Source organism: Psittacula echo (genome assembly GCF_963264785.1).
Source record: "Psittacula echo genome assembly, chromosome: 5".
Lineage (NCBI taxonomy): Eukaryota > Metazoa > Chordata > Aves > Psittaciformes > Psittacidae > Psittacula > Psittacula echo.
Window position 1 is genome coordinate 87,510,850 of NC_137739.1, and position 58,643 is coordinate 87,569,492.

The 58,643-nt window shown below is 43.8% G+C and overlaps 3 protein-coding genes across 3 annotated transcripts; 1 reads left to right on the forward strand and 2 right to left on the reverse strand.

Moving 5' to 3' along the window:
* Positions 1-2,470: 2,470 nt before the first annotated feature.
* LOC308221560 (acyl-CoA (8-3)-desaturase-like) lies at positions 2,471-12,947 on the forward strand (the record flags this gene model as incomplete). The annotated part of the gene is made up of 12 exons (XM_080618688.1): positions 2,471-2,689; positions 4,360-4,470; positions 4,892-5,089; positions 6,158-6,259; positions 6,446-6,574; positions 9,445-9,502; positions 9,926-10,002; positions 10,456-10,553; positions 10,910-11,006; positions 12,131-12,210; positions 12,410-12,535; positions 12,896-12,947. The coding sequence occupies 12 exons, from the start codon at positions 2,471-2,473 to the stop codon at positions 12,945-12,947; spliced, it is 1,347 nt and encodes a 448-aa protein (XP_080474814.1).
* Positions 12,948-22,960: 10,013 nt separating this feature from the next.
* On the reverse strand, positions 22,961-29,856 carry LOC308221558 (acyl-CoA (8-3)-desaturase-like; the record flags this gene model as incomplete). The annotated part of the gene is made up of 12 exons (XM_080618686.1): positions 22,961-23,012; positions 23,847-23,972; positions 24,172-24,251; positions 25,246-25,342; positions 25,705-25,802; positions 26,256-26,332; positions 26,744-26,801; positions 27,153-27,281; positions 27,468-27,569; positions 28,638-28,835; positions 29,258-29,368; positions 29,638-29,856. 12 exons carry the CDS (start codon positions 29,854-29,856, stop codon positions 22,961-22,963), a joined length of 1,347 nt encoding a protein of 448 aa, XP_080474812.1.
* A 14,091-nt stretch (positions 29,857-43,947) lies between these two features.
* LOC308221556 (acyl-CoA (8-3)-desaturase-like) lies at positions 43,948-53,706 on the reverse strand (the record flags this gene model as incomplete). Its single annotated transcript, XM_080618683.1, has 12 exons — positions 43,948-44,172; positions 44,946-45,071; positions 45,502-45,581; positions 46,156-46,252; positions 46,577-46,674; positions 47,474-47,550; positions 47,674-47,734; positions 49,144-49,272; positions 49,433-49,534; positions 50,324-50,521; positions 50,814-50,924; positions 53,512-53,706. The coding sequence occupies 12 exons, from the start codon at positions 53,704-53,706 to the stop codon at positions 44,121-44,123; spliced, it is 1,326 nt and encodes a 441-aa protein (XP_080474809.1). The 3' UTR covers positions 43,948-44,120.
* Positions 53,707-58,643: the final 4,937 nt, after the last annotated feature.

Here is a 58,643-nt window from a genome sequence, read left to right on the forward strand (position 1 = left end):
GTAGAAATTATTCCTCCCATTTTTTTCGCACTGCCTTCCAATGAATACTGATAGTAACATTTCTCTTTCTCAATGGTTCAACCATTGCCACATGTCAGAAACTTTTAAAGAGCTGGTTTAGGCTTGACTGATTTATTTGCAAGATGCTACATGATCTAAAGAATTGGAATTGCATCATTTACAGTTCTGTGTCAACCAAAAAGACTGCCCATTCTACGCAGGGCTATATGAAACTGCAGTGTGAGATTTCATCTCTCTTCATCCAACTGTTTTTGGGCTACTGTTACTTCACTGGGAAATAAGGAAGACAAAGCCCAGGTCTTCACACTTGCCATCGTGTTTGCAGTCTGAGATTTGTAGTGTGCTAAGAAAAAGAACCGTAAGCTGCAAAGCTTCATCATCACTTTATAGCACGCATCTCCAGTAAACTCCACTCCAGAGTCCTTTAAGGACAAACTCTTCAAAATAAAGTTCTGTATAAATTAAATGCTCCCTTTTTCCTGATGCAGAGGCCTATCAGATCATCTCTGTTTTGATCAGCTCTTGCCTAGGCTTCCTGCATGCCATCTGCTTGTGAAACAGGGAATGCAGTTGTAATTTCACCTCACCCTGTGGAGGAGCCTTGGTCAAGGACAGAGTTTGGCTTTCTTATCTTTCTGTCCTTCCTGAAGCTTGCAGCTTCAGCTGAGTTTTCTCTGTCCTTCTCAGAACTGGGAGCTCATCACAACAAGTGTTGTTATTTGAATTACAGTATGTGAAGAGTCTGTGAAACTCACTGTCACAAGATAGTTGAGACCTAGAACTTCTTAGGCTTCATGCAGGGACTAGTCTTTGCTGTAGACAATATTTGTGCTTATAAATATGCCAAATTTATAAACATAAAGAAGAAGTTTGGAGTAAGGTGGAAAAGTCATGGTTTGGTATTTAACTCAGTATCTGACATGGTTTATTGGTGGACTTGGCAGTCCTGGGGCAAAGGTTGGACTTGATGATCTTAAAGGTCTTTTCCAACATGGTTGATTCTATGATTCTATTGCATAAGAACAAGAGAATCAAGTTTATATCAATAAAGTTTATATCAAGATGAATATTTCATATATGTGGGCTTAGTTTTTTCTGGGTCACCTGCAAAATTGATGTGACTTTATAGGAACATAGCATTCCCTTCTCTTTGCCGTTTATTGCAGCTGAGAACTCTCATCGTTTTACTGCATAGCAGATCCTCTCTGAACATCAGAGATATATAGACTGTGGCTCTACAGGGCTAAGATATAAGTTAGGTTAATTATGTACACAGTGCCATTAGATGTAATTTAATTGACAGTGAAACTTGGTGTTAATAGTTGTTGTTGTTGTTATTGTTGTTATTAACCCCAAAATCTTTTGATGTTTGTTGTTGACTTAAGAAGGAATTCTTTGAAAAATGAGATGCCTGAATGACTGGAATATACGCAGGAAACTGAAAGGAATTGTATGCAAAGAATTGTCAATATGCAAGCTAAATTAACTGGAGGTAAGGAATGTTCCCTTAATGTGCTGTTTGTGTACGCTGATCTGGTGTTATAACAGTAGATAACAATGCTTTTAGTTAAAAATGTGACATAGATTTAGCATTTCAAAGACCAAGGACAACCTGAAGGTTTTGGGTAGTGATGAGACAATTAAGAGAGACCTCATGGAGAGGCTGGAGCATTCTGCTGCTTTCCCTATGCTAGTGCACAAGTTGGCTCTATGCCTTAAAGGCAGAAATTACAGTCGAATGAGAGATGTTTGTTAGCAAATACATTTAATAGCAGCTTTCGGCTCTTCACACAGGCTCCTTTACAGCTTTACATTTTGGTGCTGGATGACATGAAGCTCCACTCTACATCATATGCAGGATCTCCTAATGTTAATGACTGATTAAAGAATTACAGGATGCTGACAGTGCTTCAGTTTTCTACGACAGTCACTGGATATTTGCAGCAGCAGAGCTGCCCACAGCCTTCCTGAGCTTTCTCTTCTGTCTAATCCCCAGTGTTGACGCAGCAGTATGGATGTAAGTTAACAGCTTACCTTATCCAGTTCCTAATGCTCTATGAAGGTGCTCACTTAATAGTCCTTTCGGGATTTTTGGCATCTCTAACAGATAATCCGCTTAAGTTTTTCTATATATGCATATTTGTATTCAGTTGAAGTAGTCTAGAGCTCTCATGAGTAATTAGACCTTCTCAAGGCAGCTCAGAAAGGACAAGAAGGAATAGGGCTTTTATTCAAGGGTGTGTCAAAGTGTCTGGTGTGAACATGGAAAGGGAGGAAACTGTGGAAGGGTGTGTTTGGGTAAGGGGAGCCAACCAGCCTAGAATCACAGGGAGTGGCTTAGAGAGGGACTTTATAGCGGGCAGGCTGAGATGGTTCACTCTCTGCCTGGACACTGTGCTAAAACTTAGACTAGTGCGCCTCAGCACCAACTGCACATCTACCAGTACAGATGGCTCCACACACTGGCTCCACCAGAAAGGAGACACGACCCGTTTCAGCCTTTCTGCAGCTTTTCACTTGGGAAGAGATCAGGATCCACAATGGCCGTGGGCAAGGACAGGAGCAATGGCTGGTGATTGACAGGAAAGTGTATGATGTCAGCACGTTTTCCAAGCGACATCCTGGCGGCAGCCGAGTTATAAGCCACTATGCTGGGCAAGATGCCACGGTAAGGTCTAGGAGGGCAGAGGAGGAAGTTTGTGCCATTGTCAGGTTAGGAGGACATGGTGTTTCCATGGCATCTGCCAGTGGAGAGTGATCGTGGTAGTTGGCATTGTTCTTGGGGCATGGATTTGCCTAAAGCCAGGATCCAGGATTTTTTTCTAAGGTCTCTTGAATATTCCAGAGCTCATAATTATGTATATACGGTGAGAACTATACACACCTATAGAATTGTGTATATATGGTGAGAATTGTGTGTATATGGTGAGAATTATCTTCCTCTGTGGATTACTTTGTATATGCAGATGATATGCATTGCAGAACATTATGCTGATATCAAATGCTGAAGGATAGGTGTGTTGCAGATGATATTCCTTAAAGTTGGTCTCTCATAAGATAGGAATCAGGGCCTAAGAGCAGGGGGGAGAAAGGACAGGTTGCAGGACTGAAAGGCTTACGTTTCTGTGATACAAATTTGTGGTACTGATATTGTGGATAGGAAATGCTGCTTGAAAGGGTTCTGGCTCCTGTTTCTAAGGTGCAGTATTGAACCTTACAGCTTGACTTAGTTCTAGAATTCCTGGCAAGAGGGAGCTACATAAAAAATACACAAAACCCTGTAGGATAAGGGGCACAGAATCATAATGGAAATGTTTCCCCATTCCTCTGGGTCTGAACTCATTTGTCACTTCGACAAAGGGCTGCTAGGTATCTATAAAAAGCCCATCTGCCCAAAATGTCACCTTGCTCTGATTCCCTCTAGACTAACATACTCAAAGACAGATTGTCTCTAAACAAGAGACCCCAGAAGAATATCAGACTGCAGAAATCCTCTGTCTTCAAGGGACTTAATCCTGACCAGACATGTGCAGAATTTCTTTGTGTCATGATCACCCACATTGATTTTTAGAGCCAAAATCAGCCAGTACCTGGCTGCTTAGACAATGAGGATTCTGTTATATCTACTCTTTCTGGAGTATGCTCAGTTTTTTTAACTTTCTTTGGGAAAAATTCCCTGAGAACATGAAGTAAAGAAGAGGTTTGGTTTATCTAGAATCTCATCCTTTATTCCATAGTTTGTGTGTGATTTTGAAAGTGGTATTTCAAATGGTTCTTGGACAGACCCATTTTTGTGTCACTGGTGTTACCCTGTTCCCCAAACCATCAATCAGTCTGAAAACTCACAAGGAATTGTAAGAGATATACCCAGTTAGTCCTGCTGTGTGGGGAGCTTCAGTGTATATCTCACATGGTCCTAATGTAATGAGGATTTTAAAAGCATCATCTTAAGTATAGCAAAGACTCATTCATTGACGTGTTTTCCTGCTCCTGGGCCCCATCCATAGGGCAGGGCTGCTGGGTAGAGGCTTCTAGGGAAGGACTGTGCTGAAACAAGCAGATGAAAGAGTATGATTTCCTCTGCAAAGGGTTTTTCATCAAACACTTTCATGTTTATTACCAGCCTCTCCCAAGTACTCTTATGAAATCTGGTTTCTTGAAACTTCTCCAGCTTCCTTGGGCTGAGCTCCAGTTGATGGCAAAGAACTACAGGAGCAACCAAACGGACAAAAATGGACAAAGGAAACTGGATTATATATTATATACCAAAGACCCGGCATAAGGACTCAGCATATGGTGCTTCTCCTTTCTAAACCCTTTCTTTTGTGTCTTTCTTAGGACGCCTTTATAGCATTCCATAATGATAAGTCCCTGGTGAAAAGATACTTGAAATCACTGCTGATTGGGGAGCTGGCACCAGATCAACCCAGCTTTGAGTCTAATAAAAATGTGAGTGTCTCTAATAAAGAAGTGAGTGTCCTAAAATCCAGCAGTGGGAATGGCTTAGGGTTTGGTATTGGAGGAGAAGGAAAACAAAAGAGCTAGCAGTGTGCCTGACACTGTGCCATAGGCATGGAAGCATGCACTGTCCCACAACCACTGAATACACACCTGGGTGTGAGGAACGAGCCCCAGAGCCTCAGATTCTGCTCGGTTCTTCCCACTGCAATGTGTCAGTGTCAAAGCTTGTCAGTAACTTGTTTTCCAGTGCCAAAGCAAAACCAAGATCTGTTGATCTGATGCTCATTTTTATACAGAGAACCCTCTGAGAGAATATCTCCTGTGACTTCCATGTCTGCTTTGGGATTCTTGGGTCTGCCATGTTTCATTTTCAATGTAGTCAGTGCATTAATATGCACTTTTCCCACAGGAAGCACTTTTAGAGGATTTTCATGAGCTGCGCTGCTCTGTTGAGAAGATGGGACTTCTGAGGCCAAATTACACCTATTTCTTCCTGATTTTCCTTCACTTCCTGGTACTGGATGTTGCATCCTGGCTCGTGGTCTGGCACTTTGGAATATCCTTTGTGCCTTTCGTGGCTGGCATGGCGTTCTTCACCACTGCTCAGGTAAACTGCTGACAGTCATTCAACACTGCAGACCTGTCTGGCTCTCCTGGGTAGAAGATAATGAGATGCTGATATCCCAGTCATTGCTTTACATCCTCGTCTTAGATCCTGTTGTCTGGCTGAAGATAAGCATGTTCTACAGCACAGTTTTGGTTGCCTCCAGCAAATCCCATTTTGCTGAGAAGCTGCTCGCCAGGGTTGGTGGGGTGCTGTGAAGCTGGCATTTCATAAGATGGGATGAGCTGATCTCATCACTTACTCAAGCAAAAGAGGGAATATTTCATGCTCAGCTTCACTGTTTAATGTCTGATAGCGCTGGTGCTTGTTGGGTCCTTTGGGAGCCAGTTACACTCATTAGTCCTGAATAATAGAAGGATATGATACATGTGAGGGTTGGTGGAGGGAAGGAGGGAATAGGGGCTTTGTGACCCTTAGATGGGAAACATTGGAGGGCGAAGGGAGGAAGAAAGCAAGATTTTCTTAGTGGCACTGAAACCTTAGGTTTGCTCAGACACCTATGGACAAAGTGTGAAGTAACCCATCTTTTTTAAACTGTCTGTTCTAGTTGCCCAATATCTGCTAAGGCAGATACTCCTCAGAGAGCATTCTGGTATTTCCATAGGAAAAATTGGGTGTAATCAAGTTGTGGATTTGGAAATGCTTACATTATCTAGCTAGTTACTTGGAAATCATCAATTTGCAATGGAAGCAAAAGACTTCCATGGCATAACAAAGTAATTGCATTACAAATTAATTGTAATGCTATTTTGTTACTTTCCCCTCAACTGCTACAATAAAATCAGTATCTGGAATCTGAAATGTTGCACCAGGTGATCCTTGTGGTCTCTTCCCACCTGGCATTCTATGAGTCCATGGCGTTCTATGATGTTGAGCACCTTTAGGACAGTAGCCTGGAAGGAAGTTCTCAGCATCTAAGACAGCAGGTGGGGTTTCTTCCCCAAACCAGGAGGAAGATGCACTCATACTCCGAAGTTACAGAGACTCCCAAGGCAAATGAACGCAATGCCACTGTGAATCTTCTTCCCCAGTGACTGTTTTGTCTTCCAGATCCAGATGGCCTTCTTCCAGCATGATCTGGGGCACTGCTCTGTCTTCAGGAAGCCTAAATGGAATCGACTTCTGCAAATGGTGGTGATGAATTTTCTGAAGGTAGTTGCCTCATGGTGGGAATATTCTCTGGGGTTAATGTGGATTAAGCAATGAAAGGGAGTGTCCTTACATTCACATAATATTGCTTGCGAGGGAAGTGTAGTGCAGCTGTGAATAAGAGGTGGATAAATAGTAGTTGTTGATACTGTTCAAGTTTGAATCCCTGGTCTTCATGTCTTTGTGCAGGGGTTACCAGCCAGCTGGTGGAATCACCTACACAACCAGCACCATGCCAAACCCAACTGCTTCCGCAAAGACCCTGACCTCAATATGCACCCTCTCCTCTTCAGCCTGGGAAAGACACTCTCTGTGGAGGTGAGCATGGGCATGTTTGGAGAAGCAAAGTTTTTAATGACAGGAAGCTAGAGGGTGGGGTATAATAACAATCAGGTTGTGCCTTTCTGCATGAACTCGTAATTCCCAAGGTGTTCCAAGTCTGAGAGTCTCATTTACTGACTGGTTATTGTGATTCTTAGCCACTGTTCTGGTTTAAGCCTAGTTGGTAACTCAGAACCACACAGCCGTTCGCTTACTCTCCCCTTCCTCTCCCCTTCGGGCAGGATAGCGAGGAGAATAGAAAGAATGTAAACCCCAAGGGTTGAGAAAAGAGCAGTCCAATAACAAAAGTGTAATATAAAACTTCTACTACTAACAATAATGATAAGGGAAATAACTAGGGGAGAGAACATAAAACTGAAAAGGGAAAGGAAAAAACAATAAGCACAAGTGATGCCCGATACAATTGCTCACCACCTGCCGATGGATACCCAGCCCTACCTGAGCAGTGATCTGCCCTTCTGGGTGACTCCCCCCAGTTTCTATGCTGGGGATGATGTGCTGTGGTATGGAATACCCTTTTGGCTAGTTTGGGTCAAGTGTCCTGTCTCTGCTTCCTCCTGCCTTCCCTTGGCTCTCCTCACTGGCAAAGCATGAGACTGAAAAGTCCTTGATCAGGGTAAGGATTACTGAGCAACAACTGAAACATTGGTGTGTTACCAGCATTGTTCTCAGACTGAAACTGAAACACAGCACTGCACCATCAACTAGGACAGAGAAATATAACTGTTATAGCTGAACCCAGAACAGACACCAGCTCCTGAGAAGCAACGTCCTAAAATCAGTGCTTAAGTTCTTCATGTTGCTAGAAGAGCAAGGTAAGCACCTTGCAGGCAGCACAAGGAATGAGTCAGTACACTCACATTAGTGTTAGATGTTGTTAGGGATGCCATAGATAGTGAGTCAGATGTTTCCTCTGGGTCCTTTGGCTGTGGGAACTGTTTGGCACCTAAATCCTTCAGGACCAGTAGAGGTGCTATGCACAAAACACAAGCATAGGAAATGATTTCTTAATCACAAATTTTATGGCTTTCACAAAAATAAAAACCATAAACAGGCCCTCCCTGCATTCTTATGATTTCTGATTCCATCAGGATAGGCAGTCTCTTTTGCCTCTTCATTCCCTGGCAATTCTGTTTACTCTTGGGGTGATGAAATGGCCTGTTTGCTAGATAACCAGCCTCTTAAACTGACATCTCATTCTTCTTTAGCTGGTAATAAGCAAAGAAATCATATTATGCTATTTTTCCTTATGCCTCTCCAAGGTGTTTGGAAAATTCCAGTTCTGCTGTCTCAGAAAGACTCCTGTAAAGAAAGTTTGCACAAAATATTTATCCATAGAAAACTGTTAGCTGCAAGTGAGAAGGATTTTGTCCATGGTCTTCTGAAAGCTCTCTCATGGCTATATATGAGCATGAGAGTCTCGAGTGGCTACACTAGACTAAGTTTGATGGAAGTGAAAATATAGGAAATCAGTTCTCATGTCTTCCTGCTTTTTAAAAGAAAACAGGCACATTGTGGATCGACAAAGTAGATCTGAATGCTTTCATTTCATAGAATCATAGAATAGTTAAGGTTGGAAAGGATCTTAAGATCATTCAGTTCCAACCCCCCTGCCATGGGCCTCACACTAAACCACATCACCCAAGGCTCTGCCCAACCTGGCCTTGAACACTGCCAGGGATGAGCATTCACAACTCCCCTGGGCAACCCATTCCAGTGCCTCACCACCCTCACAGTAAAGAATTTCTTATATCTAACCTGAACTTCCCCTGTTTAAGTTTGAACCCGTTACCCCTTGTCCTATCACTACAGTCCCTAATGAAGAGTCCATCCCCAGCATCCTTATAGGCCCCCTTCAGATACTGGAAGGCTGCTCTGAGGTCTCCACGCAGCCTTCTCTTCTCCAGGCTGAACAGCCCAACTTTAGTCCAGTTCATTTGTTTTGTTTCAGTTTGACCCAGTGAAAACATCTTCAAGGTGTTCATGCTTTTATTTTCTCACTAATAGGGAAGCTCTGGAAATAGTTTGCTTTGCTTTCTTGTTATTTTGTCATTTGAAGAATCATAAGCACAAGATGTGCAGATGATGTTAAGAATCCTTTTGTACAAATAGTGAAAAGATAAACTGGGAAGAAAGAAAATCATTGTGCTTTTTGTAAATATTTCATCTCTTTGCTGCTTCATGTACTTGAAGGTAAAGTATTCAAGAAACTAAAAAGGCTGATGTCTTTATAGAGTGCTTGCTGCTTTGACATTGCAAAAATTATTGTGCATTCATTATAGGAGAGCATCCAAGTGCTTTTGTCATTTCTGACCACTATCTCCTCTATTACTCCAAAATTTGGAATGTCTGCATCCTATCTCATCTGATACAGCAATTCAGATGTAGCTTTCACAGCAAACACATCCTGCATTCATCACCCTCCAAGATTCCTATCTTACTCCTCATGTTAATAACCAGCTCCTCCCCAAGCGCTGACAGTCTCAGCTCTCTGCAGTAAATACATGGCTAGATGGGACTTTCATTACTTGGGAGCATTGTGAGTATGACTTGTAAGCATTTTTTTGTGATTTTTGAGCATTTTTGTATCCTGAGTTTTGGAGCCCTCCTAAAAAATGGCTCTGTTCTGACATAGACGTAACGTTGGTATCTAGATAGAGAGGCTGAAATGAAATCTGCTTCTCTCTCTTACTTTGGAACTTCAGCACCTGCTTTTCAAGAGGAGGGGTTGAAATAGAAAGATTAAGAGGTAGTTCTTGATGTGTTCATTAGACAGGAATAAGAAATGCCTCATGAAGGGTCTCAGGTTTCCAACTGGCCCATTCCAATGTCTTTTCATCTTTCAGCTTGGAAAAAAGAAGAAGAAGTTCATGCCTTACAATTATCAGCATATGTATTTCATATGTGAGTATCCCCATTTCCTTGCAGTGCTGTAGGAACTTTACCTAAATATCATGACTGCATCTCCTGCCTGAAATAAAGGTTTTAAAGATATTCCTGTTGAAGTCACAGCTCCCTGAAGTTTCCTTCACACCAAAGAAGGTTCACACGAGGAGTTATTGCCCCTTATGTCTCTCTTAAGATCATGTGGTGTTAGGCACCATATAGGAGTGAATCAAGTGTATGGATGAAAGGGCTGGGAAAGAAATGAAGTGGTGGCATGAAAAGAGAAAGAGAATATGCTGACACGTGAAAGTTGGTGTAAATGGAAGACAGCACTTTTATTGCCACTGGAAAGAGAATCTTTCTTCTTACAGAAGAATATTCTGGAAGATTTATGATGCAGTGAACTGATAACTCTCTCTCTGATTTCCTTCTTTCCTTCAGTATTGGCCCCACTTGCACTCGTACCCTTCTTCCAGCTGTCTATATTCTACTTTGCAATCAAGAGGAAAAAGTGGTTGGTAAGCACTACTTACACTGTCTAAAGGACATTCAAAAACTGCCTCCACTCTGTGGCTATATTAACCTTCATCTCAAGTGATTGGGGGGGTTAAGACAGAAAAGGCTGATCCTAGGCTTGCTGCAGCAGGAATGCAGTCAATGGGACTGGGGAGAATTTTGTAGAAGCTTTTTAGTCTTTTCATAGCTGAATAAATGTTAACAGAAGACTCAGACCTAGTCTCAAAACAGGGCTGTGTGTGGGTCTTTAACAAGTGAAGGTAAAGTGAGTGCTGTGGGGGTGTTTCAGGGATACAGTCAACTTGAGACAGAATGATGGCATGGAGCCTCCTCTTGATAAATAAGAGATCAGTAACTAAGAACATTTTTAATGCTGGAGTTCAAGTAAAGGGGAGAGGAGGGAATAGAGGGGGTTCATCAACAAAGCCTTATTTTCATCTTGTTTTGTTGTACAGGACCTCTTCTTGATTGTGGCTTTCAACATCCGAGTCTGTCTCATGTACATTCCTTTAATGGGATTTAACAACTTCATGATCTACTACTGGCTGTCCAGGTAACACACAGCGTATGCAGAGTCCCTGTGACTAATATTTGGAAACAACATTGAGTTTCAGTGAAAATAAATGAAAACTAGTCATATTCATTACAATATTCTCAGAAATAACTAGTCAGCCAAGAAGAAACAGTGAAATTCAGGGTAGGGCTGGTGGCTGCTCAGGGACATCTGCAGCTACAAATTGAGTGGTTCTCAAAAGGAATTCCAAAATGTAGGAGGCAAAAGGGTGACAGAGAAAATCCTAAATTATGTAGAAGTGCTCTTGCACTAAAGATGAGATTCAGGAAGATGTTTTAATGTTAAATTTGGATGGGATTAGAGCTTGATAAGTGTATCTGTGTTTATCTGTGCAGGTACCTGGAGAGTACCTGGTTTATTTGGGTGTCACAGATGAATCACATTCCAATGCACATTGATTACGATACAAACAAGGACTGGGTGTCTACTCAGGTGAGAATCTCTTCTGTCTGGAAAGGGTCTGTAATTTGGAATTGCAGGGCAACATTCTTATTCTCATAGCCGTAATGCTGTGTTAATGAGGTTTGTCCTTGCCGTTTAACAAATAGGCATTTCTGTAGTAGTCAAACCAGTTGAAGTTTAGTTGTAAATAGGACATTTAGAGTAAAAAAATCCTCATTTTTCACTGAAATATTTTCAAGTATTTTTCACAATGCTTTTCCCATCCTATTATGAAAAAGAATTGATGATATAACAGTTGATCTCCTTTTTAGACCAACTAAAAAGAAGTAAAATGGGACTCAATACCTTTAAGTTTCACCCTACACTTTACAGGTTTACTGCAGATGAGGTAAATCTGACAATATTTAGGTCTTGTAAAAATTAATATGTAGATGCAACTTTACTCACGTCTGCTGCCTCCAGCGGTATAATCCCACATAGTGGTTCTAGGCATTTTTTCTTACATTAAGGGGAAAAAAACAGAGGAACTTGGTATTCTTCTGACCGAATTTGGATGTCTGTATCTGAACAACTGCTACATTCTTTGAATTGAAAGAGCCATTTCTAGAGCATGATTGACCATACTCTAAAATACACATCTAAAGTAGGTCAGATGAATGGCAACTGGTTTTCTCCACTGACTGTAAGGTGATGAGCTCAGGTGCAGATTTCAGACTAAAGGTGTCTGAATTTGGTGAGATAAAACCTCTGTACACAAACCTTTGCCCTCATCCTTTTGTGTCTGACACCACTTGTAGTAGTTGGAGGAGGCCAGAAAATGGTTTTTGTTTCTCAACTGGGCATCTTTTCTTTCCATTCTTTCCATCCAAGTGAAAGATGTGAGAACCTCTTAAAAGAATCACAGTTGGGGTTGTGTGCATGACAGTCAAGTTGTTCTTTCTGAACAAAGAGCTATTTAAATTGACCTATATCCCAACAACCCATTTAAATCTAGACTTTGATTAATTTGTCAGTGTAATCATGGCTATAACCCCTGACTCTAACTTGCTCTTTATGTTAGATAGGGGTGGGTAATAATTACTGGGGTTTGGTTATCAGACTTGCAGAAAAATTAGATCTAAATCATGTATTTCTTTGGTCTCTTTTCCTCCCAGCTCCATGCAACGTGCAACGTGAACCAATCTTTGTTCAATGACTGGTTCACTGGGCACCTCAACTTTCAAATTGAGCACCAGTGAGTATGATTATGGGGAGAAGAGTGGCAGTGATGTGGGCACTTATAAGACAGAAAGGCCATGTAGTCTCACATTAAACCATCTCAGGAGACCCTTTGCTCTCTTTCTGGGAGAGGGCAGGGAATTACTTTGGACAGAGGGAACAGAGAGTGATGCAAGCCAAGTCTTACACTAACTACCTCTCCTTCAATTCTGCAGCCTTTTCCCCACAATGCCTCGACACAACTACTGCAAAGTAGCTCCTCTGGTGAAAGCCCTTTGTGATAAGCATGGCATTGAGTATAAAAGCAAGACTTTACTGACAGCGTTTTCGGATATTTTGCAGTAAGTATCACTTAGCAAGATAGTTTTGCGTTGTAATTGCTTGCAAGGAAGAGACACAGGCAACTACTTCAAATCTATTTCCATGGCGAGACCAAACCTGGAGTTTATTTCAGTTTTTTTAAAGGCACTTTAATTTTTAATTAATTTTTAATTAATTAATTTTTAAAAATTTACAAAGCTTTAAAAATTTGTTTTCTCTTATTTAATCCTCTCAACATTTTCCCTGCACACAGACTGCTATGAGATATCCATGCAGGCTTTAATCCATTTTTTCCATTTACTTAATTTTCTTTCTAAATTGCATCCCATGAGTTGAATATTGTCTCCTCATAAGTGATTTTTTGCTTTCTTTTCCTGCAGTTCACTGAAGGATTCTGGAGAGCACTGGCTTGAAGCTTATTTGCATGGATAGAAACTGGCAACTCTCAATTGGAACCTCTTCACCAGGGAACTGCTGCAGAGTCAGCACAGACCAGCAGTGTGTGTGTGTCTTCTGGCATAGAAACTTGGGAGCTGGGCAAAGCTAACTGCAGTAAGAATGAGTGATAAAGTGGTTTCAAGAGACATTTTTTCTTGTCCTCAACTATGGACCTCTATTTTTCCTGTTCTAAAACTCAGAACATAGGGCCATGATGAACTGGGCCTTTAAACTGGGGAGAAGTGGCTCTGGAATCAGCTCACTCAGTTGACTTCATTGGAGGTGTCAGCTCATTGCTTATGGAAATGTTTGAACAACATAAAAGAGTTTGAAAAAGTGAACAACGAGACCCACCTACAATCTGTTGAGCAACTTAAAAGTATTATGAACTACAGACAACAACAGCCTTCTTTTATCAAGCCCAATGCGCAAAGCAGGAGAAATTTGGACATTTCATTTTTGCCTTTGTTTTTTAAGAACACCTCCATTTATTCTTTCTTTTTATGTTGGTTTATGTGTAGGTGCAGGTACTCATAACACTGTTCTGGCTATTTCCTAATAATAGATGTCCTTGAAGAGGATCCTGATTTAAAAAGTAGTTATTAAAAAACTGCTTTTAATGCAATTTGGAAATCCCTTCTAAACAGTACCTGGAACAATTCTGTGTTTCCACATCCAAGGGTGGTTACAATGGTGTTATCCACAATTATGAGCAACAGCGCTAACAATTTATGAGTATTTGTGTGATGGTACTATCTTAAGTACTAATGCATGGATTCCACTGCACGCTGTGTTTGGAAATACCTGAAGACATTCCTAAATAGAAGTCTTGGTGAAGATTAAGGATTAAGGATTCCTACTTTTTTTACTGGTGAGACTTGAAAGCTGTGCTATTAGATCCTGAGTCCTACTGAAATCCTCTAAATACAAGACTGACACAAAATGGTTCTTTCTGGTGTCAGTCTCACAAACCAGACTGATTATTTGTTACATTTACTTGTCATTCGACTCCTGTGAATGTAGTAATTGCAACCTCATTTGAATGAAAATGTTTCTGTCCTTTTAACTGGTTCAACAGGCTCTGTGTGAATATTCATTTCTTTATTTCATAAATCTTATTACAATTTCATCAGCGACTGTACTGACAGGACAAGGGGTAATGGGTTCAGACTTAAACAGGTGAAGTTTAGGTTGGATATAAGGAAGAAATTCTTTACTGTGAGGGTGGTGAGGCACTGGAATGGGTTGCTTAGGGAGGTTGTGAATGCTCCATTCTTGGCGGTGTTCAAGGCCAGGTTGGATGAGGCCTTGGGTGACATGGTTTAGTGTGGGGTGTCCCTGCCCATGGCAGGGGGGTTGGAACTGGATGATCTTAAGGTCCTTTCCAACCCTAACTATTCTATGATTCTATGATTTACCTTTATCAAATTCTAACATGGTTCATAAACTTCAGGGTGTCAGGGTAGGTCCTGGTGGGAAGTTGGTAAGCCACTTTTGCACTTGCACTGATACCAAGGCCTCAATAGTCTGATCTTAAAGAGTAATAATAGGAAACTACAGACCAGGAGGTGGTTGGTGGCAGCCAACATGGCTTCACTAAGTGCAAATCCTGCCTGACCAATTTGGTGGCCTTCAGTGATGGGGCTATGGAACTGACGGAGAGGGACAAAGCAGCTGATGTCATCTACTTGGACTTGCGCAAAGTGTGACAGGCCTCTTCATCAGGAAAAAGGGACCATTTAGTTTATCTAGAATAACTTTATTTATGAAGGTTTTCTGTCTCCTTTTTGAGGAATTGCTATCAAAGGATATGCCCCAGGCACACACTGCAGTCTGAGAAGCACCATGACGGGTCTCTGGTACAAGGAAGAAGCAGTTTAAAATCAGGATGGTGCCTCTCCTGTCCCTACTTCTCCACTCATTACTGCACAGAGAATTAAGTAACAGCGTGCCTTGAATACATGAGAGGGTGAACAGTTGTGTGCAATATGAAGTGGTAACTTTCATAATGCTGTTGCAAGAGCTAGTTGGAAGCATCTACTATGGTGTATGATGTCCTCTGTTACACAGTGCTGGCAGAGTCAACTACAAGTTAGGCTCTGCAGGTACAAGTTAGAGTCTGAATGAAGCCAACGAGCTAATTCCCTGCTTCTCAATGATGTGTTTGGTGCTGAATGTGCCAACTTTGCCTTGCAGCATCTCCAAGAGCCAGGAATGGGCTCTTTAACAGTGTGCTGTGGTTGCCTACACACAGGGGGTAAAATGGGAAAGAGGCCAGTGTGGTGATTCTATGTTAACATGCTACGCCATGCAAGGCAGGCACTCCTTTAGGACTGGCAGTGCTATTGTATTGAAAATGTGTACAGGGGAATTCCTAAATGCACTTCTATGAGAACAGTGTAATGTGTGTGTTTAATGTATGTAACTACAACCAGAACTAAAGATAAAGTGATATGGTCTCTAAGAGCTGCAAGTGTAGGAAGCTTTTATATCCTCAACCCTTTAGTGACAACTTGGGAAATTATTTAAATAGCAATAAAATGTAAATGAATTTGTTTGGCTCTTGCAAACTAAAACCTACTTTCACCACTGGGATTTTGCATGGCAAGGAAACCAACAAGTAGTGCTAAAGGTGAATAAATAGTCACTGCTTGTGTTTCAAAAGATTCCTGTATGCTTGAATACTCTGGTTTTCATATGGAGAAATATTCTGCCCTCAAAACTCCATCTGGGAGGGAGAAATAATCAGAGATGATCTTTCCTCATGACAGAACCAAAAAGGTTACTAACTTACAGCAGTACGTGAGCCTTTCTGAAGTCTTAATCAGCAGAACATTTACAGCTGATAACCAGCCTCATGAACTTCTGCTGCTTTCAGTTAGACACAGAGGAATGTATGTCTGTATATTCCTCATCTCCTCTATGGATTGGAGATTTCTGTTGTGGCAGCTTTGTGTCAGAATACAAATTATGTCACTTTGCTTCAATATTCTTTTTTGACGAGTTGTGAAGGATTTCCTCGTTTAGAACCTTCGTCCCTTAAGGGTATTTAGATCTCGCCAGAGAGATGGCATGCCTGTAATGGCTGAGAATACCTGAGCAAAAATGAGAATCAAGTGAAATAATCCGGATACAGGGGAGATTTAGGTTGGATATTAGGCAGAAATTCTTCCCTGTACGGGGTGGTGAGGCCCTGGCACAAAGAAGCTGTGGCTGCCCCATCCCTGGCAGTGTTCAAGGCCAGGTTGGACAGGGCTTGCTCTAGTGGACCTGGTCTAGTGGAAGGTGTCTGTGCTCATGGCAGGGGGTTGGAACCGGATGAGCTTTAATGTCCCTTCCAACCCAGACCATCCTGTGATTCTACGATTTGATTGGCTACTAAACTGATTCTAGTAACATATGCTCTGAAGAAGCTTTTTGAGTTTTTGGTTTGGTTTGGTTTTATTACATATAATACCCAAGAAATCTAACATGAATATCCAGAATCGCCAGTTCAAACTCCAGCGTGAATTAATCTTAGATGTGTTTTATAAGCCTAGTTTGCTATGGAAACCATCCCTGTATGCTGCCTTCTTTCGCATATAGGATCGTGCTTGCTGGTCTCTATCAAACTTGTCAGGAGAACAGCAGCGCCAACAGTTACTGTCTGAAAAGATGTGTGGGAAGTGTCAACTGAGCACAAGAGACGTGTAAATCCTCGTGTAAGGAAAAGCAGCATCAGGAACTTTGTTTTTTATATGAGGTGGTGTCACAGGGTTGCTCAGATTGATTTTCTAAGTGCTCATTTGTGGCAGCAGCTTCACTCTGCTTTGGTTTAAGTATCCAGGGTAAAGCATGTTATGTATTTCAGAGTTACCTATTTATCTCTGCACACTTCTTGTGCCAAAAAGATGGTGTGCTGATGCGTGCAGTTTTGTACCTGCACAGTATGGGGAACACTGAGTAAGAGCAAGCTAATTATGCAAAGCCTATATACACTGCAAGGATTGCTGCATACACAATCTACATGACCTTAATTTTCACTCTGACTCAGAATTCCATTTTAGCACCCAGAACTGTGCGTGGCTGTTGTATACCATTTGGTATGTAGCTGGGGACTGCTTACATGGGCATTTCTACCTCTTTACAAACTGTTGTACCAGTGTTGCGCCAACAGATTAAGGCTGCAATTATCAGTGTCTATGGGCTATCTAAAACAACAGCTAGGCATGAGGTAGCAGAAGAGAGCCTGTGTTAGGTCAGAGCAGTAGTCCAGCCAGCCCAGTGTCCAAAAGTGGATGCCTGAAGGAGGATATAAAACCAGATTCAATAGGGATTAACTACAACATCTAATTTATTATCATATATGGGCTGAATATGCAGTGACTTATCCAATGTGGGAAAGAAAATAATGGCAGCTCTGGCTACTGCGACTATTGCTGGCAGTGATTTAAAGGGTAGTTCTTCTCGGGAATTATTCATTCCACTTCCACAGACATAGTAGGACCATTGAAATCCCACCCTCATACTAAATGTCCCAAGTACTAATCTAACCCTCTTCTATTCCTCTTGAATTATTAAATAGCCTGAGAGAATGGCTTGTTGCACGCGCTCTTTCTAAAAAAAGTCAATATGAGTTTTACTCTAAAAATCACAAAGAGAAGCTTTATTGATATTCTTCTCATTTCTTTTTTTCCTGTATTTATTTTATTATATTGTTATCACTACTTTCTGTTTCTGCTGTTATTGATTGATACCTGTACATCTCCTTGGTCTTTCATACATCCTCCATTTGTTTTCTCTGTAATTCAATGTTAATTTCTCCTCATTTACAGTTTACCTTTCCCACTCCTACCATCTTCATTTGGTTGGCTCTCTCAAAACCAATAACATTATTGGAGAGCTACTGTGCCTCCACTGAGGTGCTCATGACACTTTCCACTAGTAGAAGTTGTCCTTGACCATAGGCATGGAGAGGCCAGGTCCTTCTGGGAGCCAAACAACTACATACCAGGTACAGAGCTGCTAAGAGTGAGTTCTGGTGTCTCTCCACCCTCACAGGTCAGAACTTATTCCTAATTTCTAATCTAATATCAAATCTGCTTCTTGAGGAGGAGAAAAGTTTGCAAGGCCCAAAGAGGTCCATATGGTATGACAGAATTAGGTAAATTTCATTCCTTTTCTGGATATAGAAACAGCACAAATGTACTTCATCGCCTGATAACCAGTGTAGATGCTCACAGGTCCTTGGACTCACCAGGAAGTAAGCATTTAGCTATAAATAGATATATAGGATGTGGTGCAAGGCCAGACTACAAGGTCACATAGGAAAAGGCGGTCGACTTCGCACCTCAAGACTGCCTCTGATAAGAAAGAAAGAAAGGTCATTGTCGTAGGCGATTCCCTTCTGAGAGGAACAGAGGGCCCGATATGCAGAGTTGACCCTCATCATAGGGAAGTGTATAGTCTGCCTGGAGCCCGGATCAGGGATATCACCAGGGCGCTCCCCAGCCTGGTGCACCCGACAGACTACTACCCGCTGCTGGTCTTCCAGACAGGTGGGGGGGAAGCTGCTTCCCGCAGTCTGAGGGGGATGAAGAAAGACTACAGGGCCTTGGGGCGGATGGTGAAAGAGTCTGGGGCTCAAGTGATCTTCTCCTCAGTTCTTCCATCTTCCGGTGATGATGTGGGACTGAATGGGAAAATTCAGTCCATAAACAATTGGCTACAAGACTGGTGCTTTAGGCAGGGCTTTGGGTTCTTTGATAACAGCTGGTTTTATAAGGCTCCAGTCCGGATGATGGCACGTGGGAAAGGTTTATCTCACAGAGGCAAAAGGATGCTGGGGCATGAATTAACAGGGCTCATTTGGAGAGCTTTAAACTAGATTCGAAGGGGGATGGGGTTGTAACTGGGCTTGCCCCAGTGGGGCAGCACTCTAGAATTGATGAAGACTGGGAGGCCTCCTATAATCCTAGGGTGAAATTGGTGAGCTCAGCTCCCTCCTTGAAATGCCTGTACACCAATGCGTGCAGCATGGGAAATAAGCAGGAGGAGTTGGAGACCTGTGTTAAGTCAGGAGATTATGATCTGGTGGCAATTACAGATATGTGGTGGGACAGCTCGCATGACTGGAATATACTCATGGAGGGCTATGTCCTTTTCAGGAAAGACAGGCCAGCCAGGCGGGGCGGTGGGGTTGCTCTTTATGTGCGAGAGCAGCTGCAATGTACTGAGTTCTGTCCAGGGACAGGGGATGAGCGAGTTGAGAGTCTGTGGGTGAGAACTGAGGGGCAGGCTGGCAGGGGCGATACTGTTGTGGGTGTCTGTTACAGGCCACCAGATCAGGGTGAGGAAGTTGACAAGGCCTTCTATAGGCAGCTGAGAGCGGCCTCACAGTCACAGGCCATGGTCATCGTGGGGGATTTTAACTTCCCTGATGTTTGCTGGAAGGACTACTCAGCAACCCAGCCACAGTCCAGGAGGTTCCTCCAGTGTATGGATGATAACTTCCTCATGCAAATGGTGGATGAGCCAGCCAGGAGAGGAGCGCTGCTGGATCTCATCCTCACTAACAAGGAGGGTCTGGTCGAAGCAGTAAGGGTTGAGGGCTGCCTTGGTTGCAGCGACCACGAGATGGTGGAATTCAGGATCTTGTGTGGTAGGACCAGTATAATAGCAAGTAGAATTGCAACCCTGGACTTTAGCAGGGCAAACTTTTGCCTTTTCAAGCAATTGCTAGGGGAAATCCCATGGGCAAGGCTGCTTGAAGGTAAAGGGGCCCAAGATAGTTGGTTGGCATTCAAGAATTGCTTATTCCGAGCTCAAGAGCAGAGCATCCCGACACGTAGGAAGTCAAGGAAGAGGGCCAGGAGACCTGTGTGGGTAAATAAGGAACTGCTGGGCATGCTCAAGTGGAAGAGGAGAGTTTACAGGTCATGGAAGGAGGGGCTGGCCACTTGGGAGGAATATAAGGCTCCTGCTAGAGGATGTAGGAAGGCAGCTAGGATGGCTAAGGCCTCCTTAGAATTAAATCTGGCAAGAGGGGTCAAGGACAGCAGAAAGAGCTTTTTCAAATACATAGCTGATAAAACTAACACCAGAGGCAAGGTTGGCCCACTGGTGAATGGGATGGGTGCCCTGGTGACAGAAGATACAGAGATGGCAGAGTTATTGAATGCCTTCTTTGTCTCTGTCTACTCTGCCAGAGGCAGTCCTGAAGAGCCCTGTACTCCTGAGACCTCAGATGAAGTCAGGTCACTGGAGCAGTTTGCCTTAGTCGATGAGGAATGGGTTAGAGACCAGCTGAGCAATCTGGACATCCATAAATCCATGGGTCCAGATGGGATGCACCCGCGAGTGCTGAGGGAACTGGCGGAAGTCATTGCTGGACCACTCTCCATCATCTTTACCAAGTCTTGGGAAACGGGAGAGGTGCCTGAGGACTGGAGAAAAGCAAATGTCACTCCAGTCTTCAAAAAGGGCAAGAAGGAGGACCCAGGTAACTATAGACCGGTCAGCCTCACCTCCATCCCTGGGAAATCTTAAGGCATGTCAAGGATAAGAGGGTTATGAGGGGCAGTCAACATGGCTTTACCAAGGGGAAGTCATGCTTGACCAACCTCATAGCCTTTTATGAGGAAATAACATTGTGGATGGATGATGGCAGAGCGGTGGATGTGGTCTACCTTGACTTCAGCAAAGCATTTGACATAGTCTCCCACAGCATCCTCATAGCTAAATTGAGGAAGTGTGGTCTGGATGATCAGGTAGTGAGATGGACTGCGAACTGGCTGAAGGACAGAAGCCAGAGAGCTGTAGTCTATGGGGCGGAGTCTAGTTGGAGGCCTGTATCTAGGGGAGTGCCTCAAGGGTCAGTACTGGGACCAGTATTATTTAATATATTCATCAATGATTTAGATGAGGGAATTGAGTGTACTATCAGCAAGTTTGCTGATGACACTAAGCTGGGAGGAGTGGCTGACACGCCAGAAGGCTGTGCTGCCATCCAGCGGGACCTGGACAGGCTGGAGAGTTGGGCAGGGAGTAACTTGATGAAATATAACAAGGGAAAGTGTAGAGTCCTGCATCTGGGCAGGAACAACCCCAGGTTCCAATACAGGTTGGGGAACGACCTGTTAGAGAGTAGTATAGGGGAGAGGGACCTGGGGGTCCTAGTGGACGGCAGGATGACCATGAGCCAACACTGTGCCCTTGTGGCCAAGAAGGCCAATGGCATCCTAGGGTGTATTAGAAGGGGGGTGGTCAGTAGGTCGAGAGAGGTCCTCCTTCCCCTCTACTCGGCCCTGGTGAGACCGCATCTGGAATATTGTGTCCAGTTCTGGGCCCCTCAGTTCAAGAAGGACAGGGACCTGCTGGAGAGAGTCCAGCGCAGGGCAACTAAGATGATGAAGGGAGTGGAGCATCTCCCTTATGAGGAAAGGCTGAGGGAGCTGGGTCTCTATAGTTTGGAGAAGAGGAGACTGAGGGGTGACCATATTAGTGTATATAAATATATAAAGGGGGAGTGTCATGAGGATGGAGCCAGGCTCTTCTCAGTGGCAAACAATTATAGGACAAGGGGTAATGGGTACAAACTGGAACACAAGAGGTTCCACTTAAACTTGAGAAGAAACTTCTTCTCAGTGAGGGTGACGGAACACTGGAACAGGCTGCCCAGGGAGGTTGTGGAGTCTCCTTCTTTGGAGACATTCAAAACCCTCCTGGACACATTCCTGTGTAACCTTATCTAGGTATTCTTGCTCCGGCAGGGGGATTGGACTAGATGATCTTTTGAGGTCCCTTCCATTCTCTAGCATACTGTGATACTGTGATATATAAAAATTAATAAAAGCAAGAGTATTTTAAATGCCCTTGCAACCTGGACCTACTTTCAGTGCCTAGGCTTCTCAGTCTTATTCAAAGCTGGTCTACATCAAAAAGCTAATGAGACAGCAGAGTCACCACACAATTAAACTATATACATGTATTTATGCATATATATAAATAATATGTGCTATACAGACTCTTTGGACTGTATTCAAACCATTATTACACGTGTAAACCGGTATTACATGTGTAAAACTTAGCATCTAGTTATCTGCCTCTCTATGACCAATATTAATTATAACACCTAAGCAGTAAAGCAAGCAGAGTACATGTGATCAGTAGCTACAGGGACATCCACCAAGTCATATTGTTCTTTGCACACTTATTTTATCTATTATAAAATATCCCTTAAAGAACCTCCCCCTGTCCTAATGTGCCCTGACTTTCCTGGCTTCCTGCACTTTTCTTTGTACTATCCAACTTTCACCCATCCACAAAGCCAAAACTACTAAGGACAACTTATTGCGCCTTTCAATACTGAAAGAGGGCTTGTAAGAAAGCTAGAGAGAGACATTTTACCAGGGCTTGTAGTAACAGGACAAGGGGGAATGGCTTTAACCTGCCAGAGGGGAGACTGAGATGAGCTCTTAGGCAGAAGCTCTTCCCTGGGAGGGTGCTGAGGCGCTGGCACAGGGTGCCCAGAGAAGCTGTGGCTGCCCCATCCCTGGCAGTGCTCAAGGCCAGGTTGGACACAGGGGCTTGGAGCAAGCTGCTCTAGTGGAAGGTGTCCCTGCCCATGGCAGGGGGTTGGACAAGATGATCTTCAAAGGTCCCTTCCAAGCCACACCATTCTACGATTCTCTGAAGAATTTCCTATCAAACATTTCCATAAGCAATGTGCGAACACCTCAATGAAGTCAACTGACCAAGCTGATTCAAGAGCCACTTCTCCCCCATTTAAAGGCCCAGTTCATCATAACTCTAAGTTCTCAGACTGAGAACAGGAAAAATAGAGGTTCATGGTTGAGGACAAGAAAAAATGTCTAGTGAAGCTACTTTCCCACCCATTGTTACTGCAATTTGCTTTGCCCAGCTCCCAAGTTTCTATGCCAGAAGACACACATACACACACACTGCTGGTCTGTGCTGACTCTGCAGCTGTTGCCTGGTGAAGAGGTTCCAGTTGAGAGTTGCCACTTCTATCCATGCAGATAAGCTTCAAGCCAGTGCTCTCCAGAATCCTTCAGTGAACTGCAGAAAAAGAAAGTAATAAATCACTTACGAGGAGACAATATTCAACTTCAGAGAATCACAGAACCATAGAATAGTTAGGGTTGGAAAGGACCTTAAGATCATCAAGTTTGAACCCACCTGCCATGGGCAGGGACACCTCACACTAAACCATGGCACCCAAGGCTCTGCCCAACCTGGCCTTGAACACTGCCAGGGATGGAGCATTCACAACTTCCCTGGGCAACCCATTCCAGTGCCTCACCACCCTCACAGTAAAGAATTTCTTCCTTATATCTAACCTGAACTTCCCCTGCTTCAGTTTGAACCCATCATCCCTTGTCCTATCACTACAGTCCCTGATGAAAAGTCCCTCCAGCATCCTGATAGCCCCCTTCAGATACTGGAAGGCTGCTCTGAGGTCTCCACGCAGCCTTCTCTTCTCCAGGCTGAACAGCCCCAACTTTCTCAGCCTATCTTCATACGGGAGGTGCTCCAGCCCCCCATCATCCTTGTGGCTTCCTCTGTACTTGTTCCAACAGTTCCATGTCCTTTTGATGCTGAGGACAGCCGAACTCTACAGAATACTCCAAGTGAGGTCATAGGAAGCAACTAAGAATTAAAAATAAGTAAATGGAAAAAACGGATTAAAAACTGGATAGCAAAGTCTGTCTAAAGGGAACAAGTAGAGAGGATTTAATAAGAGAAAACAAATTTGAAAAATTCAGTGCCTTTAGAAAAAAAATAATAAAATCCAGGTTTGATCTCGCCATGGAAATAGATTTGAAGTAGTTGCCTGTGTCTCTTCCTTGCAAGCAATTACAACGCAAAACTATCTTGCTAAGTGATACTTACTGCAAAATATCCGAAAACGCTGTCAGTAAAGTCTTGCTTTTATACTCAATGCCATGCTTATCACAAAGGGCTTTCACCAGAGGAGCTACTTTGCAGTAGTTGTGTCGAGGCATTGTGGGGAAAAGGCTGCAGAATTGAAGGAGAGGGAGTTAGTGTAAGACTTGGCTTGCATCACTCTCTGTTCCCTCTGTCCAAAGTAATTCCCTGCCCTCTCCCAGAAAGAGAGCAAAGGGTCTCCTGAGATGGTTTAATGTGAGACTACATGGCCTTTCTGTCTTATAAGTGCCCACATCACTGCCACTCTTCTCCCCATAATCATACTCACTGGTGCTCAATTTGAAAGTTGAGGTGCCCAGTGAACCAGTCATTGAACAAAGATTGGTTCACGTTGCACGTTGCATGGAGCTGGGAGGAAAAGAGACCAAAGAAATACATGATTTAGATCTAATTTTTCTGCAAGTCTGATAACCAAACCCCAGTAATTATTACCCACCCCTATCTAACATAAAGAGCAAGTTAGAGTCAGGGGTTATAGCCATGATTACACTGACAAATTAATCAAAGTCTAGATTTAAATGGGTTGTTAGGATATAGGTCAATTTAAATAGCTCTTTGTTCAGAAAGAACAACTTGACTGTCATGCACACAACCCCAACTGTGATTCTTTTAAGAGGTTCTCACATCTTTCACTTGGATGGAAAGAATGGAAAGAAAAGATGCCCAGTTGAGAAACAAAAACCATTTTCTGGCCTCCTCCAGCTACTACAAGTGGTGTCAGACACAAAAGGATGAGGGCAAAGGTTTGTGTACAGAGGTTTTATCTCACCAAATTCAGACACCTTTAGTCTGAAATCTGCACCTGAGCTCATCACCTTACAGTCAGTGGAGAAAACCAGTTGCCATTATCTGCTTTCAGAGTAAGGTCAATTATGCTCTAGAAATGGCTCTTTCTCTCCAATGAATGGGATTATACTGCTGGAGGCAGCAAAGATGTTAGTAAAGTTATATTAACATACTCACTTTATCAGACCTAAGTTTTAACAGCACTACAGCTGTAATGTGTAGGGTAAAAATTAAAGGAATACAGTCCCATTTTGCCTCTCTTTAGTTGGCCTAAAAAGGAGATTGTCGGTTGGATCACCTTTTTTCCTAATAGGATGGGAAAAGCATTGTGAAAAATACATGAAAACACTTCAGTGAAAAAGTAGGGTTTTTTTACTCTAGATGTCCTTTGTTACAACTAAAATTTTAAGTGTTTTTACTGCTACAAAAATGCTTATTTAACAAACAGCAAGGACAAACCTCATTAACACAGCATTACAGCTATGAGAATAACAACATTGCCTTTGTCCTGCAATTCAGAACTGCAGACCCTTTCTAGAAAAAAAAAGATTCTCACCTGAGTAGATACCCAGTCTTTGTTCGTATCATAATCAATGGGCATTGGAATGTGATTCATCTGTGACACCCAAATAAACCAGGTACTCTCCAGGCACCTGCACAGATAAACACAGAAACACTTACCATAGCTCTAATCCCATCCAAATTTAACATTAAAACGCCTTCCTGAAGCTCATCATTAGTGACAGAGCACTTTTACGCAATTCAGGATTTTCTATATCACCCGTTTGCCTCCTACATTCTGGAGTTTCTTTTGAGAACTGCTCAATTTGTAGCTGCAGATGTCCCTGAGCAGCCACCAGCCCTACCCTGAATTTCACTGTTTCTTCTGGGCTTTCTATTAGAAAATAAATATAAGTAAATTGTAATGAGTCCAATTATTTTGCATTTATTTCCACTGAAACTCAATGTTGTTTCCAAACGTTGTCATGGGGACTCTGCATACGCTGTGTGTTACCTGGACAGCCAGTAGTAGATCATGAAGTTGTTAAATCCCATTAAAGGAATGTACATGAGACAGACTCGGATGTTGAAAGCCACAATCAAGAAGAGGTCCTGTACAACAAAACAAGATGAAAATAAGGCTTTGTTGATGAACCCCCTCTATTCCCTCCTCTCCCCTTTACTTGAACTCCAGCATTAAAAATGTTCTTAGTTACTGATCTCTTATTTATCAAGAGGAGGCTCCATGCCATCATTCTGTCTCAAGTTGACTGTATCCCTGAAACACCCCCACAGCACTCACTTTACCTTCACTTGTTAAAGACCCACACACAGCCCTGTTTTGGGACTAGGTCTGAGTCTTCTGTTAACATTTATTCAGCTATGAAAAGACTAAAAAGCTTCTACAAAATTCTCCCCAGTCCCATTGACTGCATTCCTGCTGCAGCAAGCCTAGGATCAGCCTTTTCTGTCTTAACCCCCCCAATCACTTGAGATGAAGGTTAATATATCCTCAAAGTGGAGGCAGTTTTTGAATGTCCTTTAGACAGTGTAAGTAGTGCTTACCAACCACTTTTTCCTCTTGATTGCAAAGTAGAATATAGACAGCTGGAAGATGGGTACGAGTGCAAGTGGGGCCAATACTGAAGGAAAGAAGGAAATCAGAGAGAGAGTTATCAGTTCACTGCATCATAAATCTTCCAGAATATTCTTCTGTAAGAAGAAAGATTCTCTTTCCAGTGGCAATAAAAGTGCTGTCTTCCATTTACACCAACTTTCACATGTCAGCATATTCTCTACCTCTTTTCATGTCCCCACTTCATTTCTTTCCTAGCCCTTTCATCTTTACACTTGATTCACCCCTATATGGTGCCTAATGCTACATAATCATAAGAGAGACATAAGGGGCAATAACTCCTCGTGTGAACCTTCTTTGGTGTGAAGGAAACTCAGGGAGCTGTGACTTCAATGGCAGTATCTTTAAAACCTTTATTTTGGGATGGAGATGGATATTTAGGTGAAGTTCTGCAAAGAAGTAAGGATGAAATACTCACATATGAAATACATATGCTGATAATTGTAAGGCATGAACTTCTTCTTCTTTTTTCCAAGCTGAAAGATGAAAAGACATTGGAATGGGCCAGTTGGAAACCTGAGACCCTTCATGAGGCATTTCTTATTCCTGTCTAATGAACACATCAAGAACTACCTCTTAATCTTTCTATTTCAACCCCTCCTCTTAAAAGGCAGGTACTGACGTTCCAAAGCAAGAGAGAGAAGCAGATTTCATTTCAGCCTCTCTATCTAGATACCAACGTTACGTCTATGTCAGAACAGAGCCATTTTTTAGGAGAGCTCCAAAACTCATGGCAGGATATAAAAATGCCCCCAAATCAATAAAATTCCTCACCCTCTAGCTTCCTGTCATTAAAATTTTGCTTCTCCAAACATGCCCATGCTCACCTCCACAGAGAGTGTCTTTCCCAGGCTGAAGAGGAGAGGGTGCATATTGAGGTCAGGGTCTTTGCGGAAGCAGTTGGGTTTGGCATGGTGCTGGTTGTGTAGGTGATTCCACCAGCTGGCTGGTAACCCCTGCACAAAGACATGAAGACCAGGGATTCAAACTTGAACAGTATCAACAACTACTATTTATCCACCTCTTATTCACAGCTGCACTACACTTCCCTTGCAAGCAATATTATGTGAATGTAAGGACACTCCCTTTCATTGCTTAATCCACATTAACTCCAGAGAATATTCCCACCATGAGGCAACTACCTTCAGAACATTCATCACCACCATTTGCAGAAGTCGATTCCATTTAGGCTTCCTGAAGACAGAGCAGTGCCCCAGATCATGCTGGAAGAAGGCCATCTGGATCTGGAAGACAAAACAGTCACTGGGGAAGAAGATTCACAGTGGCATTGCGTTCATTTGCCTTGGGAGTCTCTGTAACTTCGGAGTATGAGTGCATCTTCCTCCTGGTTTGGGGAAGAAACCCCACCTGCTGTCTTAGATGCTGAGAACTTCCTTCCAGGCTACTGTCCTAAAGGTGCTCAACATCATAGAACGCCATGGACTCATAGAATGCCAGGTGGGAAGAGACCACAAAGATCACCTGGTGCAACTTTTCAGATTCCAGATACTGATTTTATTGTAGCAGTTGAGGGGAAAGTAACAAAATAGCATTACAATTAATTCGTAATGCAATTACTTTGTTATGCCATGGAAGTCTTTTGCTTCCATTGCAAATTGATGATTTCCAAGTAACTAGCTAGATAATGTAAGCATTTCCAAATCCACAACTTGATTACACCCAATTTTTCCTATGGAAATACCAGAATGCTCTCTGAGGAGTATCTGCCTTAGCAGATATTGGGCAACTAGAACAGACAGTTTAAAAAAGATGGGTTACTTCACACTTTGTCCATAGGTGTCTGAGCAAACCTAAGGTTTCAGTGCCACTAAGAAAATCTTGCTTTCTTCCTCCCTTCGCCCTCCAATGTTTCCCATCTAAGGGTCACAAAGCCCCTATTCCCTCCTTCCCTCCACCAACCCTCACATGTATCATATCCTTCTATTATTCAGGACTAATGAGTGTAACTGGCTCCCAAAGGACCCAACAAGCACCAGCGCTATCAGACATTAAACAGTGAAGCTGAGCATGAAATATTCCCTCTTTTGCTTGAGTAAGTGATGAGATCAGCTCATCCCATCTTATGAAATGCCAGCTTCACAGCACCCCACCAACCCTGGCGAGCAGCTTCTCAGCAAAATGGGATTTGCTGGAGGCAACCAAAACTGTGCTGTAGAACATGCTTATCTTCAGCCAGACAACAGGATCTAAGACGAGGATGTAAAGCAATGACTGGGATATCAGCATCTCATTATCTTCTACCCAGGAGAGCCAGACAGGTCTGCAGTGTTGAATGACTGTCAGCAGTTTACCTGAGCAGTGGTGAAGAACGCCATGCCAGCCACAAAAGGCACAAAGGATATTCCAAAGTGCCAGACCACGAGCCAGGATGCAACATCCAGTACCAGGAAGTGAAGGAAAATCAGGAAGAAATAGGTGTAATTTGGCCTCAGAAGTCCCATCTTCTCAACAGAGCAGCGCAGCTCATGAAAATCCTCTAAAAGTGCTTCCTGTGGGAAAAGTGCATATTAATGCACTGACTACATTGAAAATGAAACACGGCAGACCCAAGAATCCCAAAGCAGACATGGAAGTCACAGGAGATATTCTCTCAGAGGGTTCTCTGTATAAAAATGAGCATCAGATCAACAGATCTTGGTTTTGCTTTGGCACTGGAAAACAAGTTACTGACAAGCTTTGACACTGACACATTGCAGTGGGAAGAACCGAGCAGAATCTGAGGCTCTGGGGCTCGTTCCTCACACCCAGGTATGGATTCAGTGGTTGTGGGACAGTGCATGCTTCCATGCCTATGGCACGGTGACAGGCACACTGCTAGCTCTTTTGTTTTCCTTTCTCCTCCAATACCAAACCCTAAGCCATTCCCACTGCTGGATTTTAGGACACTCACTTCTTTATTAGAGACACTCACATTTTTATTAGACTCAAAGCTGGGTTGATCTGGTGCCAGCTCCCCAATCAGCAGTGATTTCAAGTATCTTTCCACGAGGGACTTATCATTATGGAATGCTATAAAGGCATCCTGAGAAAGACAAAAATGAAAGGGTTAAGAAACGATATGAGACTAAACACCAGATGCTGAACTCCAGAGGAAGTTAATTCTCACCACATATATGCAATTATGAGCTCTAGAGTAGTCAACAGCACTTGGGAAAAAATCCTGGATCCTGGCTTTAGGCAAATCCATGCCCCAAGCACAATGCCAGCTACCAAACTCTCCACTGGCATCCCACCATGTCCTCCTACCCTGACAATGGCACAAACTTCCTTCTCTGCCCTCCTAGACCTTACCGTGGCATCTTGCCCAGCATAGTGGCTTATAACTCGGCTGCCTCCAGGATGTCGTTTGGAAAACGTGCTGACATCATACACTTTCCTGTCAATCACCAGCCATTGCTCCTGTCCTTGCCCACGGCCATTGTGGATCCTGATCTCTTCCCAAGTGAAAAGCTGCAGAAAGGCTGAAACGGGTCGTGTCTCCTTTCCGGTGGAGCCAGTGTGTGGAGCCATCTGTACTGGTAGATGTGCAGTTGGTGCTGAGGCACGCTAGTCTAAGTTTTGCAGCACAGTGTCCAGGCAGAGAGTGAACCATCTCAGCCTGCCCGCTATAAAGTCCCTCTCCAAGCCACTCCCTGTGCTTCCGGGCTTGTTGGCTCCTCTTGCCCAAATGCACCCTTCCATAGCTCCCTCCTCTTCCATGTTCACACTAGACTCATTGACACACATCTATGTGTGTTTTCAAATGGTAATTGGTACTTCCAAGAAGGAATGTGGCAAATATGAGATGTCCCTGCCTTTACATACACAGACAAATCATGACTTTCTCAGTTAACGCACACTGTGGATGCCAGCATCCTCCACACCACTGTTGTTACTCAGATGAGTTTAGGAACACGATGATAGTTATCCTCCATATTAGCCTTGTGCATAGTATTTCATGTCTGAATTTATTTACCACCAAGTCCCATCCAGAGCGTCCTGTAATACCCATTACATTAGAATCAAATCACAGAAGTTCTTTCCCAGTTTGAAAGCAGAAACCGTCTCTGTCTGTATTGCCCAGATCCCCAAACAAATGTCAAAGCCACTTTGAAAAGCTCAGGTAGGTATTGAAATCCACAGTCCTGCTCATCCAGAGAAACTGCTGAGAAAGAAGTTCAATTGAATTTACGACACAGGCAATGTTCTGCAACAACTACCCACACACCTGCCAAAATCCATGTCACATGCACCTGGGAGCAAGTACATGTGCACGGAGCTATTCTACATCATCGCTTTTGTGACCAAGAGTCTCCTTGCACAGACACTTGACATTGTTTCCCCAGATTTCCAGTATGCCAGTGATGTGACTAAACCAGGGAGGCTGTGAGTGCTTCATCCTTGGCGGTGTTCAAGGCCAGGTTGGATGAGGCCTTGGGTGGCACGGTTTAGTGTGAGGTGTTGTCCTGGGTTCAGCAGCAGCAGTCACTTTTTCTCCTTCTTAGTAGCTGGTGCAGCGCTGTGGTTTTGACTTTTGGCCTGGGAATAATACTGATAAAGCCGATGTTTTCAGTTGCTGGTCAGAATGTTTACTCTGACCAGGGACTTTGCGAGTCTCATGCTCTGCCAGGGAGGACGGGAAGCCGGGAGGAAGCAGGGACAGGACACCTGACCCAAACTAATCAAAGAGGTATTCCATACCACAGCACGTCATGCCCAGGATGTAGAACTGAGAGTCCCTGGAAGGGCTGGATCACTGCTGGGTGGGGGAGTTATCAGTCAGCGGGTGGTGAGGTGTTGTATTCTCTTCCCTTGTTATTTCCTTTATCATTATTATTGGTGGTAGCAGTAGTGATTTGTGTTATACCTTAGTAACTAAACTGTTCTTATCTCAATCCGTGGGAGTTGCATTCTTTCGATTCTCCTCCCCGTCCCTCCAGGAGCAGGGGGAAGAAAGGTGGTGGTGGGAAGTAGACTGCGTGGTTCTAATTTACGGCCTGGGCTTAAACCACGACAGGTGTCCCTGCCCATGGCAGGGGGTTGGAACTGGATGATCTTAAGGTCCTTTCCAACCCTAACTATTCTATGATTCTATGTTTCTAACTAAAGAGAGACTACCCTCTGTCTCAGATGGGGCTTTTCTTCGGGAATCTCATGTACTTTCAAGAAAGGGAAGCAAAACCAAAGGTAAAATCAAATCTGTTTTCTGTATCTCATTTAAGATAATTCCTATGAATTCAGCAATTCCTATCAAATATACCCTTCACATTCTCCAGCTTCCCAGAAGTGAGAACCCCAGTGGCTCTTCTGTGGCTTAAGATCTATATTTAATGGATTCTAATTGTAACAACTGTTAAAAAGTCCCTCTGTCAAGCACACAAGTAGCATTATACATTGTTACAAAGAGGAAATGAGATGTGATTCAAGCTAAATGCCAATTTAACAAGGAAAACAAACCCATTTTGATTGGGGTTGGTTTTTTTTCAGAGGAATCAGCATTATAATAGCATTTTGTATGTTCAGTGTGGAGCACCCACTGATTCATAGAAACATAGAATGGTTTGGGTTGGAAAGGACCTTAAGATCATCCAGCCTCATACAAGACCATGTCACCCAAGATACCATCCAAACTGTCTTTGAACACTGTCAGGGATGGAGTATTTACCACTTCTTTGGGCAACCTGTGCCAGTGCCTCACCACCCTCACAGTAAAGAACTTCTTCCTTATATCTAACCTGAACTTTCCTTGTTTAAGTTTGAACCCGTTACCCCTTGTCCTGTCACTACAGTCCCTGATGAAGAACTCCTCTCCAGCATCCTTGTAGCCCCCTTCAGACACTTGAAGCTGCTCTGAGGTCTCCACGCAGCCTTCTCTTCTCCAGGCTGAACAGCCCCAACTTTCTCAGCCTCTCTTCATACAGGAGGTGCTCCAGTCCCCTGATCAACCTTGTGGCTTCCTCTGGACTTGATCCAACAGCTCCATGTCCTTATATTGAGGACACCAGAACTGCACACAATGCTCCAAGTGAGGTCTCAAAAGAGCAGAGTAGAGGGGCAGGATCACCTCCTTCGACCTGCTGGTCACGCTCCTTTTGATGCAGCCCAGGATACGGTTGGCTTTCTGGGCTGCGAGCACACACTCCCAGCTCATGTTGAGTTTCTCGTCAACCAACACAGTCACAGATACCCTTCTGAATGCTCTTGCTATCTGAAATTGTGTCTCCACAGAACTCTACAAAAGGTGGCCATGCCTGAAAGAGACATTTTTTAATACAAGGCTTGTGCAACACCAATTAGGAACAATGTGGCATAAGGGGGATTAAAACACCCACAGTGGTTCTACAGCCTACATGCAGAGCACCTTCCTTCACCTGTTCTTCCTCTGAGTCTTGGGTCACATCCCAGCTTATGCAACATATGAGACAGGGATTCTGCATCAACTTGCCTCCTGCACTGTTCAACCATCGTTTATTTCTCTGACCTTCACCACTACTTTCTACACAGTCTTTCCTCAGACACATACTGTGGTGTGAATTCTTAGCAGGGCAACATATGCATTTCGAGATGTGCATCAACCTTAAACTTCTACATCTTCCCCTCTCCACAAGATCCGTCATAATCATAGAATCCCAGACTGGTTTGGGTTGGAAAGCACCTTAAAGCTCATCCAGTTCCAGTCCCTTGCCACAGGCATGGACACTTTCCACTAGAGCAGGTTGTTCCAAGCCCCGTCCAACCCCACATTGAACACTGTCAGGGATGGAGCATTCACAGCTTCCTTGGGCAGCCTGTGCCAGTGCCTCACAACTTTCACAGTAATGAATTTCTTCCTAATATCCAACCTAAATCTCCTCTGTTTGAGTTTAAACCCATTGCGCCTTGTCCTATTACTAGAGTCCTGGATGATATTTTTCATTTATATGGCTGAAGACACTTTAGCAGTTCCTACTTTGCTCTTCCATGACCTTTCCCTGTTCTTTGCATTCCCAATCTGCCTCACAAATGCCAATCCATAATTATGTCCAGCATTTGTTTCTCCCTCCTAGCTTAAGTCTTATAAAGTTCTTATAGTCTAAGACTCCTCCAGATCATGTCAGAGCTCTTTACTCTCACTGATGGCAGTTATGAGCTTCTTTAATTTGTCAAACCTTGCTCTTAAACAAAAGCAGCAGCTTGAGCCCAGTGTAGCTAAGCTGGAACACGTAGCTCTGATTTGCATGCATGTAGACTTCTAACTGCCATTTCTTTTATCTCTGGTGGCAGATCATGTCCAATGGCAATCTATTTCCAGTTGCTCCATCCAGATTTTCCATAAAGTATGCAAAGTCCTGGGGTAGCATGCCATGTTCAGTGAACATCACTGTCCAGATCTCTTCATCCCTGGAGAAACTAAGGCTTTATTGCTACCCTAAAATTTGAGATAGAATAGAGTAGGCGTGTGGCTTTTTAGATTCTCATACAGTACATGTAGATCTGTCTTATGATAAGAAGTTCAGCCACTATCCATGTTAATCAAGAAGGCATCATGCTAGATCCCATTTTAACTCTGAGACTAGAACATCCATCTGTCAGGTAGTCGTCTTCCCAAGTACAGTTACCTCTACAAATGATCTGAGCTAGCATGAGTCTTACTCATGCTTCAAAAGCCTGAGTAAGAGTTTTACCCAACTCAGATAGCCTTTGAGGACAGGCATTCCTATGGCAATCCTGCTTTCCTTCCATAGAATCATAGAATAGTTAGGGTTGGAAAGGACCTTAAGAACATCCAGTGTCAACACCCCTGCCATGGGCAGGGACACCTCACACTAAACCATGTCACCCAAGGCCTCATCCAACCTGGCCTTGAACACCGCCAGGGATGGAGCATTCACAACCTCCCTGGGCAACCCATTCCAGTGCCTCACCACCCTCACAGTAAAGAATTTCTTCCTTATATCTAACCTGAACTTCCCCTGTTTCAGTTTGGACCCATCATCCCTTGTCCTATCACTACAGTCCCTGATGAAAAGTCCCTCCAGCATCCTGATAGCCCCCTTCAGATACTGGAAGGCTGCTCTGAGGTCTCCACGCAGCCTTCTCTTCTCCAGGCTGAACAGCCCCAACTTTCTCAGCCTATCTTCATATGGGAGCTGCTCCAGCTCCCTGATCATCCTTGTGGCCTCTTCTGGACTTGCTCCAACAGCTCTCTGTCTTTCTTGTGTTGAGGACACCAGAACTGCACACAGTAGTTTCAAATGAAGTCACATGTTTCTGATCTTCCTCTTCAATGACAGGAGAAGAGGGAATAAAATAAACAGAACCTCAAAATGACCAAGACATAACCTGAGTTCATTGGCAGCATCATCATCAGCCTCTTCTTTTACTTGGGCTACACCCAGCATTTATTCATCTTGTTTCTTTTTCATAACTGATTGTGAGATGATTCTGGAAAAGAATTCAGACTCATTTTTTAGGACATTTGCATCTTTTTTTGCTAGCAGAAGTTATCATTCTATCTGGCTGTTTATCTAAATGATTGCTTTAGAAGCACTCATGTTCATCTCAAAGGCCTGTTATGCAGGAGGTGACCTAATTATGATAATACTGCCCACAAGACTGTCTTCTTTCTGAGTCGAAGTAAACAACAGCTACAGTTTACAAGGGATTGTCTACTAGGCAATGAAGTTATCCTTGAATTTTGTAATTTCCCTTTGTGGACAATCTATCACTGCTCCTGCTATATAAAATATTAATGAACCTTGGTACTATAGATTTGTACCTTCTGCGTAGAATCCTAGAATTGTTAGGGTTGGAAAAGACCTTAAGATCATCCAGTTCCAACCCCATGCCATGGGCAGGGACACCTCACACTAGACCATGTCACCCAAGGCTCTGTCCAGCCTGGCCTTGAACACTGCCAGGGATGCAGCATTTGACACTTCTTTGGGCAACCTGTGCCAGTGCCTCACAACCCTTACTTTAAAGAACTTCTTCCTTATAGAATCATAGAATAGTTAGGGTAGGAAAGGACCTTAAGATCATTCAGTTTCAAACCCTCTGCCATGGGCAGGGACACCTCACACTAAACCATGTCACCCAAGGCTCTGCCCAACCTGGCCTTGAACACCATCAGGAATGGAGCATTCACAACTTCCCTGGGCAACCCATTGCAGTGCCTCACCACGTTAACAGTAAAGAATTTCTTCCTTAGATCCAATCTAAACTTCCCCTGTTTAAGTTTGAACCCGTTACCCCTTGTCCTGTCATTACAGTGTTTGATGATGAGTTCCTCCCCAGCATCCCTATATCCCCCCTTCAGATACTGGGAGGCTGTTCTGAGGTCTCCACGCAGCCTTCTCTTCTCCAGGCTGAACAGCCCCAACTTTCTCAGCCTCTCTTCATACAGGAGGTGCTCCAGTCCCCTGATCATCCTTGTGGCCTCCTCTGGACTTGTTCCAACAGTTCCATGTCCTTTTTATGTCGAGGACACCAGAACTGCACACAATGCTCCAAGTGAGGTCTCACGAGAGCAGAGTAGAGGGGCAGGATCACCTCCTTCGACCTGCTGGTCACGCTCCTCTTGATGCAGCCCAGGATACGGTTGCTTTCTGGGCTGTGAGCACACACTGAAGCTGGATCATGTTCATTTTCTCATTGACCAACACCCCCAAGTCCTTCTCTGCAGGGCTGCTCTGAATCTCTTCTCTGCCCAACCTGTAGCTGTGCCTGGGATTGCTCCGACCCAGGTGCAGGACCTTGCACTTGGCATGGTTAAACTTCATAAGGTTGACATCAGCCCACCTCACAAGCGTGTCGAGGTCCCTCTGGATGGCATCCCTTCCCTCCGGCGTATCAACCGAACCACACAGCTTGGTGTCATCGGCAAACTTGCTGAGGGCGCACTCAATCCCACTGTCCATGTCACCAACAAAGATGTTGAACAAGACCGGTCCCAACACTGATCCCTGAGGGACACCACTCGTTACCGGTCTCCACCCGGACATCGAGCCATTGACCACAACTCTTTGCGTGCGGCCATCCAGCCAGTTCTTTATCCACCAAGTGGTCCACCCATCAAATTGATGTCTCTCCAATTTAGAGACAAGGATGTCATCTGGGACAGTGTCGAACGCTTTGCACAAGTCCAGGTAGATGACGTCAACTGCTCTGCCCCTGTCCATCAGTTTCGTAGCCCCATCATAGAAGGCCACCAAATTGGTCAGGCAGGATTTCCCCTTAGTGAAGCCATGCTGGCTGTCACCAACCACCTCCTTGTTTTTCATGTGCCTTAGCATGCCTTGCAGGAGAATCTGCTCCAAGATTTTGCCAGGCACAGAGGTGAGACTGACTGGTCTGTAATTCCCCAGGTCATCCATTTTCCCCTTCTTGAAAATGGGGGTTATATTTCCCTTCTTCCAGTTGTCGGGAACTTCACCTGACTGCCATGATTTTTCAAATATGATGGCCAGTGGCTTAGCAACTTCATTCGCCAGCTCCTTCAGGACCCGCGGATGGATTTCATCAGGTCCCATGGACTTGTGTACGTTTAGGTTTTTAAGATGGTCTCGAACCAGATCCTCTCCTACAGTGGGCCTAGGGTCTTCATTCTCACAGTTCCTGCGTTCGCCTTCCAAGACTTGGGTGGTGCGGTCAGAGACTTTGCCAGTGAAGACTGAGGCAAAGAAGTCATTAAGAACCTCAGCCTTCTCCAAATCCTGGGTAGCCAGTTCTCCTGATAGCTTCCGAAGGGGGCCTACATTGTCCCTCGTCTGTCTTTTACTCGCTATGTACCTATAGAATCCCTTCCTGTTATCCTTAACATCCCTAGCCAAGTTTAATTCTAACTGGGTCTTAGCTTTCCTCACCTGGTCCCTAGCTTCCCGGACAGCATCCCTGTATTCTTCCCAGGCCGCCTGTCCCTGCTTCCACCTTTTATAAGCCTCTTTTTTCCTTTGAATTTTCCTGAGCAGCTCCTTATCCATCCAAGGAGGTCTCCTGGCCCTCCTGCTGCACTTCCTTCTAGTTGGGATGCAACACTCCTGAGCTTGGAGCAGGTGATCCTTGAATAACAACCAACAGTCTTGGGCCCCCCTGCCCTCTAGGGCTGTATCCCATGGAACCTTACTGAGCAGGTTCCTGAAGAGGCCAAAGTCTGCTCTCTTGAAGCCCAGGGCAGTGAGCTTGCTGAACTTGAACCTGAACTTCCCCTGTTTAAGTCTGAACCCATCACCCTTTGCCTCTTCTTTCACTGGGCTCAGGGAGCTCCAACAATTTGTTTTTCTACAATAAGGAACTTTCCTAAACCTTTAGCTTTTCCTGCATCTCTGCCCTGTATATTCAATAATGCTTTTGTATTGCAGGCACTACACCTGAATAAAACATGCCCCTTTTTAACCTTAGCACATACAGCTCAGAACATATGACCCTGATATATGACATACAAATATATGACATCCTTTTTAACCTGAATGATTGTGTGATTCAAAGGTCCTGAGGCCCTGTTGTCTGCCCAGAAAGACACTGCCTGTGGCATCCATACAGGACATATTTGGGCTGTCCATAGACCACCTTCAGTGGCTGTAGGAGTTTCTTATACACCAAGAAACATGTATTATTGAAAACAATCTTCCTCCCAGAGAACTGAGTTCTGACAGTAATGGTCATCTAAACGGTTTAATACAAAGTGAAGCATCTAATCTGAACTCGTTGTGTATGTTCTTCCTACAGAGCCTGAACAGCAGCAAGAATCTCCAGAGGCAATTCACTCTATTTCTCTTAGATTTTTAATTAAAAGAGCATCTGGAATGGTTCCTTTTATTTCCAGTGACTGTAGAGGGAGCCAAATGCTTCAAGTAGGTTTTGGAGCACTGGACAATTACAAGTCTATTAAATCCAAAAACATCAAAAAGCCAAGCTAGTTCTTCTGACCAAAGATGAGACAGACAACTATGGACCAGTCTGACCTTTGGAAATGGCCTAACAGCTTCCTCTATATATTGATTCCACTTCATCTTTCTTTGAGTCTGAGGATCAAATATAAATTTGATATTTTAGAGACTTTTCTGTCCTTAGACAAGCATTTAAAATATTAAATTTGCACCATTAGATATTTCATTTATTGTGGTATATTTATAAGCTGATTTTCCTGAAAAATGCATTATATCATTTGATCCTCCAACTCTACAATTGCTACTTCTCACAGAAGCAAATTATTTTGCCTAAAGGACACCACCATTATCAGCCTTTCTTATAAGCAGTCATTGCTGCATTCTTTGTTATTGTTGTTTCAAAACCTCCCCCATAGAAATTCCTCCCCATTTTCTGAACACTTAATGTGAGTCTCTGGAGCATAGAATCTAGAATGGTTTGGGCTGGAAAGGACCTCAAGATGATCCAGTTCCAACCCCCTGCCATGGGCAGGGACAGAGGTAAATTACATAGAAACCACGTTCATGCCAATGAACTCTGTTCTAGTGTAATGTAATCCTCTTTCTTTCCCCACCCATCAGTAGTGTTGCATTAATGCATCAGTCTTCTATACCTGACCTGTTAAGAAATCTCTTTACATTCCTTATAAAAGAACCTATCTTGAGAAGCAACAAATTCATGCTATTTCTCAACTGCACCCATTACCTATACCGTATGGATCTACATTCACCTTAATTTCGCCATTTTCTAAATAAGGAGGAAATTCTGTAAACCACACAATTCACCTCTTTGGAAACTCAGGATAATGGAAGAAAACACACACATGGATTGGGCAGGGATTGCAAGATCATTAACAACACGAGTAGGTATTAGGAAGAGGAAAAATCCAGCATTTTCCTCTTACAGTTGCCCATCACCCTTCACTTTTAACATCACCCAAATGTTTTTATAATTCCAGCTACTCCAGTGCTGAAAATGTTCCTCCCTGAGTTGAAAAAAGTCATTTATTCTGGGCTGGAGCCACCTCTTTCAGCAATGATGCTCCTCTTAACTGGATAATCTTCAAAGCTTTATGAACCTCAGATTGCATTTTTAAGACCCCACGCGAATGCCTGATGAATTCGTTCTCCTTTGACCATCCTTGGGAACAGCATCCTTTCCCAACATTCAAATCATGGAGAGACTGAAGGCTCACAGGCTTCAGCTTGAGTGTGAATGTTCTGTCTCCATCCCTGAATAAGCTTTGCTACTGTGCCAGTTGTTTTTGTTTTTTTAACAATTATCCTATTCATTACATCTCTCATTACACCATGTAATTCAAACACTTTGTTGCCTAACCTGCCATAACTGTGGTGTGTAAGTACAGGATATGTGAGCACAACATACAAAACCTCAGAACTACCACCTTAGCGGACACTTGGTTTTGAACAGTTACCAACAGCAGAAGATGAATGAGTCTCACCTACCTCATGATCTGATCCACCACAGTGATCTTCAGAGAGAAGAAGAGAAGGAACTTCCATGTTAATTAAATCTGTACTACATATAGAACCATAGGATGTTTTGGGTTGGAAAGGACCTTAAGATCATCCAGTTCCAACCCCTTGCCATGGGCAGGGACACCTCACACTAAACCATGCCACCCAAGGCTCTGTCCAACCTGGCCTTGAACACTGCCAGGGATGCAGCATTTACCACTTCTCTGGGCACCCTGTGCCAGTGCCTCACCACCCTCTCAGTAAAGAATTTCTTCCTTATATCCAACCTGAACTTCCCCTGTTTCAGTTTGAACTCGTTACCCCTTGTCCTGTCACTACAGCCCCTGATGAAGAGTCCCTCTCCAGCATCCTTGTACCCCCTTTAGATACTGGAAGCTGCTCTGAGATCTCCATGCAGCTTCTCTTCCCCAGGCTGAACAGCCCAAACGTTCTCAGCCTGTCTTATCACACTTTTCATTTCCTAGTGCTTAGGCTGAACTAAAATAAAGACCCAAAAGCAAAAGGCCCAACAAGCTATGCTTGCTTACAGGCAAAGGTTATTGTAATACAGTCTTACCTATTACAGAGGGTGTGATGGGGATATAACTTTGGTTAGTGAGTTTTAGGAGCTCCATTCTCACATCAGCCAAAAGTCACTTTAAGCTATACATTAATTTCGTATTTACTTCCTTTAAGTGAATAGAAAAATGGGATTAATAGCGAGGCTGAAGCCTTTAAACACTCACACTTCAGCTCCAAGTGAGGCTGGATGTCCTCCTTTCCTTACAACTCCTGCCACCTTGCGGCTGTTTCAATGTTTAGGTCCCATGTTTTAAGGCTGAACTGTGAAGCCAACTGGCTTCCACCAACTGCCAGATTTGGGGCTGGTGTTGCTCCGGAAAGATGCATCTCGGTGCATGGTCAGAGATCCAAGTTTGGGATTTGCACTTGAATATTGTATTATATTCATTATTATATATATTATATAGTATATTATATATTCATTATTTGAATATTATATTATATTCATATTATAAAGGAGGAAGTTCTTTACTGTGAGGGTGGTGAGGCACTGGAATGGGTTGCCCAGGGAAGTTGTGAATGCTCCATTCTTGGCAGTGCTCAAGGCCAGGCTGGACAGAGCCTTGGGTGGCATGGTTTAGTGTGAGGTGTTCCTGCCCATGGCAGGGGGGTTGGAACTGGATGATCTTAAGGTCCTTTCCAACCCAAACCATTCTATGATTGTTGTAAAATTTCAATATTAGAAGTCCCAGGATAATCTGCCACTACAAACAGCCCAGAGCAGTCTCAGAAACTGCAGAAGTTGGCATACAGCTTAGTTCTCCTCTCAAGCTGTCATATACCTGGAGAACTTTTGGCACCCTCAGCATATGCAGATCTGCTCATGTTGATTCAGGTCCCTTTTTGGTCTTACCCTTTAGGACTGTGGATCGGCTCATATGTGTTATTTTTCCTGGTTAGTCATGCAATTGGTTTATTGTATTGTGGATGCTTTCTCTTCATTGCGGCAGAGAAAACACAAGTCTCTGAAGTCTTAGGCACCAAAGTGGAACTTAAGACACATTATTCTCTTCCAAACTTAACTCTTAGATCATCCTAGCCCTGGAGATACCTCAAATTCACTTGACTTTTCAAAATTAAACATCCAGATACTGAATGTTCTGACACTGGGCATTCAAACCAAAGCCACTTACTGGGCAACACCAAACACTTCAGCATTGCTAAAACTCATGGCCCACCTAAACTACAAGCAGTGATTTTTCTGCTTACCTTATTTGCCACAATCCATCTGGTAAGTAAGTTCAAAGCTTCATGAACTGAGCTGAAGTCTTGCTATGTCTGTTCAAAACACATTGGAAACACTTCTACTTTTATAGTCACTTCAAGGCTACAGCACTAGCATCCAGCAACCAAGCAGTTCAGACTGTTCCCTCTTATCAGACAACTGAAAACCTGTTCTGACAAAGAGAGCACCTTCCTTGTCTGGTGAAACTGTTCTATTTGCATGTCCAAATTAAAGGTTCACCAAGCCTCAGAAAGAAAGGACTAAACTTCATCTCAAACCTGGCAATTCTGGCCACAACATGAGATGGAAGCATTCTTGCTACCAGGACAGTCTGCATGGTTTTATCCAGAGCTGGGGAATGTGGGTTAGGAGATGGAATGTCTCCAGAGGGTTTTTGAAGATCTTGTCTTCACTGTTTTTAATTGCCTAGCTTAGACAGCTCCCCACTTGAGCAGCTTTCTCCATATACCTAAAGAGCCTAGCCTGTGGGACTGGAGCTCCCTATGGAGCTGAGATGTTAAATAGCTCTCCTGACTAGCATAACAAGTCTTGCTGCCCTTTGTGGTCGAGGGTCAACACTCCAAGGTTAGAGGGAATGATTGTCAGTCCACTGAAGCTTCACCGGAGTGCTGACTGCCTGTTGAATTTAAGACCTTACAGAACAGCTCTTTATTTCACCAAACATGGGATTTACAACAGTTCTCTCTCTGCAGCTGTGGACAGGCATTTGTTCCATGACAGCAGCGACTCTTACACAGACATATTGCACTCTGATGACAGCAGCAATTGGTAAGATAATGAATTTTATTATTAGACGTTTCCTCCATCAACAGTTCTAATAATAAGTGGGAAAGAAACAGAGCAGGAAAAAACCAAGGTAAAACAGTAACTAAGGCCCATTTTTATTATGGTTTTTATCAACAGTTATCAATGATTTAATGATTATTTTACTATTTTCAGTACAATTTTATTCTGTGCTTAACACTCTTGGCCTGGGAAAATGCATTTCTTCCACTCCCTCACAAGCCATCCTCTTTTTAGATGTTGAAACCATGACGATCAGAAAAAGGTACCATATCTTCGTCAAAATCAACCCACTCCTTCTGGAGTCTAAGCCATCTGTTACAGAGGCAACAGGGTGATGGAGCTGTCTTCACTACTGCTATATCCTGGGTTGGCATCGCTAACGTTGGTGTAGTAAATGAGAAGACACCAGGAAGTGCAGTAAAGCTAATTCACATTCCAATAAATCACATAGCACATTCCCTTTTGGGGTATGTTTCGGCATCATAGAATAGTTAGGGTTGGAAAGGACCTTAAGATCATCCAGTTCCAACCTCCTGCCATGGGCAGGGACACCACACACTAAACCATGTCACCCAAGACTCCGTCCAAACTGGCCTTGAACACCGCCAGGGTTTTGATGGCACATCATCCAAAAGAGAAACACCAGCCATGTATTGGCTTATTGTGTGCCTATGGGTATGCAGCCCACTGACTTCTGTGACTGAAAACCACATTTAAACACTACCCCAAGCCCCAGCACTTTCACAACTTCAGTAAATTTGCCTGCAACTTGTAGGAACACATCATGCTCCATGGGTCAGAGGTCATGAGTTCTGTCCATTTAAATCACTCATCAGTTCAGAGGTTCGGAGGAGTGAAGCTTCAGATGACCACACACTGATTACCCCTTCTCTCCCTCAGTCATCCTTGTAGGGACATGCCATATTTCTGTCTCTTCTGACTTTCAGTAAAGGGTTCAGCACCACTCAGAAGTATGGCACTGTGGAAACCACTTGCAAAGACACCATGGGAGGTCAGCAATGGGCAAATAACCCAGAGCCTTTCACCACAGAAGAGATGCGGAGGGCAGCATTCCCACCGGATGTGGCATGCTGAGCTCACACATCAACATGCCTGTGGAATAACGTCCACTTTCACATTTCTCTACCTCAATTTGGGCTCTAATTAGCTCTTTTTCCTCATGCTTATTCCTAAAGAACTGCAGCCTGCACTTTCTCCTCCCCACCCAAGCACATACAGATAGGTTTGGCCTCTCACATGCTCCCCACTGCCCCTTAGTTTCGGCGCTTCTATTGCCACCATTAAATTACATCCAGGTATTTGAAAATAGTGTACCTACACAATTCCTTATGGCTTCCACACTTCACCAACTCCCATGTTCTTTGATTTTATCATGTCTCAACTTTCCTACTACATTCATAATGAGAACCACCTCACAAAAGCCTATGTTAGATAAGAAACATCCCTCCTATACACTCAGCAAATGAAGTACCAGCGAACCAAAAGGAATCTGTTCCCAGTCCCAAAGCTGCCTCCAGCTTGGTGGAACATAACCTCCTCCATTCAGCTTTCTCCCCCTAATTCAGCACCAGAGAAAAGGAACGAAAGAAGCACAAGAAGAATTAAAACCACATATTTTAAAAAATCATATTAATCACATTCATCAATGGAATTAAGCAGTGCCACCTCCCCACCTCTGGCTTAGCCAGTTCTTTCTCCTCAGTTCAGTATCTTCATGGTGACCACCACAGGAGGCAACAGGGCAGGGGATTTCCTCTGCACAGATACACTGCTTCTTATTTATGTAGATAGGCATCAAGCCAGAGCTCCCCTGAATCTTTCAAAGAGCTGCCAAGAGAGAACCACATTTCCTTAGAAACAGGTAATGAGATACAGCATCCAGAGGACAGAGCCTTGCGGGAAGAATTCCCACCTACAGATTAAGCAAAGTAGTTCACAGAATCATAGAATGATTTGGGTTGGAAATGACCTTTAAGGGTCATTTAGTCCAATGCTCCTGTGATGAGCATTTTCAACTAGTTTCAGGTTGCTCAGAGATCTTCAGAGCAAGCCAATGTAGACTACAGCTCCTTGGAAAGATGAAGAACTAAAGCATTGGGATTACATCAAACAAAGACTGGAAGGCTGAAGCAATTAGAATGATACTAAGAGCAGCAAGCATGGTAGAAGAGAGGTGCATGACTTTTCAAAGAAGAAATATCTGGGGGGCAAAGAGGGGAAGAAAGGAATAAAAAAGAATGAATGAATGAATGAATGAATGACAGTTCAAACTCATCTTTATGAAAACCCCTCTTTACCCTGGAGCATACTTGGAGACAGAGGTGCCAGACCTGGCATCCTACTGACCCTCTGACTCTTCAGAACTGAAGAAAAGAAGCTTTCCATTAGGTCATTCCTACTGACACCTTCCATCTGCTGCTACTGGAACCAGCACCATGGCTGAAGAGTTTTCCAGCCCTTTCATAGTCATACTGTCCACAGCTCTTCACAGAACTTCTGTGATCCAAGCTGGCTGCCCCTCCTCTTCCCATGTCCCTCACTTATTCACTCTGGAATACTGGAGAACCCTTCCCTAGGGAATGCAGTGGGTTGATACATACTATACTATGTCTGCAAAGGCGGTGAGCAATGGCTTGCACTTGTATTCGATACCATGTTTGGCACACAGGGACTTCACCAGAGGAGCCACCTTCCAGTAGTTGTGTCGAGGCATTGTTGGAAAAAGGCTGTGGGGAAAGAATATGGTGATCCAATGGCATCCGTCATCACCCCACAGAATTCCTGTTCCTCTTCTGTGCCTCAGCCTGGGATTGTTTCAACCTCCCCTTGGGCCCACAGCCACCAGTGCTCTGCAGTGATCCCTCTCATGTCACTGCAGTACCTGTACTATCTGGGAGGCCGGTATTTCTCACTCCTGTGCCATGCTACTCATATCTGAAGTAGTGTTGGTGCTAACTGGTGATCCAAAAATACTCTGACCCATCACTTGGAGTTCCCATTCCATCCCTGCATAAAGAGCACAGTATTTACCCACATTCCCTTTTGTTCTTGTATTAGCTGATAGAGACACAGGACCCTTATAGTAGCCTTTTCAGATGTAGTGGAACTAGCACTCCTTGAAATCCCCTCACATCCCCAACCCATGCTTCAACTCACTGGTGCTCGATTTGGAAGTTCAGATGTCCGCTGAACCAGTCGTTGAATAGGGACTGATGAACATTGCAGGTTGCCTGGAGCTGAAAGGAAAAAACACAGTTAACATTTAAGTCTTGTTTTGGGAATGTCCCTTCTCTTATATGTGCCAAAAAACGGTAAACAGCCACAAGTTCCTCATTATCACATGCCTTCTGGCTGAATACAGCAACTCCAAAAGCTATCTCCAGTCAACAGGATATATCATAGTTAAGGACATAATCTGGTAGAACAGCCTTGACTTCCTCAGTGATATAAGCCATAACAACCCTGACTTTCACCCTTCTCACTTAAAAACCCCTATGTAATGGCTTCAGAACTATAATAAAACAGAGTACAGAGAGATGTGGATCCTTCACACATGGAATGCTCTCTATCTGAAGAGCATTATAGCAACTCTAATTATTTTCCTTGAGGCTTCTGTGTTCAGCATTTGAAGCCTCCATTCTACCTCTGCACCTTCTTTCTTTGCACTTATCACTCACTTCACACAGTGAGGACAAGCTGCTCATGTTTTCCTCTCTCAGTTCCCATCACTTCTGTAATCTTGGACATTACATACCCAGAACTATGAACTCTCACCTTTGAAGATACAGGTCTCTGGAAAGAAGGTCTTACCTGGGTAGAGAACCAGTCCACATTCTTATCATAATCGATGTGCATCGGGATGTGATTCATTTGTGTAATCCAGACAAACCAGTTGCTCTCTATAAACCTGTGCATACAAACACACACAAAACCACTACTGATCTCACACCTATGCTGTGCCAAGTCAGTATAAACACTTGTACACATACAAGCTACTCAATCCTGGACAAGATGAACACCAGGAATCCCAAACATCTGATCAGCAGATGAGACCTGCACACACCTTCTAAAGACACACGCTTGACAGACAACAACCTCTTTATGCTAAAAGGCATAAAGAGACAGAATAGAGCCAATGAGCAGAAATAAGCAGGAAGCTGAAGAAAAGCTGACACAAAGGATCAATATAAACCAGATAAAGAAAATGAAGGAATTAGAAGTTGAATGATACCTGACTAACAGATGAAGCCCCAGGATACCCTTCACCCCCAGCAAGGGAAAGTAGGTGAGAAAGAATCGGATGTAGAAAGTCAGCATCCAGGCCAGGTCCTGTAGCATAGGGAATAGATAAAACTTCATTAAGAGGAAGACTTACTTGTTCCCTTTAAAACCTTCGATAACATCTTCTCCTGATAAGATTTCTCTCCCCCCGCTCCCCTGACCCCATCACAAAGCAATCTGACACACAGCCACCACCCCCCTCCCCAGGCATCCCTGTGCTTAGGAATTATCCTGGTCAGGGCAAATACTAGAGAGGGCATGCTCTAAAGCATCGTATTTTCCTCTGAATCTAAAGAGCATGCAAGGAGTGAGAAAACCAAACCCCAACAATTAAAAGACTAAAGAGGTCTCATCCTTTTTTGTTCCTCTTCATATGCCTTGCAATTTCTTATTACCTTCATGGTCATTTTCTCCTGAGCATCCCACCTCCCAGGCAAAATGCCTTGTCTCTAACCCCCGCATCTCAGAGAAGAGACATCTTTTTCCTGCGTTTTTTACTGAAGTCTCTAAAACCCATGCTATTCCTCAAAGTCCTCATTTCCCCCTAACAAACTATCTCCCTAACAGCTCTGAAAGTGTACTACACATCCCCTATTCCATTTCACACTGAACTGTGAGGATTCAGTTTTAGGCTATCTGAAAGCTACTTGATTTTTAATAGATCATTTTGCACTGAATCCTCCTCCACCCTATCCCTGATTTCCGCTACTTTCCCCTTTTTTCTCTGCCCATAAGTTTCTATTGTATTGGTTTGGGAAAACAAAGAAAAAGAACGGCCAATTTCTTGCACTGAAATGTATCTGTAAAACAAGGAGAAGGCACCATTTGCAACATGAAGCTCACTTACCACCCACTGTTTCCGCTGCACCACAAAGTAGAACACGTACCACTGGAAATAGAGAGGCACCAGAGCTGGGGGACCAACTAGAGTGGAGAAATGGATTGCAGACATTAACTGTGCCCTTTTATCCCAGTGAAACGGACTGGAAATGGAAGGGGTGGAGTGAATGCTGTCCACAGAACTGTGTAAAGGGTAGGGTTACTCACTGATGAAGAAGTACTTGTGCTGGTGGTTATAAGGCATGAATTTCTTCTTTTGTACACCAAGCTGTTGACATAAGCAAATTGGGCTGTGAAGACAGCTCAAGACTTCTGTGTGTAAGCTTCTACCTAAGCTTTTGAAGCAATGCACACTTAAATACTTCCTAGGCTTTAAAGGAGATGTCCTATCAAACCATGCCACTGCCTTCATCATCCCCTGGCACTTCACTCTATGACGATGTTCTGTCCCTGCCTCAGATGCACAAGAGGCTGGGTAGCCCCTTGCACCACAGACAGTAACGTGCACTGGAAGCTCTTTCCCTACAGAGGGCACAGTTGCCTAACAACGCTTAAATCGAAAAACACATGAGGCCCTGGGAACAGTTTGCTGCCAATATAAAGCTTCATAAAAGACGAAGAATTATGCTATTATTAATAAAGATGACCCATGACCATGTGTAGAACTCACACCTACTTGCAATTAACCTCCAAAGCACAGAAATGAGCATCTAGACATTAAACTGTGTCCACAGAAACAGGGGTGGATACATTATTCTCCCTCTGAGACTACTAATTTTTTCAGTGCTCACTGTAGAAACATACCAGATTACGTCACTGACTTCCTTGAGGAATTCCACTGCATCCCTGTACGTGTCCAAACCAACTCCAAACAGCAGCCCACCCTTAATTTCAATGCAAATCAGAGCATTTAAGGCAGGTGACACCATGAATTCATGTAACCAGTTCTTTTAAGGACTGGCAAACACTGAAGTCACTCAGTTAACTTCAGAGCTGTACCAGAAATAGAGCTAGACTCCGCATGGGATCCAGTCTGACACCCACTGTCAGACTGAGACTAGTCCTTGCTTGTCATCCACTGCTTTGTTTCCCAAAACACTACAATTAGTCAAGCTGATCTTGATAAAGAGAACTATTTGCAATCTTATCTTCATAGAGCTGCAAGTCCCTCATCAGAGAAGTATGAACTTGTAATTATGACAAATATTCCATTCTTATTTTAAAACATAGCAAAAATAACTTCTATTTCTAACAGTATAAAAATCTCAGAGGTATTGAAGAAGTATTAAGGGATGTTAGGGACTAGTGGAAGGCAAAGTAATACCACATGGAAGAGAAGGGCAACTCCAACCATTTTCTGGATGCACTTCTCATTTTACAGACGCGGTTGTGATGATTTCTTTTAACCTTCAGAATAAATTTGGAAGACTTCAACCCATAGCAAGGTTGTATTAGGGAAAAAGACAAAAAAAACCCAATCCAGCTGCAACATTAAGTATGTTATAGAAGCTAGAGATGCACCAGGATCTTTTAATTTCTTGTTTTTCAAAGGCCATTAATGCCAAGCTGCACCTCAATTACAGAGACCAAACCAACTGGTTGCTAGTCCCCAAGCTCTCTGCAGCTTTCCAAATTGGAATCGTAACCCTGCAATCCCTAGTTTTCATCAGGTCTCACCTCTACAGAGAGTGTTTTTCCCAAAGCAAAAAATAAGGGGTGCATGTTAACATCAGGGTCCTTTCGGAAGCAGTTGGGTTTAGCGTGGTGTTGGAAGTGGAGATGATTCCACCAGCTGGCTGGTGCTCCCTGTAGGAAGGGGTGAGAAGAGAGTGCTGTAAAGTTGTATCTTCTGCCTTTAGTCCTCCCTCCCCACTTACATCTGCTTTCTTCTTATACTGAGATTAGTTTTGACCACAGAGCATCCCAGGCCAGGCTCTAACAGTCCCTCTCAGCAGTGAATGCCCACCTTCAGATGGCCGATCACGAACTTGTGCACCCAGTGATTCCATCTGGACTTGCTAAAGACTGAAAGGTGTCCAAAATCATGCTGCAGCCAGCCAGCCTGGGCCTGGAATTCGAAAACAACAAAACAAACAGTGCTGCTGAGGAAAAAGAAGAGTCAGAAGGCTCTGCATCTGAAAAGGGCTTTCTCTTCTCCCGCTCCCACGCTCCTTGCAACATACCCCTGGATAGCGAGAGCATTTCCACTTCTAGGACCCAATCCAAACACTTCTGTTTTATTATATATCAGTGCAGTCCAAACTTTGCCTAATGACTTCTAGTCCCAGATAGTTGTTTTCATGAGGAACAGAAAATATCATGGAAAAACAACAAAATAAAAAGCCATGGAGCTCAGAAACAGCGTTTATTCTCTCACAAAACTGCACTTAAATCAGCAACAAAGTCTCCTTTAAGACACAGTTTGCTGCTGTCTCCTCCCAGTACTTGTAATTCCAAGGGGATCAGCTGGCCACTGGAGAAATAGCTGGGGCTTTGAGAGCTGCTCTGCCTTCTCCTCTAACTCACACTAAGTTCCCATGGGAACACTGTGGCTTGGCCCTGACACAGTGCCTTGGAGTTCTAGGCACAAGGGACCTCAGAAGCATAGCGTGGCTTTCATTGTATGAAGAAGGCTGGGAATAAGGAGGGCTTTGATGGACTACAGGAAGGAAAAAGCAGGGTAAAGCCTGCTCTAACGAAGAAGCATCTTGCAGCACTGTAATTTTGCCCCTTCAGGGAGAAGCAGGATTTTGGGAAGTCCACAAAGATTTCTCCTGTGCTTATGCCAATGAGCACTGAAGTCTCAAAGGGTTGGTTTTTTGCTCCTTCTGGGGCTTCTTTTTGCCTAGCTGCTTACCTGGACAGTGCCTAGAAGCACTGCAGAGAAGAGGAAAGGCACTGTGGATGCTCCAAAATACCAGATGGTGAGCCAGGCTGCAACATCCAATGCCAAGATGTGGCAGAGATACAGGATGAAAAACATGTGGTTGGGTTTGAGAAGCCCCATCTTCTCAACAGTCGCACGGAGTTCACGGAAATCTTCTACCAGTTGTTTCTGTGGGGAGACCCAAGAGCATCTGATGGCCTGAAAATGCCTCAGGAACTTAAAGAGGAGCTCAGTTTGCCCTCTTCAAAGAGCTATTGTGGCAATAGGGAAAAGCTCAGGGTAGCCTGAAGACAAATCTTCACTAACACTACAAATAGTAACATAAAGTAAAGAGGAAGCTTCATACCAACACATGAATCCAGGAAATACTATTGGTTTATGTACAGGGAATTCTGGCTGCCAGAAAGAGAAGTTAAATAGCACCATTTCAACCCAAATACTAAGTTTTTAAGTTACTTACATTCTTGCTGGGCTCAAAGCTGGGTTGATCTGGCGCCAGTTCCCCAATCAAGAGTGGGCGCATGTACTTCCTTACTAGTGCCTTGTCAAGATGAAATGCTGTGAAAGGATCCTGAAATACAGATAGAGGAAAACGGTGAAGAAAAACAACCATTCCAGTGGCACCAAAGATATCCTGAACTCAGCGGAAAGCAACCCCACTAATGGAGCTGGCTGAACCAGGTTTTACAGTCACAAACCTTACTGTTTCTTCACACCATAAATGACCGTACAAAGCTGAATTCTCTGATACCATTTTTAACTGGGTGCTGTTACGTACAGGTCACCAAGAAACATAGGATCACAACCCTATTACTTCTGAATCTGAAAATCTCATATCCTGTTGAACCTCAGGATGTATCATCTCATAACATATCCCTCTACCTCTACTTTGTCTTTAGTTTCCATCTTAGTTTCCCTCAAGCCCCATATCCTGAAATGGAAGTGTGACCAGGAAGAAGGGCGAGATGTGGGCAAGATGTTGGCACAAAAACTGGATCAGGTAGCTGAACGGGGAAAAACAACAGGACAAGCAGGACACATACAGGTGATGGCGACCCACACCAACCTCTCAAAAGCCCCATGTTGTTCCAAACACACTTCCTTGGCAATATTCAATGCCCACTCTGCCACATCTTCCTAGAAAAGATTTGCTTTCTTGCTACCTGCGTCCTCTTCCTCATCTGGTTCCCTTCACGTTTCTGAAATGTCCCATGAAAAGGCCATTCTCATCCTTACCACCCAAAAGATCCTCTTAGGGAAGTCAGTTACTTTTACCATTTAAATGTGATGTCAATCTCAACCAGGCAGCCAGATGAAGGAAAACTCACTAGTAATTGTTATCACTATAGATTCTATCACTACATTTAGATTACAAATCCCCTGAGCACACATGGCAGTTTGACATCTACTTCCTATTGAAACCTCCCTTTTGCATATTCCTTTCCCAGTGTCCAATCTAGTGTATATTTTGCAATCTCTCTCAGCCTAATGGATGCTTTTCTTCCCTGAGGCAATATTTGCCCACTGTGCATCAGTTTGCAAGCTTCCTGCAACATGCACTGTTCAGCAGTATTAATCACTATGTCACCACTGCATGATCCTAAAATGAACTGTCCTTTTAAAAGATTTCTGGTCAAGAAAGAGGTTAAAAAGTGGCTGATGCTGCCAGCTCTGGGTCAGCCCTGTTGCATTTCAGATGTAGCATCCTCTCTGCTCAGGCTTATGTGAATAAAGGAGGGAAAGAGGAGAGGGGGAACTACATTTGCATTTTCTCAATGGAAGAGTGAAAAAAACTGGGGAGCAGTATGTGGGCAGATCAGAGGAGGATGGTACCACACGTTTAGACCAATCCTTTCCATGCAGGCTGTAAAAACCTGGCAGTGCATTCCCAATGGGAGGTTTGGGACCTGACTGCACCTTCCAGAAATCAGAACACCCCAGTGACATTCAGCAAAGTAAAAGTGTGCTTTGAGCTTAGTTTACTTTCCTCTTTTTTGTTTCTTTTTTTTTTTTTTTTTTTTTTTTTTTTTTTTTTTTGAGAAACCTGATTTTATTCATTTCCAAGACAAAACTATTGGAAAATTTGGAATTTACTTGGCTCAGATTCCTCACTGGTCAGCAGTTCAATTGCACCCAGCAGTGACACAGACCACAACGCCTAAAGAATGCAGCTGGCTGCAATCCAACCATCTAACTGTGTTCATTCAGTCCCGTGTGCTGGCCACCGTGGCCCATCCTGACCTCATGAAATATGCTCAAATTCCCTTATTATCCTTGGCTTTAAATGATACACAGCAAAGGAAAGCACTACAACTCAAGGTACATCCTTTCTTGTCAGGGACAACACTGGACTGAAGCATAGCCCATCAAAACCACTGCAGAGGTAGCTTCACATCCCATACCTGCCTGCGGTTCCAGTTGGAGAAATGCATGTTCTTTGGCGAAAGAGATAAGCAGACAAAGGAAGGAAATACACTGACAAATCAGCACTGCCAATTCCACCACTTCCTCCCCTTCGCGATACTCACTGGTGTTCAGACAGGAATGATTTGTTTTAAAGGCTGAAATACGACTTTCAGTCACATTTTGCACTAGTGCCGTCTCTTGGAGACACTACGCTGGGCTCTTCAAGTTAAGGGGAGGCTGAACACGCTCGTACACTTGCAAACAACAGCTCCATCCTTGCACACCACAGTGTCACCAGGAGTGACACCGTAAGCGACACCTCGGGTGTTTCTGTTCTGCCCCGGCCTGTGGCTGGACGTGTATAAAACCACAGTATTGTTATTTACTATAAGTGTGCAAAAACTATTAGGTTTCCCCCGCCCCGAAGGCTGCAGACACCTTATTCGTGCATGGCTTAGTTACTCTCTTCAACAACGTTATCGTGTAAAACCAGTCAGAAACGGCTCGGTCTGGAGCTCCGCACACCGGAGCTATGGGCGGCTACTATGGACCATGCCCTGGTGGCCACAGACCAGCCGCTGGCCCGGCTCCACCACCGGATTTCGATCCCGACCCTCCGCCACGCGTGTCCCTCGCTGCCGGCAGCACGGCGGAGGCACTTCTGCCCCTTCCTCTTCCTCCTCCCTCCCCGGGATGCCCTGCACCAGCCAGAGCACGGACACGTCGCGCCGCTGCCCGCCCCCGGCCCTCACCGTGGCGTCCTGCCCGGCGTAATGGCTGATGACCCGGGAGCCCCCCGGGTGCCTCCGGCAGAAGCGGCTGATGTCGTACACCTTCCTCTCGATCACCAGCCATCGCTCCTGCGGAGCCTGCCCGCGGCCGTTCCGCTCCCCGATCTCCTCCCAGGTGAAGCGCCTCAACGCCGGCGCCGCTGCGGGCTCCTCCATGCTTGTGGTGGGCTCGGCTCCGCTCGGCCCGATTCGGCCCCGCCACCGCCACCCGAGTCCCCCCTCCGCGCTCCCTCCCAACCTCCTCTTGAACACCGGCCCGCTGGCCCGCCTCCCATTGGCCCCCCACGCCCTCAATCCCCGCCTCCCCTCGATTCGCCCGCTCCCATTGGGCCCTGCTCCCCTTGTGCCCGCCCCCCTGGCTGGGGTGGGCTGGGGCGGGGGCCAGGCCCCCGGGGCAGCGCCGCGGTGTTGCTATGTCGCAGCGAGGGGGGATGGAGGCTGCAGGGGGTTTGGTGATGGAAACCTCGGAAAAGGAGGAAACTTCAGCCCCTTGCAACAGGCCCGGCTGTCAGTCTGCAGCCTTCCAGTGTCCCAGGGGTGTCTATAAGGATGCTGGAGACTGGATATCAAGGACTGGATAGGACAAGGGGTGATGGGTTCAGACTGAAGCAGAGGAGATTTAGGTTGGAGATAAGGAAGAATTTCTCCCCCGTGAGGGTGCTGAGGCGCTGGCACAGGGTGCCCAGAGAAGCTGTGGCTGCCCCATCCCTGGCAGTGTTCAAGGTCAGGTTGGATGTGGCTTGGAGCAAGCTGCTCCAGTGGAAGGTGTCCTTGTGTGTGGCAGGGGTTGGAACTGGGTGATCTTTAAGGTCCTTTCCAACCCAAGCCATGCTATAATTCTATAATTACAGGCTATAATACACCATTGATGCCGCTGTAGGCACTGGAAGGAATTATTTGAGCCAATCTGAGGGCACCCTATAGACCTCATCATCTTCTCTTCCTCAAAAAGTAGCCCATTACAAGATGCATTCCTAATGGTGTCTATGCTGATGCCAGGGCTGTTGCAATGCCTTCACTTCCAACCAAGGAAATGAGATAAATGCACCTTTATATACATTTACTGATTGTATCAAACAGGGGTGGGGGAGTGCTGGAGGGTAAGAAAGATGGGCAGGCTGACAAGAGCATCAAGTAGTTTAATATAATAAATAAGAAGGTAAGAAATGTGGAAAAGGGACCAAAATATCAAGTGGCTGGTCCTTGATGACTTCATTGTTGGAAAGGACAGAGGCTTGGTGGTCAATGTTACATGGCAGGTGAAGACACAGCCTGGAAAATTCTATCATGAGCCCAATATAGGATTTGGGGAAAGAAGAAAAGCCAAGGACTGGAGCCAGCAACAGAGGAACAATGCACAGAGTCTGCAGCACAATTCATGCTGAATTTGCTTCTTTTTAGACCACTTCCACAACCTGTTTCTCCTTACTTCTGGGCTGAGGATGCCTTACGTTCCCTGCCCTTGGTTTCATTTCCTCTTTCCAGTGTATCCCACACACACACTCTTCCAGCTAATCCTAGAAGAGTGAATGATGCTAAAATAGATTCATTCTTGTCAAGCTTCATCCATATATATTACAAACGTACATTAAAGTTCCTCCCTCCACATTCTGCTCCCTTCTTGCTTTTCTTAGTAGCCACAGCCTTCTCCCTGAACTCTCATTACCGATTCCAAATGTCTTTGTTTTCATTCACACCTTCCGATCTGACCTTGTTATAGCAATTCCAGTTGAATGTAACCATAGAAACAAAGAACCACAACTCTGCATCCCTTCTTGTTCTGAACATCACCTGATCGCTATGTCACCTTTTTCTAGCTTGGAATTCTATGCCTGCAAAACATCTTATATTTCCCTCCCTTTGGCAATGGCACAGTTAATGAATCCAATGAGGCTTCCCTGCTTCTACACACTTGCACTGTCATCCATGAAAGAAAAGGTTCTCTCCCCATCTCAGCAAAAATGAAGTTGCTTTGTGTGTTATGCTGACTGCTGACCATCTCACAAACACTGCTATGGAAAGCATTAATATTTAGTATCATTTGAAATTTAACCATTATATTCAGAATGGTGCAGTAATAATTTCATTTTCTAGGATTTTTTGTTATCTATCACACAAAAGAATCATTGTCCTAAATCTAATTGATATTTTCACTTTGACTTTTCATCATGGATATGGGAGGCACTGTTCAGTTTTCTTTTTCTTATACACCACGTTTTTCAAACTCCATCTTCCCGAACAAGTTAAACCTTTGGAAACTTGTTTTAAGGGATCTCAACAATAGCCAAAAGCATCACTGAGTCTTGTCTGCAAGTCTTGTCCCAAACAAGTACAAACAAGAACAAGCTGCAGTCTTGTTCTCCTCATATACCTCCACAGGACCAGAAGCTAGAAGGGTTGTTAACACCTTATTAACAGATCTTCCCTTAAATTATACAATAGCCCTTGGAATTATCTTCAAAGCTTCTTCTGACATAAAATCTGTGGCTCTGTTTCTTTTCCCTTCAGTAGATGATTCAGCCCAAGAGAAGACATCATGGAGGCTACTTGAATCATCCAGCTCTAAGCAGTGAAGGTTTTCGTGTCCTGCTCCAAGCTGCCAGTTGACAACACTGGTTGGTTCTCCTGCACTTGCCATGTTCAGGATCTCACTGGGTCTCACAGAGGCAAGAAATGAGATCTTTGTAATAAAGACAGCAGGGGAAACCCAGCTGCCATTACACTCTCACTAGCATCCTGCCTCCAGCTACCACTCTTGGAATTAACAGAGTCAATCTTTGCTTTTCCAATGGCATTTCTTCTTTTTTGTGTTCTCCTTGTTTTACCTCCACTACTCCCATCTCCATTTCTCTTTACTGCCAATCCAGCTGTGACCCAGCTTCCTAAGCTATCAAGGGTTACTGAAAATCCAAGGGGAGGTATGAGATGCCTTTTGATTCAGTCTTCTGATCTAAGCTGCAATTCATTCTTAGCATCATAGATGACCTGGGATCACCAAAAGACAATGAAAAGATATTAAAGCTCTTTATGTCACTACCATGATTTTCCTGTAACATACTTTAAAATACCTAGGTGACCCAGGGGATGAGGGATCACTAAGTCCCTGGACATCTGGGGACCAAACCAGTAATACAGAGAAATGGAGGAGATGGACTGAAAGGATGTCAATCTTTATTTTACCTTCTTCAGCAGGGGAGAATGAGTTAGAATAATGGAGGGAGGAACCCATAGAAAATAGGATATGTTCAAGGAAAACCAGCAAATACTGAAAACCAGTTTAAAATAGCAAAGTCTAAAAGAAGAATCAGTTCTTGGCTTTTGCCCAGCCTAAGAAAAGCTGAAGATGCAGGGTACATGGGAATTATAGTGTGAATTTACAAGATGCAGGCTGTTCCCAGTGCAATTAAAACAACAACACTGATGAAGCAAATGCAGGAGGAGAACACCAATTTTAACATCATACTCCTTGCAGGGAAGAGCTGGAAACTCTTGGTATCTCACTGTAACACTACTCCAGCATTAGGCTTAGGATCCACACATGCATTGGAAGGATTAGCATAACACCAAAAAAGGGGTAGATACCAGAAATATCTCCTTTCTTTTTGTCCACTGTTGCATTCTTGGGAATGAGCTGTAATAGCTGAATAATTTGGACTAAATGAGTTAGTGTTGTCCCTGAACTATTGGTTTGGATTACTAACACTTGATACTGACAATAAGGTTTGGGATACAAACCGCGTTTCTTCAGCCTCTATTAACTGCATGGAGTATTTGCTCTGGTACTCGTCCCTAACAACTGACTGTTGACATTTAGCTGCAAAAATTATACATGATAGAGGGAAAGAATGAATATATCATAGTGTGGACAACCAGAAGAAGATTGTGATTTGGGGGGAGTCTACATCCTGCCAGAAAAAGCAACCAAGAATCACTATATGTAAGGGATGGGGTTGCTGAGATAAAAAGAAGTGTATTTTTTGTCCTCTAAAAGATGTAAATTCAGATTAGTAACTGAGGAAATAAAGCAAAAATTGTTTACAGTTTTCCATGTTTGAAAGCAAAAGAGAGTAAAGAGAAAAGGAAAGAAGCTGGTGATAACAGGAGAACAGCAGTAGAATGCACTTTTCATTATAAATGAGTTTATACTGACAAGGCAGCATTAAGAACAGAGCACTTCTTATTGTCCTGATGGGTACTTGCAATGCCTGCTGCTTTCTATACTAAACAAGTGTGATTATGTACTCTGCTTCCTTGGCATCCAGACCAATATGTGCCTTGAGCCTGATAATCCCACACAGCCAACACAAGATCCACTACAGAATGTGAAACTCATTCTAGCGATGGAAGTACAATGGGGATTTCTGTTTGCTTGTTGGTTGGCTGCCTTGGGAAGTTAAGCCAGCTCTCAGTCACTCTGCTATGACTAGAAAAAGTGTTGCCAACTCAAGATCATAGAGTATGTCTGAGTAAAAAACCATCAAACACATCCCTGATAGTATTTTTGTCTTTGTTTTAGATATATCTGCTTCATTAGCCAACTCTAGTACACAGGATCATAAGCTATCTATCAAAGCAAAGGAAGAAAAATTGCTGATACTATACAGAATATATGAAAATATAATTATATCAAAAACTATGTCTTTCAATAGACATATTTCTGATCATAGTTACGCTCTAATGCAATTGAAATGTAAAGATTGAACAGTGACTCTAAGACATTCATGTTTCTTTTAACAGATTTGTAAAAGTCAGGGGGCTTTTGATGGTTTCATGTTCCATTAGATAAGAAAAGGAGAATAATTCATTTACTAGGGTAAGCAGCGTTTGATTGAAACATGTGCTTCAGAAAAGCATGTAGCCTTGACTTGAACATAATCCTAGAATCATAGAATGGTTTGGATTGGAAAGGACCTTAAGGTCACCCAGTTCCAACCCCCTGCTGTGGGCAGGGATGTCTCACAGTAGACCATGTCTCCCAAGGCTCTGCATTAATTTTAGCATTTGTTCTGCTTAACTAGTGAAATTTTGAGTCTTAAGTTTAATTTGTCTGGGTTTGACTTAGGAAATATTTACTGGTTTTTGTTTTACAGGTC